We start from the raw sequence: 53,025 nt of genomic DNA, 5'->3' as shown, positions 1-53,025 counted from the left end.
CACCTTCATAACACCATTTGGGCGGTACCGCTACAACCGTCTCTGTTTTGGAATTTCGTCCGCTCCAGAGCACTTCCAAAAACGCATGTCTCGTATCCTGGAGGGCCTAGAAGGTGTTGTATGTCAGATGGACGATGTGCTCATATGGGGTGCCACGCAGAGTGAGCATGATGAGAGGCTAAGGAAGACATTGACACGTCTGCAGGAGGCAGGGGTGACACTCAATGACAAATGTGACTTCTCAAAGAGCAGGATAAAGTTCCTGGGACAACTTATCGACGCCACTGGAGTCAGTGCAGACCCTGACAAGGTGGGCGCTGTGAAAGCCATGGCAGAGCCCAGTAACGTCAGTGAGGTGAGGCGCTTCTTGGGAATGACCAATCATCTGGGAAAATTCCTGCCTCACCTGGCGGAGAAAACGCGCCCTCTCAGAGATCTATTGAGGAAATCAAACATGTGGGCCTGGGGTCCACAACAGCAGCAAGCCTTTGAACAGATTAAGGCTGAGCTTACAACACCGCCAGGTCTTGCCTTGTATGACCCAAATGCAGACACACTTGTCTCAGCAGATTCATCTTCATACGGCATGGGTGCTGTTCTCCTCCAGCGACGAAATGGAAAAGACTGGAAGCCGGTGGCATATGCTTCGAGAGCCCTGAGCAACACGGAACAGCGGTATGCTCAAATCGAAAAAGAAGCTTTAGCCACAACATGGGCCTGTGAGAGATTTGCAGAGTTCCTTATAGGAAAGGACTTCCACGTAGAGACAGATCACAAGCCTTTGGTTCCCCTGCTAGGCTCAAAGAGTCTGGATGAACTGCCACCTCGCATACAGCGTCTACGTATGCGGCTGATGAGGTTCTCTTACACCATCTCACCTGTGCCAGGCAAGGACATCGCCACCGCTGACGTGCTCTCCAGAGCGCCAATCGAGAACACAGCGGAGGGCTTACAGGAAGAAGAGGTGAGCCTGTACGTGGACACTGTGATGGCAAACCTGCCAGCTACAGACAAAAGACTTAAAGAAATAGAAACACATCAGGACAAAGACATTGTATCCCACACACTGAAGAGATACTGCAAGGAGGGCTGGCCTGATAAATTCTCCATACAAACAGCATTCCGTCCCTACCTGCCGTTCTCAGGTGAGCTAACAGTTAATGAGGGTTTGCTACTTTACGGCTGTAGAATAGTAATTCCAGTGTCACTTAGAGCAGAGATGCTGAACAAACTGCATGAGGGCCACCTGGGACTCACTAAATGCAGAGAGAGGGCCAAGCAATCTGTGTGGTGGCCAGGCCTTAGCAAAGACCTGACACAACTGATAGAGAACTGTGATGTATGCAGTCGGGAGAGAACCAACTTTAGAGAAACACTGCAACCCACTGAGTTCCCAGCAAGACCATGGTCCACTGTGGGGGCAGATCTATTTCAGACAGAAAATAATAAGCACTATCTGGTCATTGTAGACTATTTTTCCAGATTCTTTGAAGTAGTCAAACTCACTTATACAACATCTGAGGCGGTGGTGGAGCACTTCAAATCCATATTTGCACGTCATGGCATACCAGATGTGGTGCGCTCAGACAATGGGCCACAATTTGCATCCGAGTACTTCAGGAAGTTTGCACGAGAGTGGGGTTTCAGTCATGTCACATCCAGCCCCCACTTCCCACAAAGCAACGGTGAGGCCGAGCGGGCCGTTAGGACAATCAAGGGTATCCTGAAGAAATCCAGTGACCCTTACCTTGGCCTCATGGCCTACCGGGCCGCTCCTCTGGCGAACGGACACAGTCCAGCAGAGCTCCTCATGGGCAGAAACATTAGAACACCTGTCCCTGTCATCCCATCTCAGCTTAACCCGGGCTGGACAGACATGAACAGTCTAAAAATAATTGAACAAGCATACAGACAGAAGCAGAAACTGAACTACGACCGTCGTCACAGAGCTCGAAACCTGCCACTCCTCCGACAAGGTGACCATGTGTGGGTCAAAGACATCCTTGAGAGAGGCACAGTGGTGTCAAATGCAGGCACTCCAAGATCCTACAATGTGGAGACACCTAGGGGCACGTTGCGAAGAAACAGGTACCATCTCTCGCCCACCCCTATTGCACCAGCAACACGCACCGACTTACCTGAGGATGGTGCATCCACTGCGGTGAACACACCTGTCACACCTGCAAATCCTTGTGACTCGGGGCAGCAGACACCAGTAAACGAAGGACCTGTCCCTTCCAGAGTGAGAGTACCACCAGTGTACCTAAAAGACTATGACTGTACCTAAAAGACTAAGTCCATGACTGAAGAGAAAAGAGAAAGTGATGTGCAAATGTTGTAAATGTTGTTGATGCTTGTTAGAGTATCTATTTGTTGAAATTGAAAATGCAACTGTTTACATTTGACATGATTTCATAGTTCCAGTAAGACTGACATAAAGGTTAAAAGTTTGAGATTAACATAAAACAGTCTTAGTTTAAAAACCTGTTTGCTTGAAAAGATGCAAGTGTTTAGTTTAACTCTCAAGAGGAGTGAAAGAAATAATTAATGTTTTATGAACAGGAGTTTTATTGTTTTGTTATGCATTTTCTAAGACAGCATCCTTAAGTCAGAAAGGGGGATGTAGTATTAGAGGTAATACGTTGGAACGTTCGGTATACATGTAACCTAGGCAACGGGTGGCGGGAGGCCATTAAAGGAACGGAGTTCATACCATGCAGTCACGTCTCCACGAGTCTCCTTGATATCTTAATATGTGTTGCAAGGCCAACTGAACAATTCCTACTACTGATAGGAAACTTGACACATTATCGATTATCTATTGTAGCGGCTAAGCCCTGTTGGAAGCCACTAGTTGGTTGTTAATGTGGATTGTTTAGTCGTACGCTCAGTAACAAACGGGAGTTAAGTTTGACAACAATACGGCAGATTTATTTTCCTTCATAAATCCAATCACCGGCAATAAAGTTAACTCATAATACACTTAACACAAATAACAAAACGAATTGCGGATCGCTATCACACAAAGGGCACAGTCAAAGAACTGTTCGCTTCCCAATCAACAACACCTGTTTCTCCGTTTCCTCGGGTTAAATGACCCCACGTAACCTCTGCCACACACGATACAATACAGCCCCCTAGCGGTATGGAGCACAACACATGAACATAGCTGAATAAATGAATATGGCTCCTACAGTCAATTGATGAGTTACTTTGCAAGCATAGTGATTGATTTTAATGAGGTAGCAGTAAGCATCACATGCTAGGCCTATCTCATCAGTAGATCATTGACAATGGGTCATGTCTCACGGCGAAACCCGACACTGTTAACACTACAACACTACGTTTTATCGCGTTGATTTTTTACCGTGTTATCTCTAGATTTCCCTCGCTTTATACTTTCGGCTCACCATACTAGTGGACACCATACAACATACAGTGGCATATGACGTAATTTTTGCAGCAGCAGGGCCCACAACTTAATTCACAAATATATTATCTTCTTATGTTTGGTTCCAAGTGCCTCAAAATCATTTTGTGTGTGTTATATGATGACAGAATTATAAAATATCAACAAAGTGTAGGAGATAAAGGAAGGAGGGGGTGGGGGGCAGGAGGCCATAGTCTTCATCTTCCTGGAAGTTGACGTGCTGGCTTAGTCCTGCCTTAGACCTACAGGGGCGGGGGGGGGGGGAGATAGAGACACACACACACACACACACACACACACCTCAGGTTAATAAAGCTGAAGTAGCAGTGAGATCTATTGCCATGTGTTAATAATGGAGAGCAGAGGGAACATTTGAGAAAGTGAATGAATTGGCGCACAATGACAGAAATAACTGCACAAAAAACACGGAACAACAACAAGCCAGAATATCAATATTTAAAAGTTCCTCATTGCACCTTTAAATAGTAAAATCCTGAGTGCCGGTTCTGAAGAGAGGACGACGGGTGGGAGAAAACCGGACTGCAGGCTGCAAGGAAGGAAATCAAAGGACACCTTATTTAACAGTCACTCAATTCAAATCGTAACATTCATAAATGACACTTACACGACAGTTGCACTGTGGGGGATTCACACTGGTGCTTTTAGTACGAGTAGGACGTTAGTAGGCCGCTTCGAACACAGCCACACAATCACGCCCTCAATCTGCAGGAACACCTGAGAAAAGACAGTAAAACATCTGCTCATTCATGTGTCAATCAATGCTGAGCTTGAGCAACAGGAGAAATGAACAGCTAGTGATTGTACTCATTCAGTTAGTTCAATGAATGATTACTTTAGCACCGTCTACTGCACAGAAACATCTTGCTTTTTTTAGTACTACCAAGTAGATCTCAGTTGTCTCCTCACCTGAAATCAAGTCCACGGCATGTTCGAGTCCAGCTGGCCCAATGTCCTTTGAAAACCTTTTTAAAGCTGGGGCACAATATTCTGTCAAGAGGGAAGGGGGGAAAGAAGAAAAAAATAGAAAAAGTTGTGGGAAAATTGAGTGAGTTATTATCTAATAAAGAGACTTGGGAATAAAACGAATAAGTAAAATTAATTAATAAAAATAAACAATGCAACCCTTGCCTCTTAATTTCAGTGATTCAACACACCTGTTACTTCCCCCTTGGTGGTTGTTAAGTTATCCGGGTTATGTTTTATGATTTGTGCCTTAACTTGAAAACGGCATGGCTGAGACAGGACGCATAGACGGCTCAAATCCTTTCTTGCTTTGTATTTATTCAACATGGTGAATGATGGAGCATTGGGATTAGGTTGATAACCCTAGTAGAAACACAAGATAAAAAGAAATCCAGTTAGTTCATCAATCATTCTTTAAATAAATAATTCTCTAAATAAATTCAAATGCATAATCAAACATCAATTGATGGGTGACCCCTTATTTGCAATGTCGAGTCACACAAATGCAAAGCAAAAAACAATACATACACAATGCAAATACATCACAATAAACTGATAAATAATTTTTAAAACATTTAGACAGTGATGTAGAATGGCTGCAATTAAAAGGAATTGAGTTAAAGTACAATATAGCATAATAAAAACAGTTACAGGTAGAATTTGGCAGATTAAAGATAATATGTCTGAATTGGTTAAAGGATATGAAGGTATTCCTTTGTTGCTGTAAGTTGTTCCAGGAGTCAGGGGCACTGAAGCTAAAAGCAGAAAGAGACACAATTATATTAAAAATATACATTATAAAATATACATTATGAACGATAATATAACCTCGTTTACCATATATTTAATACGCTGATCTATTCATTTAAACCACTAAGTGAGTTATCGTTTAATCAATGGCGCTACTGGTGAACAAACATTTCCACCACGTGCGCTTCCACCACATGTGCGCAAGACGTCAGTATCGTCCACGCCATCACATAAGACAAACTTACCTGACATTACCATGTGGGAAAGAAGAGTAGGAAATGGTTAAATTCAAACATATTTAAATAAAAATTGATGCTGGTGGTAGTAATACAGGCTCTTTAGACTGGTATGTAAACAAAGGGGGCCCTGTGTATTAACACTGGACGATGAGTAGATATCATGAAAGACATGGCATGAACGAAACCAAAAGTGCCAGAAAAACTGCGCATTGTGCAAATTACATTTCGAACGGTGTAGAAAAACAAAAAAAGCAATGAAATACCAATAAGTACTGGGCCGTTCTCCCGTTTGCACAAACCCTTTCAAGGCAACTGGAAACCCCGGATATTTATCAACTAACCTCACGTGCTCATTCACCTCACGTGACGCAATCAGGTAAACGCTGCCAGGTGTGATCATAAATTAAATCCTGCGTCATTCCTAGGAAAACCCCACCACTAAACAACGACCCCAAGTGTTATTAAAATAAATACATACACAGTAAAAAGTGCTAGGTTATTTTTGTAAAAACACTACTGGGTTGTTTATGATGGGTAAATGGTATAGAGGCTTTTACCCAAAATGTAATAACTCCTGGTCGATTATGTAACAAAATGCTGCGCCCAACAACTTATCACATTTTGGGTCAGTTATTAATTATGGAGCGAGCAAAATATGTTTTGTAGTGTGGCACCAAAGTTTGTGTATTCCACTTTGAGCCTAGAATTACATTAGAACTATTGACAGAATGCTTTCATGTAATACAATTACTAAACTAGTAGGAGAAGAATATTTTGCTTGCTCCATAATGTATAGCCTAATGAGTAATTGTTACATTTTGGGAAAAAAGTTACAACCAAGTGTTAGAAACAACTCACTCAAACATACTGCACATACATCAAATTCTTACACATAAATGCACCAGGAATAATAATCTAATAATTATTATGTATACCATTTATAATGGTTTATTGTCATAAGCAAAATAATTACAGCAGCAGTCATTGGCAATGAAATTATTAAGTACCAGGCTCCTCTCAACAATCCAATATAGAAGAAGAAAATACTTTTGATAATGTATACACATGTTTAAAAGGCTTTTCTTTCCTTTATAGATACTATGTCACATGAGTACATTTGTTTAAGGCTTTCTACAAAATCTTAGGCTTCTTTGTTGATTGTTCTTTAATGAAATATCACATTGAAATCCAGAAAATGAGACATCCTCAAACACAAGGTTTTCAGTTAGCATTAGATCTTTATTTCTCATGTCACTTTGAAAGCTTACAAGGAGCTTACATTTAACTTGGGATTTCTCAAATGACACAAGCAAAGATTATATACAGTACTATAAACTGTCAGCTATAGAGGAGACCAAATGTACACATGTTGTAGTTATTTCCGTAGCATATGTTTTCCTGTAAGGTATAGATTTTTTTTTGTGTGCCAGAGCAGGCGCCCATATCCATATAGCATTCCATACTTAACTCTGCAGTTATAAAAATATCAGATATTTCTTAATTTCTTTCTATCCCTGTGTTGACAAGTGCATCTTGATGCAACTCCTCAACATTATTGCTGCATTAGCACAGTAGTAAATTCTGGAACTCTTAAGTAAACATATATAGTAAAACATGGCTATTAGCAACTTTTTTCATTTTTTCCCCCTCTTACAGGTTTCTTTAAATACTCGACACTCTTTCAAAGTGCAAAAACTGATCCGAAACTTAAAAACAACAAACAATGTGCAAATCATAGGCTACTACAAATGTCTGGTGAAAGCGTAAAAAGGACATGGCACTGCTAGCGTGGTGTTGAAGTGAGAACAGAAATATCCAGAGCGAAGTTGACATAAGGATGGCATTGATTTTCTGTAGCTTGGCTGGTCCTGTTGTACGCTTTAGTTTGGCTGCGGGCTAACGTCATGATGCGATACCCTGCGATGGTTCTCTACGGTTACTCCTCCACTTAAGCTTTAAAGTAATTAATGTTAAGGATAAATCACAAGCCAATGAAACAAATAATACTTCACGTGATATCAGCATCCAGCGACAAACACTGGTTCCCCCTTTGTAATTGTCCTTGGCTCCACTCAATATCGTTATTCTTACTTTAAGAGCCATATCTACCTTCATTTTTGTCCTACACCATTTCAAAACTGAATTAAATTCTCTAAACATAAGCAAAAAGGTAGGAGCTTTCCCCTCCCTCCCTGATAAGGAAAAACAAAAGGAAAAGCTTCTGCCTCAAACAAAGTAAGCTTAGTATCATAGTTAGTCCGATGATGATTGAAATGGAAGATTGGAACTCTAGTCACTTAGAAAAGAAAACACTGATACTGAATTTGACTCACGGCGAGCAAAAGAAAACAAACTAGAACATGTGATGAAATGCCAGAACATAGATGTGTGGATCTGAAAAAAGGCAAGGCATTTTCTGTTCCGTCTCTCGGAGTAACCTTTGAAATCTTTAAATATCTACTTTTTTTTTTAAACATCATCGATATCTACAAAATGCGCATGACCATCTTGTACACAGTGATTCATTTACCGCAATGACAACTCATAATCATGTACAGCATGGCGACCCCCTCACCCCACATCCCCTCCTGCTGCTGCCTCCAAGTCCACTTAAAGCACTTTACCTGAGGTTTCATTAAGAATGCTGCAATTTGCCTTAACAGGGAGTCTTACATACGCCAGAGCACACACACACAAACCCGCTCACAGACACACACAAAGACACAGACAAAGACACACACACCCACAGCTTGCACACTTAGATAATATCCCTGCAGGTTCATCAAGCATGCTTTTTCAGAGGTTCTGGGGATATCACGCCTGCATTAAGAGGGGGATTAAAGTCTTGTCTCGGATTCGGGGAAAAGATTTTCGGCTCCTCGTCAAGCAAAAAAAAATTCCGCCGGTGTGAGAGGCTAGAGCATTGTCACGAACACGAATCCCCCCCCAGAGTCTGACTTGGCTGTTGCTGTATTTTTATGTGGGTCGCTCCCACTTTAAGTCCTGTGACATCACAGCCGATTTCAAGGGATTTGGCTGCCCCTCCACACACCCCCAAACATCTCCTCAAATAAGTGGCTGAAGGAAGCTCTCCAGATTGTCTATGTTCAGTCATTTTTTTTTAACTTCAGCCCCCCCCCCCCCCACACACACACACACCAGAGGTCCACCATGGTCAGCTGGTATTGAATGACTCTGGCTTTTACCCCTCTGACCAGGCTGTAGTATTAGGGGTGGTGGCGAGGGGCCTGGGAGAACTGGGCTGGGGCAGAGAGGGCACATCACTATGGGGAGGAGGAGGAGGACGTCCTGCTTGTGGAGAAACTGCAAAGAAAGGAAAACAAAGATGAAGGATTACTGTCACATGTTGTATATCTATCTATCTATCTATCTATCTATCTATCTATCTATCTATCTATCAAAAAATAGATACCGTGATTGCATACAAATGAGTGTCAGATGTTACCTCTGGAGCCTGTGGACCATGTGAGCCACCAGGGAGTCGGAGATGCCGGGGAAGGCCTCCTCAGCCAGCAGGATGGCCTCCCTCAGCTCATCTAGGACCATGGGGTTCCCATTCACCTGCTCCTGTCTGGCCTTCAGCTGGGGAGATAAGACAAGAACCCGACAGATAAGAAAGTGACAGGTCAGATGTTAGGCCTAGTCATAGCTATGTGAGATCTGTGGCCAGCCTCTAATGTTGGTTATCCAGATGGAGCTTCTTACCTCAGCTAATGCAGGAGAGATGACTGTGGTCAGGCTCTGTGAATAAGGCCTCTTTGGAATGTCTTTTGTCTGTGGAAGAATAGAAGAGAGATATGTGAGATGTGTGGGAGGAAATTAAAGAAGTGCATCTTCACCTTAAGGGGGGGATCTTAGTAAATCAGCTCTGCATGAATATCTCCCAAAAAAAACATCAACCCATAATTACCATGCACGTTGTTGCAAATTTGTTCTCTCAAAAATGGAAACAAAGATGGCTTTGGGCGACTGTTAATGTTAGATTTGGGAGAGGAAATGAGAGCCTAAATAAGACTCTAGGCGGAGATGTCTGACCTGGTCTGTTCCCGACTGTCCCTCCCCGTTCTGCAGCTTCTTGGGGTCTTTCTCTCGGATGGTAAAGATCCAGTCGTCACTGCCGAAGTCATTCCCGCCCGACGCCTGGCCATCCGCCTCTCTGATTGCACGCATACAACAACGGTATTTGAACATTTAGCGGGGGGAAGGGTAATAAAGTCATGCATGTTAAAGGGCTTTAAGGCTCATAAACAATGTGGGAGGAAAGCAGCAAAGAGGATGTGTATCTCCCCCCCCCCCCCCGGCAGAACGTGTTTGTATCGAATTGACTTTAGTACTTTTGGGGCATAATAGCATGCAGTAAATCTAAAAGCAAACATCAATAAATGAAGGGAGACTTATCAGACTTACGAGTCCTCCTCATCGGAACTGGACTCTGTTGTGGTTCTGGACTGCTCTGCCTTCCACCTCTTGTACTTGTCCACCAGCTCCGTCAGGTAGGAGGTCTTTTTGGCGTGGCGAACGATCAGCTTGTGCTTCAGCAGCTCTTTGGCGGTCGGCCTCTGTGGGAAATCAAGACGAAGTAGTGAGCAGGTGGAAGTGTGGAGTCCGAGTTGTCTGTATGGATAAAAACATGGTCTTTCATACGTATAAAAAACGACTTACAAAACTTGGTTCTTTGTTGAGACAGGCCTCGATAAACTCCTTGAGCGGTTTGCTGTAGTTGCCCTCCAGCGTGGGCGGGTTGTTCTTTGGGATGAGGAATAACACCTTCATGGGATGGAGCTCCGAGTGGGGCGGCTCCCCTTTGGCCAGCTCGATGGCTGTGATGCCCAGAGACCAGATATCAGCCTGGAAGGAGCACAGAGACACGCTGACAACTTAAAGCAAACCAACCAACAGAGCTAGTTGTCTTCATTTGCACACTTTTATCATGTTGTGGCTCCATTCCTCTTGTTACTTCATGACCTCCCTTAGCTTTGTGGAACTTCATCTAAATGTATCCTTTTAGTGCTCTAAATTGTAATTCTTAGTGCAAAGTGCAGCGTAATGAATCTCAGCACAACCCCTTTGTAGAAATCCTTGACCTTCCACCAGAAGTGGGTACAGTAGCCAAAAAGGTGTGCTCAAAGTAACTGCGTAAGTGAAGGAACGCAGCCAAAAACTAGAGGAGAAAAAAACCAAGCATTCTACTGCTTCTCTGCCCTTGCTGGTGTATTGCCATGTTTCTTGGCGCAGTAGCACCACCTGTAGATGAGTGGCACAGTACTAAGCCATTAGTAGGAATGTGTATCATGCCACTAGAGGTCTAAATCTCTACAGGGAACCTTCACAGATGAGCCAATTTTCACTCTTAATATAGCTGTACATGTTTGACAACGTTTCTGCACATTAAACAACTTTTCACACATTTCACATTAACATTTCTTTATTACAGGTTTTAAACAAAAAAAACAATTGGTGGACAGCTCAGTTTCCAGTTTCAGAGAGAGTGACTGTCAGAGCAGTGATAGAAAGATGCGCCTGTGTATTGAGAGCTCAAAGAAAGTGCTGAGGCATCTCAGCCTTCTACACTCCCTTCCAGTTGGCCAAAGCACTGGAATGTGTCTTTAAAAAGGTGAAAGCTACTTGGCTTGGAACTGCTGTGGGAGTTGGCTATGGCACGCACAGCTCAATACCTCATCTGCAGGGTAAAATGATGCCAAGTGCATTCAAGGCACATCTGGAGACTAAACAGCCCCTCATTAGCTGGATGAATACTAGCAAAATATAGAATACAAGAAAGGTAATGGGTATCACTATTAGGGAGACTCTCAAGGGGACCATTACCACTTGCAGGGCCAGCCTATCTATGAACACTGAACAGTATTCTTCCCTGCAATTTAGTATGACAGAAAAAGATATAGGATGTCCCAATCTATTTGGTCAAAGGCAGTATGCAGAGAAACACTACAGTGCCACCAAAACATTCTAGTGGGGCACAAACTTACTGTTTTAAAGTGCTGTTCTTAAAGAGATTTACTGTAAATAGACCAGAGAGTGTACAGAAGAATAAATGCGACACTTGGCCCTACCTTGGAGTCATAGGCCGACTGTTTGATGACCTCGGGGGCCATCCAGAAGGGCGTGCCCACAAAGGTGTTGCGCTTGATCTGCGTGTCGGTGAGCTGCCCCGCCACGCCAAAATCAGCCAGCTTCACCTCTCCTTGTTCGGACAGCAGCACGTTGGCAGCTGTGGAGGAGAGGGGTGGGCAGACAGGAAAGGGGGAATTGAGAAGAAAAACCTTTTAGCTGAACCACCACAGTCGTTTGTCTTAACTCCCACATGAAACACTTACCTATATAATGAACGGAGCCGTAAGCGGACGTCAATACCATTAACGGGCTATGTGATACTTGCGTGCGCTTGCTGATGCCATTAAGTCAGATGAGCAGCATTCTTACCTTTGATGTCCCGGTGGATCTTCTTCTCAGAGTGCAGGTACTCCAGACCCTTGAGGATCTCTCTCAGGATGGTGGCGATCTGGGTCTCGTCCAGCGATCCGGGCTCCATCTTTACAAAGGAAAAACAAGACAAATACAGTGAGCCGCAGAAGAAAATAGTCCCTAGAAATGTACTGTGTTTTCAAGGGGTGAGAATTGTCGAGCCCAATTTGACTGCGAATCTCACAGGTGAGGAGTCACAAAATGTGGTTATGAAATTAAGGTAATTCTACTCTGTTTATATGGAGGTACTGAATGTTTGATTTTACGCAGAACTGTTTGGTTTTTCCCCAATATATGGTTTCCCAGCCGTAACATGATAGAACTGTTGCAACACAACATAGTGCTGTCGCTAATGTAAAAGTAAAAAAATTCAGTTTTATGAAATGTTGTTGTCAGGGACAATGAGCAGATGTGCTACATCAACAGCAAAGCCCAATAAATGTTTGCGGAATTTATTATTTCAGTCAACAATGAATATCACAAAATCTAAAGATCTAAAAATCCTTATTCTAGCTAAAACAAATAATACTGAATAACTGTGTATTGTATTAAAACAGATTTCTCTGCATCCCTCTATTAGATTTCTATGGCTGGATTTATTTTCATTGTATTGTGGAATTAGTAGAAAGTCCTTACACATATTACGATATTTCATCGTCTTTTTGGGGGATCAGGAAGATAGCTCGGAGCTCAGAGCAACAAAAGAAGATGAAGCAGGAGTCACTCACCAAATCTAATGCCGAGCCACCACCTAAATACTCCATAATGATCCATAACTTTGTGTCCTGTGAACAGAGGAGAAAGTCAAAGAGAAGGTAGTCAGTTTCCAGTGATGTGCTGAAGGGGGCCATGAAGTACAGTGATGCATTTGTGGACAAACATCCACAGCTGGTTAATGAAGGTTGTTACTGGCTTATTGCTAGGTGGCAAGAGTAAAAGGTGGGGTCAGCGTTTCTCAAGAATGTTTGTTCTCAAAATCATATTTAATCAAAATAAGGGAATATTTCTTCACAATTTGCTACCTGTCCGTATGATGAAAAATAATTCAGTGTTAATACACAGCATAGGCACAATAAATTGGTATGTAAACAAAGGGGGTCCACAGTAGCTAGCAACATGCCTGTAGTGTTTACAGAGCCTAGGCTTCGTATTGACATCAGATTTCTTTTCAGGGCACAAACAGTATAAACAGATAGCGGTAACTTGAGGAGATATTAACCGATTTTGACAAAAAGGGATTTTGACAACAAGCATTCTCCAGAATCGCTGACTCCCACCTTTAAGTTTGTTCCTAAAAAAAATGTCACAATGACACCTAAGGGGCTTTGTGGGTTTCAGAAGTCGCCTGAGGATAATCCCTTTTTAATTTGGGATTATTCAGGGGAAAAACAGTGGGTAGATGGAGAGAAGTTTTTTTTCGGTCTCATCCTATCTTTGCTCACTTATGTGGAAATCAGATGCAAAAATACTGAACTACTAAATGAAATTCTATTGCCTATAATAAATTGGACCTGTGTTAGTATATCAGTGTGTGTGTGTGTGTGTGTGTGTGTGTGTGTGTGTGTGTGTGTGTGTGTGTGTGCGTGCGTGCGTGCGTGCGTGCGTGCGTGCGTGCGTGCGTGCGTGCGTGCGTGCGTGCGTGCGTGCGTGCGTGCGTGCGTGCGTGTGTGTGCGTGTGTGACAAAGCGCACCTTGAGGTATGAGCCGTAGTACTTGGTGACAAAGGGGCTGTCACACTGGCTGAGCACGGTGATCTCCTGCTGGATGTCCTCGATCTCGTCCTCCGCCTCCTCCAGGTCTATGGTCTTGATGGCCACCACTTTCTGCGTGCGGTTGTCGATGCCTTTGAACACCTCGCCAAACGAGCCCTTGCCGATGCGCTCCAGCTTGGTGAAGAGCTCCTCCGGGTCCGCTTTGGTATTCTGGGGGGGGGGGGGAGTAAATAGACCAACACCAGCAGGGTGTCATTCTTACAGGATACATTGATTCACTCACTGCAACGCGCCTTGTGTTGAAAGACACAGGGGAGAATGAAAGGGAGAACAGTGCAACAATTGGAAAACATGTGGGCCACACAATGAATTTAAATTTGAGTCCTTTCAATACCCTTTTTTATGTTTTATGTTTGATTGTTATTCCTTCCAATAATCAATTAGACAATGAAATGTTTGAAAACTGTGTCTCAGACCAACAATCCAAAACCCCCAATATATTTAATAAGCATTACTAGGACGGGATAGAAGCAGGGAATCTTCCAAGCGGAGAAAATGAAAAAGAATATTTTTGAAAATTCTGGTTGAATTTGGATCAATCACTAGTTGTATCTGTGAAGTGTTTATTGAAGAAAGCTGAAAATATGTCCAGTGGATTCTATGACGAGATGTATTTCCAATTAATCTGGGGTGGCAAACTGTAGAATGTGTATCGGAGCAGTGACTGAAAAAAAAAAAAAAAAAAACTATTTGAATGCCACAGTAAATGAATTAGAGCGACTTCACTCTTTAGACGCTGCTGTGAGGGAAACACAAGAGCAGGCGCTGACCAAAACAACTTTCTTCTACGACCTGGAGAGGTCAACATGCCCAATTCAAGAAGGCTACCCAAATCAATACATGAAAGGGCGGCCCCATGCAGGAAAGGGGAATGATCCCTTCTCTCTGTGTGCCATGAGAAGAGATTTATTGAACAAAGTAAACTAGCCATTCCCTAACCCTAATGGAAAGCATGGTGCCAAGTAGATGAAAACACGATTAAAGTGATGAGTAGCATTTCATTAACAACAAGGCACTCTTTGCAGTAGTAAGGGTTCAAACGAGAACTGGGGACTGGAGGTCAAATGCTGACTTTTTTCAGTCATATTTACAACTTATTTTAGTAGATTCAGTCAGTCTTAAAGATGGTAGATCAGCAATTATAGAACATGCCAGCTGTCAAAAACACTGCCTTTTAGTCAAAATCTGGGAAAATCTGCCCACAATAAGATACCTGTATGTATGTACTGTGTGTGTGCAATGAAAAAAAATCCAGTCCTAATACACAGCCTAGGCTCTATAAATGGGCACGTTGCTAGCTATGGTGGGCCCCCTTTGTTTACATACCAATTTACAGAGCATAGGCTGTATGTTAACACAAGATTTTTTTCAGCAAACACACAGTAAGGACAAGTAGCAGATATTCACTGATTTTATTAAAAAGGGATTTGGCAAAAAGGATTCTCCAGAATCACTGACCCCACCTTTTAAAATCAGATTAAATATTTTGAGAGAATTCAACAGATAAGGTTAAAACTTTAAATGCACTCGCTCTCCGTCTCCTGCAGCAGTTTAATCAGAGACCCATCGTTACAGGGAACAATCTGACTCTTCACTCGCCTTTCTTCACTACTTAAAATGAGTTATTATGTTTTAAATGGACTAGAGCACTTGGTGCCAGACACCCAAGTGTCAGCCTCTGGTGCATCCTCCCTGCAGGATACTGTAACTGCATGAATTTACTTGAACACCTGAGGAAACTGCTAACAAGCCTGCAGAGGAGGGACACAAACTGGCAGCAAGGAAGGCAGTTTACATTAGCAGCAGTTATCTCCCCAACACAATTATCCCCCATGGGCGAAAAATCCTAAAGATAGCAGCAGAGGCAAGAACAAGGCTCATTTGTGCATAATAGTTGCTTTGTGCGCAGGGGGGATTGCTTTCAAGTCAGGTCTTAAATAATCTGATTTTTTTTTTTTAAAACACAATGTGTTTCTTTTGCAACCACGGAAAGATGTAAATGAACTTTCTGATTTTGTTGTCTGGAGTCTTTCGATGACATTAGCTACACGTCTGTCTGACATCATTTATTTTGACCCGTTCAGGATCCAATTATGATACACACAAAAAGTAATATAAATGGTGGATTTCTACCCTTACAGCACTAACGCATTACAAAAATACAGATACAATACTTTAATATAGCCTGTGTATTTTTTACATCAACTGGAATTGAGGAAGAGCTTAACTGGAGAGACCACCAAATAGTCCAAAAATCAAGTTTCTTGAGAGAAAAAAAAAAAGTTAAATTAATAAAGAGTTCAATATCAATAAATAAAGTGTCTTTTCTTTACAACACAGCAGTGAAACTTGTTTATGGTCCACACAATGTCACTTTTGGGGGTACTGGTAGAATATTATTGCAACCTCTCAAATTATCTGCTTCTCCAAGCATCCTGGTAAAGTTATGTACAACTCTCCATTGGAATGGACGGGAGATCTGAACGGGTTAATTCATTCTGCAGCATTAATGTGCAACACTTGGTTGCGTCACGGTCTATTATAAAATTATCATATTTTACAGTGATTTTAAAATGACCCGAATCACTGTTGGGTGGGTGTGTGAGTGCGCGGTGCACAAACCAACAGCAGAGAGTGAAAGAGTGTACATTTTGTTCCAGCACCGACCTCAGCTTCTAATTCAAAAGACATCGTTCTTACCTGCATGCCCGGCAGGTGACCCTGAATGGGAGAGTGAGCCATGGTGATGGGGAGCGGGTCTGCGCTTCTCCTCCTCGGCTTGACTTATGTTCCAGTCCCGTTAATGTTAGCTAACCTCCAGGACGCCCGGTCACATAGGGCCCGACGAAAACCGCCTTTTGGGTACTTTTACAAAGAGAAAAAAATGTCCTTCCACAGACAAAAAAGAAGCCTTCCACAGAAGCTATTCCCGTGTCGGAACAAGAACCCAAGTCACCCAAAACAGCTGAGCAAGCTAACAGGGGTGTGCTAATGCTATTGCTGCACACACAAGAACACCGCAATGTTACTTTGCTATCCAGCTGGCTAACAAGTAGCAGGTTAAATTCGGGATTCCCCACTCAGGGAAGGGGAGTTAGACTGCTGCGACTAATTTTCACTCAAAGCAGCAGCAACTATTTATTCTGAAAAAAGAAAATGTACCCGGCTGTCACTTGGTGTTGTCAGTTAGCTAGCATGGTTAGCTCGCGAGCATAGCAAGCCGACCTGACAAACGCTGTGTCCGCCGCTTGCTGGCCCGGTGCACGGTGGTGTGTCTGCATGCCCGAAAATGTCACCGCGTCTCCAACAAACCCACAATGGAGCGTCTTTTTCTTTCTTTCTTGTATTCCTTTGCACCAGCTCGTCTCAGGCAGCGCTGCAGGTTTTTCCGCTGCAGGCGGAGGGTCGCTCAGCCAGTTGTTTTTGTTTCCTCCCTCACTTTCGTCCCGTTCCCCCGGCCATCTTGTCGGTGCCGTGACGCCTGACGCACGCTTGGGCGGATCCGGATCGACAAATGACATCCTGGGCTGGCTCCTTCGTGGGTCAGGTGTTGGTGCCAGGTGGATGGCGAATGGACCGGAGGAGGTTGCACCAGTGAAATTCCCTTTTAAACCGTGTTGTTTTGGGCTGTGCACAACAATCCCACATTAGGAATTTCAACTAGATGTGTGCTAGTCACAAAACTGTGATTGGCTATTTAATAGGACTATTTTATATGGGGTGTATAACTGCTTCAATCCTGGTTTTATTCCAGAGATTATACATTTATCTTATTAATTACGAGTGATTATTATTTTCCTAATTATTGTCTTATACTTGATTTCTCTCTGTCTCTCTCTGTCTCTCTCTCTCTAGCTCTCTCTCTATCTCTCTCTCTATCTCTCTCTCTCTCTCTCTCACACACACACACACACACACACACACACACACACACTGAGTAGGATACCTTTTTTTAATCATGTTTGAGCATGTTTTAATTTGTGCTGTTTATGGTACAGTTGTTTTGTAAATTGGTGATGAATAACGGATCTACCAACGGGTGTGAATAAAAAAGTAACCTTAAACTTAAAGTGCTTATAATGCGCACGTTATCCTTGATTGATTGATTTTATTTGATATAAAATATGAACAGCACTGTGTCATACATTAAAATACATAAATAGCCAGGGATAACACAAAAAAGCCCGAAGACTTATTTCCATTGTGAAGGCTTATTTCCATTCCTTCGCAGATCCATGAACAAAAGACTAGGCTACTACTGACCAAATCACTGAAATTGTCTTTGCCTGTCTTGACTCACCAATAATGACATTTCATTATCAAACACATTCAACTAGTAACTTTAAAAAAATAAAATGGCAGCAACTTGTTTTGTTGTTGTAGGCCTACTGTTTTTCATGTAGGCTAGTAGGCTATTAGCCTACAACAGTGAATTGAGATGACACAAATTCCACTGTGAGTGAATCAATTTGTAATGATTTTCCATCCAATGCTACAGTCTAATCGACGCTTCGTACGTTTCACCAGAAGGGCGCGCCAGTGTTTAGACAAAGAAAATAAACCTAGCAGCATCCTTGTGTAATGTGGGATGCTGATGCCGGTGCACCATCGAGTGCTGCAGCCATAACACACCGATGGTATGGCCGGTGTTAATACTACAGGTATAGCCTAGTCGCCATGCACATTTGATACAACATGCAGGACCATGCAATCTATTTTTATAATAGGGCCTACAGATGTCTAGTAGGCTAGCCCAGGCTACAGACCGTGATCATAATGATGCTGTGTTTCCAACATGCGTTGCTACAAGTCACGCTGCATACATTTAAACAGGTATTGCAGCACCAACGTGTTGTTGCTGCTGCCATTAAACTGGATTTCCCTGTCAAGAGGTATCTGACCGAAATAATGTAAAATAGGAGATTCTATAGCCTATGAGTGGTGTTTAAATTGATGGATCAGTTGCCAAGTCGCTGTAAATTCACAGACGAGTAATAGCCTATTGCCTAAATAATTAGCATTCATTTGCATATGAGCCACACTCATTCGACTATATAGGCTTTATTCATATGTATGTGTGGCTGTAGATGTAGCCTATGCTTATGGAGGATTAGCCCACACAAATTAAATTAAAACGTGTGCGTCTCCGTGTCTCCCTTGTGTCCTCATCACCGTCGCCGCGTTCAAAGCAGCCGAACGCGTGTGTAACTAGAAGCGCTACCTCCCTCCTCCATGCGTAAATTATGTAGGGCAGGACGGGAATACTGTGTCTGTGCCACCTCCATTCGAGAGAGAAAACCCCAGCCAGCCGGTATAACAAGGGGGAGAAAAAGTGAGGCAAACAAATAGGGTAGAAACGGAGTCACCCAAATCCATAAGCTCGTCTTCAAAACCAGCGTTTGACAGAAGCGGAGAGGCGCATCACAACTTGCCTATTGTGAAGCCCAAGCAGAAGAAAAGATGGACATCACGGATCAAGGAGCTCAAATGGAGCCGCTCTTACCGACGGTAAAACCCAAATACACACGCTAGTGTTGTCTTTATGTTGATGTTTTTCATACTGTATAGCTGGATCTTAGACAAAGCTGAATGGACTGCCGCCTACAGAATGCAATTTCTCTTTAGAATGAGGCAGGCACAATTGTTGGGATGAAAGTAGTCTCATCAGTGGATGATTCATATTCAAAGCCTGAGTAATTGTTTAGAAAATGAACAATATTTTGACTACTGTTCTGGTTGTGTTTGGCCTGGATAGCGTGACAAAAAAAAAATTGGCTGCTGCGCACCATCAATTGGCGTTTCATAGTTGAGGACATTTTTATAGAAGGCGTTTGTGATGCACTGTACAATATCACACAGCAACCACAGATATTCATTAAGCTTACCACACTGCTTCCATGGGAAGGCTCCTTAATATGTCAGCCAAAAACATCGAAACAGGTTGTTTTGTATATAGGCTTCTTCTCTATATGACACCTGCTTTTCAGCTGTTGCTTTAGGTGTACATTAGGGCTACTGCATACAGACATAGGGGCACAGGGAAAACTCTGTGTCTTTCCATCTTTGTTTTGAGAGTCTTCACTGGATTCTAATTCATAACCCATTTGACCTATTTGTATTTGGTATTATCCTATTTGTCCGCTATATGGAACACCCATCCAACAACCACTTGAGAGAAGCAATAATAAGTGTGGGATCACGTTGTTGGTGGAGCCCAAACAAGTCAAAATATACCTGCCCCATCCAGGACAGTACAGAAGCCCTTTGAACCTATAATGTCAGGATTTTAAAGAAGCATGTCTCACAAATTCAGACACCTGAAAGGCAGAGCTCCTTACTCCTGCGGTGGACCTCATTAGCATTCAGGTGAGACTGTGTGTGCCGAGGAGGAAAGGGGAAAGAAGAAGAAGAAAGAAAAAAAATGTCAGCTGCCTTGTTAATGCCAGAGGAGAGAGATGATGTACATCGCTTTTGTAAGCTCATAGTTTCAAATTCAACGATTTCATCCGGAGGCAAATCAATACCTTCCTGTTTGTGTTGTTCTCTATTTGGGGACGTGATGTACACCAGGAATGAGTCTTTCCTGAGTTCACAGTGATGGGGGCTGATGTGGATGTTGGATGGCTGTTGCCCCCCCCCCCCCCCCCTGCAGTATCAATGCAGTGTGGAAGCTTTTTTGCGGTTGTTGTAAGTCAACGCAGCTTCCCTTGTCCCTTCTCCACCTACACAGCAAACAAGTGCGTTGTCATGGTTGCACTGGGATGTGTATATGGGTATGTGAGGTGTTGGTGTGGTGAAAATCTCGGGGTACCCTTCACATATGTGACAACAGGACCAGAAAAAAACTGTCCTATATTGTACCCCCTTTTTACCATGTTACCAGGTTCCCAAGGTCAAACATGAGGGTAGGAGGATTTGATTTACAGCAGGAAGCAGTTTACATGAAGGCATCATTGATAAAGCCATAGCTCCCATGTTGAGTTTACTACCTGTGAAGGAATGTCCCTAACAGTGCATCTGGAGTGTTACAGTAATGTCCACATGTCTCACTGTTGTCCTTTTGACTTGCAGGAACAGAGCTCCCAAGAGAGTAAAGATGTGGTGAGTACATACTACATTACATTCCTCTTTCTCTTTATCTGGCCTGCTAACAAAAAAAAAGAAAATAAAAAGGCCATATTGATTTGCTTGGAAGCAACAACATCAATTCAATTTAGTGCACTTGTTAAAGGCACTTTCAAAACACAGGGATACAGTCTGAAAATCAATAGGAAAAGCAATAAAAAAAAGTTGCATAAAAGGGCAAGGGGAGAATGATAAAAGGTAGGTCAAAAGAAATGACTGAGTGTGATTGCATTAAAGCAGTCTGTAAAGAGTTCTTACAAGTGCTAGAACAAGTATTGTACCTAAGCATAATTTGGAAATACTTGTGTCCACTTTAGTACTTTATTCACTCCACTGCACAGTATGAATTCGATTAGCCTAAAGATTAGGCGGAGTTCAGGTGGCTGTACTATTTTCCCGATGGCAAAAGTGGGATCCCATTTAGCTGTTAATCCTTGTTTTTCTGTCATCTATAATCTACAGTAATATCGCACATCTGTAGTCTGCTTAGATCTTCAATTAGCCAGCTTGTTTAGCAGATGTCCTGTGTGTTTAGATCACAATTGTCACACGCGTCACTGGCAGCCCCCGCCTTCTGAGGACACGCTGGGTAAACAAATAATCATAGATGATAATGGGAATGAAGTGAAAGACCTCACAGGATATGAGAATAAGCGAGCCAAGGAGAGAGAGGGGTTTTGACGCATGCATTTCAGTTGTCAGGACAAAATATTGCTTATGCAACTGGGGGCTGTGAGCCAGACTGAGGCCAAGGCTGGGCACAAATTGTGTGCCAGTGGCCAAATGTTGTTGACTTTTACATTCGTTCATATTGTGAGGACGAAGGGATATTAGCCATCCTTATTGCTTTAGTTGAAGATAAATCAAATTTATGATATGTGCTCAAAGATACATAAAAAGGTATTGCAGTAGTTATTTGAAGACATTATTTTAAAAACAAACCGTTTTCAATTATCTTAAAGGAACAGTTCACTTTTTTGGGGACAATTCACTTCCTTGCTTGAGTTAGTTGATCAGATCAATACCACTCTCATGTCTGTGCACCAAATGTAAGCTTTTTAATACTACATCTTGCTGTTTATGCAACTTGGATTTTTATTACCTTTGGATAAAGCTTGACTAGCTGTTCGCTCCTGTTTCCAGTCTATGCTCAAAGCTTTAACAACAATAAAGAGCCGCTTACTCCGGCTTAAGACATTATCAACCTTTTCATTTAACTCTCAACTACTTGAAAAATACATTCCCCAACCGTTTGAACTTCTCCTTTAATCTTGCAACCTGAGATCTCTGTTTTGTCAGAGTGGCCTTCACCGCCAGTTTTGACTGTTTTTGATTGAAGTCAAGTCAACTTTTATTTATATAGCCCAATTTAACCCCAAAAACTAATTGTTCACCTCTTGTCCCTGGTTTCACTTGGACTTGTTTGAGTTGGCACCATGCATATTTGGATTCGTCCAAACATTTCTGCCGCTCCAATACTTTGAGCGCTGAAGCCTTATGATTTAACAGTTGACTGAAACCTTGATTGCACCTGTGCATGATTACAATGAACTCCTGGCTGTGTATTTCCATTGCTGGTATAGGATTTGTTGTATAGTGAAATAGTGAAATGTTACAGGGATCAACCTTCTCTTTGCTGGTCTTGAACCCCGGTGTCAACTACTTCTTGATCTGACCTTGACCTCACTTTGGCTTTGACTGGCATGGTCCTAATTAGCAGCCCTGACATAACAGCAGGCGGTGTGCCAGGGCCGACCAGTTAGGAGGGCTGTGTGTGATTGGCCTAGCTGGAGGAGGAGAGATCAACCAGAACAGACGGAGGAAGTCTGCTGGAGTGGCCTTGTGGCTTGTTCTTTTGAGCGTGCTGTTCCTGGATCAGCGCGAAATCTCTGTTTGATTTGGTGATCCAACTGTGCAAAACTGGCAAGGGGGCAGGCAGGAAGCTTCCCCCTACCACCCACCCACCTGCAGCCAGGAGCTTGGACCGGCTGTGTTCCCTTTTCCATGGTTAATTATAGCGCTGTCATGGAGAAAGGTAGAGGGAGATGGAGATGGAGGATGTGAGAGACAGATGGTAAGATGAGGAGAGAGGCATATAGAATATGACTTGGCTGTCTCGCCTTACCTGTGAATATTACAAGTGACTTTAAAGCGATAGTGCGTAACTTATTTTCCCATGAGGTAAGCCTGCGGTGATCGAGTATGGATTGTTCACCTTCTGCTGTATGTCCAGGTTCTTTCTCAGCAGTAGAATCAACAACTGAAACATTTCTTGGGCACGTCACACACACACACACACACACACACACACACACACACACACACACACACACACACACACACACACACACACACACACACACACACACACACACACACACACACACACACATGCACACACACACACACACACACACACACACACACACACACACACATGCACCCAAAGATGCCGTATACAGTAGGACTGCAATGCCAACCCTGCTCACTTCTTCTTCTTCTTCCTGAGGCGTGTAGTGCAGAGTGCATGTGAAGCAGTAAGGTGCGCGGGGCTCCGTGTGAAGCCCCTCATTAAAGGATGGTGTTGTTGTTTGACACCCCGCGACCTAAGGCTCCTCTTAGGTAACAGAGTCACAGCAGGGCTCGGTCAGAGGCTCAGCAAAGCAGAACTGTGCAACAAACGGCACAGCCCCGCTGATGTCAGAGCGCTAATCTCTCCGGGGGGATTGGTGGATGGACGCTTGTCAGAAAACATTGAAGCTACCCCTGGATGAAAGCCTTTGGAGGGCAGAGGGAGAGGCAGAGTCGGAGCTGTGCTGAGCTGAGTTCCCCCCTGCTCTTGTGTTTACGTTTTGTTCGTGGGGGCTTTTCAGAGGGAGCTTGCTGCCGTATTCCAGCATGGGAAGAGCGACCTAGGAGAGGAGAGGGTTCTACTGACCCTACAAAAGGAGCCTACTGTATCTTTGTATTCTTCTGTTGACTCCCACACACAGTGACCGACACTCACGCTGAGTCCAGAGTGGGGCTCAGGGCCCTGAGCCTTATAGCCTCTCATCTTACCATTGCCGTAAGCACAAGGGGAGTTAGCAGGCACCATGCTCTCAGTGGACTACAGTAAAGGATTTAATTATCAGGTAGGTTACTCTGATCTTGCACTTAAAAAGTATTCAAGCTGTAAGAGGGTGAGCACTTCTTTGACTTTGAACATAGTTAGCCACCACTAAGTTGTTTTAATTTTTAGGAAGGTGTATTTATGTACATTTGGTAAGCACTCAAGTTTTAGACTCATTTGGATGCCACAGTGTGACATTGTGGTTTAACAGTATAGTTTCAGGTATATGAGCATTCGTTGCTTGCAAAAAAAGCTTTCACATGATTTTACTGTTTTACTTACTGCGTAATTTGAATGCGTACGTATATATTGGTGTCCCTCCTGCGCTGCAGAGAGTGCCAGTTGTATGTGCATGTGAAAGTCCCGGGGAGGTTGGCCGACAGATGGGATCGTCCTTCTGGGGCGAGAGAGGCAGCTTATACCTGCTGTCCTGATCTCCTCCGCCGAAGAAAACATGCAAACAAAAGCCAGGAACATTGGTTTTGTTTGTATTTTGTGCACATTCCTGTGTATATAGATTTTTCTTGTCTTTTTGTGCTTATTGGACCTTAAAAAAAATCACAACCACCCTTGCTTTATTTCTCTGAGGGCAGCATTCACACTCCATACATCCCCGTGTCTGACCAGGTTATAGAGGAGTGACGATGTAGCGATGCTCCCGGTACTGTTAGCATATTCCCCACTGTGATGCTGAGCCCGCTGCCATTGCTACGGTAACCATGGCCATCTGCAGGGATGAGAGCCATGACAACAGAAGCTGTCAGCCAATCCTGGGGCTTGTACAGCTGCTGATAATCCTTACCCTCCCTCTTAGCAATAGCTACAAGCTATGGAATCACTCTGGCTCTTAGCACATATACACAAAGTCTACTAACGCAGATTGAAAGTAAATAGACGGTTTGACATTAAAACCCAGTCTGAGGGGATTTTGCATGAAGCGCCACCTGCTTGGCTATTTCTCTGTGCTCACTGTGGGAGATTTACTAGATATTAATATGATTCTTTTGAGAGCACACCTCCTGGCCTAGATCTCAAGGTATGGCGATGTAAACATTGGTCATCCCTGCTGTCGGGAGAGATCCCTGAGCAACATAGAATTCAGGTCACATAACAGCGGCGCGTTATAATGTACACAGATTCCTGGAAGGGAAAACGGGTGAGAATGAGTAGGAGTGTGATGTATACTGGCAGAGAATATGCAATATGAGCCCCCCTGACACATCTAGGGTCGACACCTCTGTTGTTTTATTACTAGTTACGCAGGAAGGATAACATTAGTGGATAGTTAATATGCCCAGCTGGCAGTTGGATTCACTGACCTTATTTATTTTTTATTCCATTACGTCTTATGTTTACATTCCCATGCGCTGGTAGAAATCAATTCTGTATGAAAATAAAAAGATGTGACGTGTAAAGTTATACTTTAGTTTTTTTGTTTGGCAGACTTGTCTTTAATTCCAAATCCAACGACTGCTGTGTTTCCAACACTGAGAGTCAAAGCATCAAAATCAGTTTTCTTGCTGACGTCAATTGGCTCTAGTAAAATAAAATGGAGGAGTGACCTGAACTGCAAGTGTTTTTGCTCCTTATGACTGGCACAACTATTGCTGATGGTCGTCCAAAGCTCCCTGCATACAACATTAGTCAACACAGATACTGCACAGTCATTGCAGTATCTCCAGGCTAGTTGACAAGTTGAATTAGTCTTACATTCCAAATCTGTGCGTGCCTAGATGTGAACAGAAGATGACACTGTCGCTTTGGGAGAGTTTCATTTGAGCGGCACTCACCTTTTTACCAGCAAAAGGAGGAAACTGGGGCACATTGTTGAGGACATTTAGGGACGCAACTATGATCATTTTAAGATTACTTTAATTGAAGGCTGGGTTTATTTCTGGCCTGTAACCGTTGAAAATGCATCCTTAAGATGATGTGTTCTTTGTCCATGCAGGTCAGGTTCAAAGACAACACAATGAATGTTAAGTCGCTCTTACTGCAGTTGTAAGGATTATCATTGAGTAAGTGTATGTGCAGGTAAAAGGAGGGATTTTTCTGATGGGATTTCTTTTTGCTTTCCTTCGATTTTCTTACCAGCCATTGGTCACCAGATGTGTATTTACAAAAGCAACGGGGCAGTGGCAGCCTGATGGTCCCTTTTCGGTTCAATATCTGGATCCCCTTGCAGGCACAGTTTAATAATGTCCCAACATGAAACTCATTAGGAAGAGTGGTGTGGACAGGGAGGGCACATGGAGCCGCTGCAGGTGTGTGGAGTCGGGTGTTGAGAGGCGGAGGATGAATTGGGTTTTAGGAGAGCCCTCCAGTGTTTCTCACATTCATCTGTGTGAAAAACAAATTTCAAAGGGCTGATTGATTAAAACGTCTGCCCGAATGGTGCTTTTAAGTGCCATTGGTAGTTAGTGAGTGAATACAGTGCTTTTTGCAGCTTTGTTTTTGGGCAGTTGTAGACATGTTTTTTTGGCTGGTTATTCATGTTTTAAAGCCACCTCTGTTGCCGCAAATGGGAGTGCTTTATAAGCAATCTCATGTTTACCCGTGACATTGTAAAATGTAGTGTAATAGGAGCAAGTAAAATAATAATAATATAGTAACTATGTTTACCCATTATTTCAGTAACATAGCATCAGTTTGAAGTTGCTAACATTAGCTTACATTAATAGCCACCATAAGCTACAGTGTTCATAGTCAGGCTGTAGGAACTAAACCCTTGAGTGTAATGGCTTGAGCAAGGGTGTCCTTTATTGTTTATGAAAATTGCATTTTTCATTTATAAGAAAAGTATTGTGTTCTGTCAGAAGTTTTTGCTTTAATATGTGTTTTCATAATACAAAACCCACAAATGAGTTTGTCCCCTGTGTCTCTTACTAAGGAGTGTATGAATACAAATAAAATCAAAAACGAATTACCCACAGTAAGTTTTTCTGCAAGAGTGAACAGCAGAATATGCTAGAGCTAGAGCAGAATGCTAGAGCAGAATATTGACTCTGAAACTCTGCTGCGTACATACACAATTGAATTCTATTCAGACCATGTTCAATGTCAAGCTTTCCACATGAAGGTTATCATGATGCTCTATTTACCAATTGCTGCACACACATACACACACACACACACACACACACACGCACGCACGCGCACACACACACACACACACACACACACACACACACACACACACACACACACCGTACACACACACGCACACACACACACACACACACTGCCAACACTGTGTGACATATACAGCATCCTCTGGTCCTCGGTTTGTGTCCGGGCCTGCAGCCTTTTGGCTCCTGTCCACCCTGATGCTCATTCATCCACACAGACTGCTCCTCCCCATCACACCATTGCTGCCTGCACAGGACAGAAAGTGTGTGTGCATTAGTGGGACCATGGATGCACAATATGTATCGCTGCGTTTTTAGCACAGCTTTGTACACGCTCATAACTTGTAACATGAAAGAGGCTTATGATAAAAAAATAAATAAAAAAAGCTTAACAACTGTATGCGTTTGCCGTCATGTTAGCGCATGCCTCTTTATCATGGCTGGTCTGGTCACATGTCCTACCCCTCCCCCTACCTCAACCCACTGGGGTCTTGCTCACGTGGTTCTCCTCGCCATCACAACGCAGGCAGGGCCCTCCATGGCTCATCCCGTGGTTAGAGAGAGAGAGACACGGTTTTTATCCATGCCGTAAAGTGAAGGCTGGCAGATTAATCTCAAGCCAGATTGGTGAGCTGGCAGGGCAGGGTTGGGGTTGGGTAGGGGAAAATGCGACGGCTCTCTGGGCTGATCTGAGGTCAGCATTATGGAGGTAGAGAAACCCAGCGTCTATAAATAGAAAGCTAGAGACCTGGAGGTGGGAGATTCTGGCTAGAGAGGGGGTAACTGCATCGTGCTAATACTATATATAAAAATCAGATCACTTCAGATAAACTAGTTTAAACTACAGAGAGACGAAAAGATACAGAATAAATCCTTTAAGAAAAGATAGGGTCTTCTTTTCTATTAAATCACTGTATTATATTGCTGTAGTTAACCACAACTTTACGTTTTTCACATTGTAGTATGTCTGTCCTGTTTATTTTGCCTAGAAGCTCTGATGCATGTGTTTCAGTCTACCTCTCATACACGGTGGTGCAATGATCACTGCAGTGCTAATGCAGGGGAGATATTGGAGACTTTAATTATCACAGTTATTTGTGAGAAAAAGAGGTTATACATGGTTTTAGTCTGATTCAATATAATAATGCAACAATGGTTTTTAAAACTAAAATGTTATCTTTTTGCCATCAGGTTGTATACTAAATGCCGGCTAGGGGCTTTGAACATCAAACCAGCTGTATTTAGATGCGTGTTGTTGTTCTCATGGGTCGACATAGAGTTTCCCCAGGGACAACAGGCAGTACCAACCCGCTGCTTCAGTCCCAGGCTGGTCACAAACACTCACTTGCTTGCTGCCGTAAATACAAATAAAAAGGGGAAAATGTATTGGTCTATATTTGGTTATTTTATTGGCTTTGAGATATCATCACTTGTGTGCTCAATATATCTAAGACACCTCTCCAAGTGGACAGTGTGCTGTCTTACTGGAAGTCCGTGGAGGTTATGGTTTTAGGAGAACTAGCTGGACTGCAGAGGCACAGTTGGACAATGACAGAAAAGTTAACACATGAATAAAAAAGTCTAACCACCAGACTTAACCATCTGCCAGAGGGGACTCAAGGGAAGTCGGACAGCTCGGGACTTCATAATGAATCCTCCTCTGGGTGTGTGTGTGTGTGTGTGTGTGTGTGTGTGTGTGTGTGTGTGTGTGTGTGTGTGTGTGTGTGTGTGTGTGTGTGTGTGTGTGTGTGTGTGTGTGTGTGTGAATTACATGTCCACGACAGAGAGCCCGATCTGTTAATGTCCCCCCTATACAGTAATACAGTAATACAGTAAGCCCACCATGTCAGCTCCCAGCATCTGTCATCCACATACTCCTCCGCTGCTGTTCTGGCTGGTTTCCTCACATGGTTGTCCATGTGTGTGGGTGTATGTGTGTGTGTGTGTGTGCAAGAGAAAGAGAGAGTGTCGTACCAGCAGCGCTCTTGCTTAATCTATTTGGATCACAGATTGATGGCCAGGATCAGCCACCTTTAGCTTGTCACAATGCAGCGTACCACAAGCCTTTTTTCACTATAGTCTTGCTTACTCTGTTTTTGAGGAGCAGGGTCTTGATATTTCAGATAAGTATTTTTTTAAGAGGTGTTTGTTGTTGAAAAGAGGGCAAAGAGAGACTGCTGAAAGAACCCCAGTCAAGGCAGACATCCCTCCAACTTCTACGCCTATATTGCACATGTTACATTAAGGCCCATTACAGATGCAGTCAGGGCAACTAATTCGTCATTCAAAACATTCCCATACTGGTCGAATTTATTCCTATTAAGGGTGTTAGCCTTTGGAAAGAAAAGCAGCAATCAATCTTCTTATGTCTAAGCACGGTGTTATTCAATTGTTCAACTTGGGGCTTTAGTGATAAAATGAATAGATGGTTGATTTTCTTTATAGCACTAACTTTTAGATTGCTTTCTTTAAATTAGATTTTTAAGCCATTTGAATCATTTTTGATTTTTTTTAGGAGGTAACGTTTTCATGTTATGTTTCTTGACGACAGAATAGATGTCTGGATTCAGCCCTTTTTCTATAGCACTCAACAATTATTTTTGATGGGCTCAGGTGACATTGTTCTTAACAATGTACAATAACTTGAGCTTAGCGTGCAGTCATCATCAAAGTAAGTCACTGCTGCGTAGTTTTTGGTTTTTCAATCACTTGAAGTGCATCCTATTCAGATTATACGGGAACAACGGCACGCAATATGGAAACAATGTGCTCCTCTAACTCGAATGTATGTGACATGGTCATTAGAGGTAAAGGATGTGGTGCCCACTGCCATTTCTCACCAGTGTTATATACTGCAGCTTGGGTAGGATAGAATGGTCTCTTATAAGCTTGTGTGGGGAACATGCATTGGAAGAAAGACAAATCTAGAAAGATTTTTATCTCTATATAATTTACCTCTATTCAGCATTATTCTGTCCTGATAACACAAATTGATAGTGTTGTCGTTAACCACAGCTAATTGTAGTAAATTGGCCATGAGGGTTCCATTACAATTGTGTTTTATTAGTTATCTGAATCTGTAGCTGTTGAATAAGTGTAGTAGAGTAGAATTTTATACATAGTACCATTGAATGGAAACACTTGAAATTTGACTTTAGCACCATACTTAAGTACATCTACAGTTACGTTCCACCACTGCTAAATATAAGCAAGGTAACATCGAGATAAGTGTGATGAGACTTACTCAGACAATGTGACAACTTTTTGTCTTGGCGTTCGTGGCATGGCAGTTATTGGCCCACGTCTCTCGAGCAGCAAGGATTTGAATTTGATATAGCTCGAGGGCATCGATTAAAAGCACTGACATACAGTAAGTCAAACACTGGTGATTGTTATACAATATCAGAGCTGACCACTTTACTGCGTAGCGGCAGTATTTCTGTGTGAGCATTTTCAATTTTTTCCAAGGTCAGTCCCCAGGATCGGATGATGTGTCAGTTTCCAGGAAAGCACCTCAAATAGCAAGGCAGTGTTTTCATTAAATGTTGAGTAAAAGCAGAGTGTATATGCATTGAAGGACCAGACCACCTCTTTCATTTTGTCAAGGTCAGAGCTATTTATAGCGAGGGAGTTATCAGAAAAAAGCACCACGTCGCATCCATTAGCACCAGTCCTCTCTCGTTCTTTCTCTCTCTCCACTCCACTACTGTATATGTCTGCAGTTGCTCCACTTAAAGAGAAACGGGTCTTGCCGGGGATGTGGGTGGGTGACGGAGCGTTTGACGTGATTTATGGCTCACGCACAATGATGCATTATTGTATAAAAAAAATAAAAATTAAATCATGACTCAGAAAGCAGCGTAATCTGGCACTCAGCCGATGAGTGCTGCTTCTTTTCAAAATATTTGTGATTGGCTGCCTTTTGTTGCCATGGTGACAGTCATTGGAAGATAGCCTCATAGAGCTGAGTTACCGTGTGTTTGTGTGTGTGTGTGTGTGTGTGTTCTCAGTGCCCTCTTATGTAACAACCTGTAGCATTAAGATTGGAATAAGGAGCTTATATGAAATATTACCACTGATTAAAGGGACAGTGTGTAGTAGAGTTTAGACTTAATAGAAATGGAATACAGTACTTTCTATAGCCTACTCACTTTTGTCTGCTTCATGTATGTGTGTAAGTGTGTTAATCTTCATGACAACAATATTAAAATCATTAGTGTTACATGAAAAAAGTTCACACCTTCTTGTCTGTGTGTCTCCTCCAGAGAACTGATGAGGAGGCGGTGTTGGATCGTGGGGGCACGCGCTCCATGCTCAACACCAACTTTGAGAAGGAAGAGCTAGAAGGTAACACCCATAACGGATGATTGACATTTACAAGACAACATAATAAGAATGACATTTCATCATTTTAGTAGAGGGGATTTAAGGAAACTGTTTTAGTGTGGCACTTCCATAATGTCAAAAAGAAATATGAAGTAACCCTGATGTTAAGTCCCTAAATGGCATTCAAAAACACTGGATCCTACATTTCACATAATGCAGTCACCATGTTTTTCACCCTAGCTTGACTGATGGGATGTCACAATATATTTCTAGTCAAGCAATAGCAGAGCTTGATAGCAGAACACCTGTCTAACATTGCAAAAAACTGACAGCAGAGCTCACTGATAGCAGAAAAAACTTTGTTTGTCCTGGGGCATGGAAGAGCAAGGGCTTTAGCCTCAGCACATATGTTTGTGTCAGCGATGCATCTGTCATAAAAGAGATAGGGATGCTCATTTCTGCACCAACAGCGTTCTGAACTGACGCAGAGCCTGATTACACAACAAGGTTCACTGAGTAAAACGAGCACATGAACAGATTCAGGGTGTCAGAGTCAGGGTGTTCTTGAGAGGTACTAAGGGAAACTGGCAGAGGCAACATTTTTAGATTAACCGTAGAACTCCGGCCCATTGAATACTCAAATGATTTAAAAATTTGTCATGGAAAATGTGAATAATAACCGAAGCAGGATTGGTTCCTACGTCAGCATCTGGTGTATTTTCGTTGCTGGGCAACGCTCAGCCGGCAAAGATGTCATTCTTTGATTCTGACACTCCTGCCGGTGAGTCGATGCTTTCATCTCAAGGACACCTCACCTTCGCAATAACTAGCTCTTTAATGGTGCCGTGGTGACGCTGACACTACGTCAACACTACAGCATGACATGATCTGTCTGTTGAACAATAACTATCAAAACACATCTATGAGCCCCATTGTTGCACTACATGACATGTTTATTAATTATTAAAATATGATAATCATGGATACACACTGTATTTTTTTTACTCAATCCCACAAACAGCATCCTGCTGCCTTACATACTCCGCTGAAAATAGTCCCCAACCGATCAATCAATTCCTCATGTTTAAGTCATGTTTGCTAGAACAAACATTGAACAGCTGTTTTAAATATATAACTGAGCCATATTTAAAAAATAAGCTTCATATTTGCAGGTTGTTTTTAAAGATGTACGTCTTCAGTGGGAATCAATGGGCTTTTGGCTGAGTGCCACGGACATAGTAAAAGAAGAGAGAGATGGACCAACACATTGTTGGTTGTTGTCTCTGTGGGCTTTTTTTAAATTGTTAAACATATTAAATTCAGCCTTTAAAAAAGACAATGTGGAGCTCTTTTTGAATCCACTGATACTTTCTATGTATTGTATTCAAAATAAAAATGTTGTATGCTATTCAAGGAAACATTTTCTTTGGGCACCATGGTAATAAATGTAACTATCCCAAATGTGGTATAAGTCATAGCCCAGTTTCTGCAGCGATAAGATATAATTTAGAAGAGTGAAAGTGATGCTACGTCAGAGCTTCATATCCAAAGACATTCTGTGACGTCAGCAGTGGTTCAGGCCTGCGGGGAGGCGAGCTATTTTGGTTTGGTCCTCCACTCACAAATCTTTACTCGTGATCTTCAAAGCTCTAGTGCTCCATTTTGCTTCAGCTAGCTTATTGTTACTGTCCGCTGGAATGTGCGTTTCACAGTGAAATCGGCCCTCATGTGCAATGTCAGTATCTCTCCTTCTGACATGCATAATTAAAAAGATGTAACAGCAATTTGCTCTGGACGAATGCATCCGCAGCGGTGCACACTCTGACAGACTCAAATACACTCCCTGTCTGGCTGCAAATACATTTTGACACACGGTTCGTTGTCCTGTTACTTTCCCTGAGACCTCACTTAACCTCTACCCTTGATCCTTATTCGTGGAAGGTTTTATTGTGAGTGAGTGGCTCTTGTCAAACACTGTGATGTCAGCGCACCCTTAGGTGGTTCATGTTATGGCTGTGCTTTGCTTAAATCTGATTAGCGCCTCATGATGTGATTATGTCATGTCTCCAAGCAAGTGAAAATAATTGAAGGGATTCACGTGGGATATTGTCTCCCCTTAGACTACAATGTAGAGGTCGCATTATATTTTAATGAAGTCACTAAAATATAATGAGGTCTCTCACTATAACTCTGACAAACAAACCTCAATATATCCAATTGATATAATGTAACTTTCTGTGTTTGAATAAAATGTATCTTGATACAAAGAGTCTGTCTTTCACTACATTAACTTTGAGCTATGATCAGTTGTGGCATCTTTTTAGGTGAATTATCTTAGGTGAACAGCTTTTGCCCCCAAAATTACAGAAGCTCGATGGATTTTTTCTCAGCCTTGAGTAGTGTCGGCAGTCTTCCTAATGAGAATCAATTAATCAAACCGTAACTGCAACGTGATAGGGACAGAAATAGGGGTTTGAAATGGGAGGGGGGGGGGGGGTGAAGATGAAATAGGTAACCAATTCATTATCCTCTGATGGACCCTGCTATATCTCCAAGGCATCAAGTTTCCCTCTGTGTCAAATTATGCCTGGAAATTTTGCACCTCATATGGTCAAGAATAAGAGAAGAGGGTGTCATTGAGTCAAGGGCCGGCAGGAAGGAAGTGGCGGCCAGGTAGCTCTTCCCAATCATAAAAGTCAAGACTTCATTTCTCCAAGAAGAAGTTTTGGATCCCCAGTGCAGGGTTAATGGAGTAACAAGCATCTTCAATCAGTTCTAAAAACAGGTCAAGGATTACATGAGTTCGATGAGATTGTACAAAAGTGATAAAGATGGAATCTTTTTACTCCAGGTCACCGCACTCTCTACATCGGGGTTCACGTTCCCCTGGGCAGGAGGTCGCACAGACGTCACCGTCACCACGGACACAGACACAGGAAGAGGTCCAAGGAGAGGGACTCCTCAGCAGATGATGGAAGAGAATCCCCGTCACACAGTAGGTTTTTAAAATGGAGAGTTCAAGTGACACCAAAGCGCATCATGTTCTACTTCTTCCGTTTCAAATGCATTTTCTGTTGCTTTGTTCCATGCTTCCTCCTCCCTCCTTGTCTTTCCACTCATCCGATGTGCGTCTAATTCACTGCAGCGGATACCCCGGCTCAGAGGGTCCAGTTCCTATTGGGGACAGAAGATGGCGACGAGGAGCACATGCCCCACGCCCTGTTCACAGAACTGGATGAAATCTGCGTCAGGGAGGGCGAGGACGCCGAATGGAAAGAGACAGCCAGGTACACGGCTACGGTTGGCCGTATGGGTTAGGGCCTGAAAGCTTTTATCACATGGCAGCTATTATGGACACATACCTCTCAGGAGGTCCACACTTTAAACTCCATAATAACTTACAACACGTAAGAAAAAATATTTTCTGGCCTTATTGAGCAGAAGGTCAAAAGTAGTGACAGTTAAACACCCAACACTATGCTTTGTTTGGATGGAAAAAATGTCTGTCAAATCCAAACATAGCTTTTATATATCATTTAGTAGACAATTTGATCCCATGCGACTTACAACTGGAGGTAGGCTGTTAGCATTAAGGGTCTTGCCTAAGGACCCTCACTGGACTTGCCCCTTCCCTGACCTGGTATCGAACCCTGGTTTCCCATACCAGAGCCAGTGGTGTCACCTACTGAGCTACGCAGCTGTCTTGTCTTTGTGTTTAAGCGTGTTGTGTTTTCAATGTGTGCAGGTGGCTTAAGTTCGAGGAGGATGTCGAGGATGGCGGCGAGCGGTGGAGTAAACCCTACGTGGCCACACTGTCTCTACACAGTCTTTTCGAGCTTCGCAGCTGCATCATGAACGGCACCGTGATGCTGGACATGAGGGCAAACTCGCTGGAGGAGATTGCAGGTGAATGTTTTGGGGGCTGAAAAAGTGTCCCGTGGTCTGGTATAGCACATCTAAGCGAACAAAAAAAGCGGAGTTCCCCAAAGCTCCGTTATTGGACCTCTTATCTTTACCATCTGCAAACTCAGATAAGAGAAAATAACAAGCGGTTGAGGTTGAGATGCGGATCACAATACATGGGTCTGGTTGTGCCTCCATCTGGAGCTACAAAAGACTTAATAGGACGTTTTCCACATACGCAGGAGGACAGCCTATCAGGACTAGCCCTGGTGAATTTTCAAATTAACTGTTCAAAGTGTAACGTGTAAGCATACGTTTCTGTGTGTGTTTTTACTTCTCAGACATGGTTCTGGATCAGCACGAGGGGTCCGGCCCTCTAGGTCAGGACGCCAGGAAGAGGATCCGCGAGGCCCTGCTCAAACAGCACCACCACCAAAACCACAAGAAACTGGCCAACCGCATACCCATTGTGCGCTCATTCGCTGATATTGGCAAGAAGCAGTCGGAACCTCATTCCATGGACAAGAATGGTGAGGAAATGGTCTGAACAACTACCCACTCACGCATACATATAAACAGTATGTTTTTCTGTATACTCTTGTAATCCTTTGCATGTGTTTTCCAAAGTGTGTCCATCTCTGTGACTTGCTGTTTTACCGATGTTTGATATCTCATTCTCTCCTCTTGTTTGTGTCTCTCCGTCCTTGTGTCTGTGTTTGTTCTTGTCTCGCATGTGCGTGTGTGTGCATGTGTGTCATGTGTCACTTAACCAGTAAATGGCCTCCATTATCAAACCACAAAATCTCGTGAGCCTGAAAACGAACTCCCCGAGAGTGCTTCGCCCACAAAGGCCTTTTCTTGTGTGGCATGGTCGCGGTGTGTACGTTCATGTCTGTCCGCCCCTTCATCACCTCTGAGCTCCTCCAGGAGCTGTGACCACATGACCACAGACACACCATTTGGCATAACCAAGACCAATCGCCTTAGTTTCCTGCAGGCAGTTGCACAAGGCTACTGTCCCATGGCACAGGAAGAGCAGGAAATATGCAAAGGCAACCACAGCGCATAAGTTGATACTAAACAATAAAAGACTAGAGATAGTGGTAGTAATAGTATAGAAAGGAAGACATTAAAGGAGAGAGTATTATCATGAGGTTTGAAATAGGTTATTAGCTCATGCATATTTTTCTTTAGGCAAAGCTCACAGTTGTGATATTCCTGTAGCTGTTCTATTCTTGAGGCATAAAAGTGAGACAATAAAAGGAAAGGATGGTTTTAAGTATTCAGAAGTGTTCTTGCACTTTCAAAATCATTCTTCAGAATTATTTATGTATGTGGCCAAACGGCACGGCATTTGCAGCATTCATCATGAACATGCTCTCTCCTTGTCATAGTCATATTTTGATGACTTAGAAAACAATTGAAGATTTTTTCTGTTGATGTTCTACACTCACTACAGTCACTAATGACTAGTAATGGTAGCTCTTCGCTTTAAATTCATAGTGTAACTTAATAACATGCAATATACTCTTCATTTTGTTGGCTTTCGGATTTTAAATTTGTTTGAATGATTTTACATTTTGGGGAATACCTGTATTCACTTTTTGCAGAGAGAATTAGTTATACCACACCCATGTACTAGAAGTACAGGTATACCTGTACTTCTACAGAAAATATGAAGCCAATTAGCTTAGCTTAGCATAAAGACTGGAATCAGGTGAAAGCAGCAAGCCTAGTTTTTCTTATCTGCAACACTAAAGGTAAGTAAGTGTAAAAAGGACTATGCTTGCGACTATGCATATATGCTAAGCTAAGCAAAATGTCTACTTGATCCAGCATAATTTTGAATGGACGAGACGAGAGTGGTATCGATTTCTCGTCCAACACTTGGCAAGGGAATATATGTATTTCCCAAATATTGTTTTAAAGGAATGGTTTGACATGTTGTGTTGGATGAGAAGATTGATATTGGCCAGAAGTGGGTTAGCTTGGCTTAACACAAAGACTAGAAACAGCTATGTGGCTCTGTTCAATGATGAACTTTAGACCTTGTTATCAGTGGACACCAGGGTAGATCATTCAAGATAGCTCAGCTGAGCTAACTTTACGATAGCTTCATATTTGAAGTAGGCCTACAACTGTAAGAGTGGTATCAATCTTCTCATCCAAGTGGCAATGGCAATAAAGCATAAAGTTAAATATATTTAAGACTTTTTCCTGTTAGTTAAAAAATTCCTTTAATGGCAGACAGTAGCCTCACACCTTCACTGAAACAGGCGACATTTTGAGCAACTCAAGCCAAACAGTTTTAAAGCACTCCTTTAAAAGTGCTGTGATTTGCTCAAACAACTGCAAAACAAATGCTTTAATGTCACAAACATTTAAATTTAAAAGGAACAATCTTTGACTTTGTTTTAGCAAATCTAAAAACATTTTTTTTTCAAAAGCACCTTTTAGCTATACACTACTGTTAATGTGGAATGGAAGTTAAAGATTGTACCTCATTTAGTTGACTACACTTGATTAGAAACGATTAAGCTAAAATCCCCACCTCCACTGCACCACTGAGCATTCATCTGATTGATATTAATATTAAGCCAACTCACCAGGTACACTCTGAAAACATGGTACAATATAATATCTTTTGTCACTAGGGCTGAACCTTTTCGTCAGTAAATGTGCAGCACCTACAGCAAAATGGTCCGCTGTTGTATCGTATTTTTCAGAGAACGTAACTGTACCCTCTAATCGCTAGCTGGAGACCTTTGTCTTTGTGTGGGAAACATATCAGTTAAAATTTAGTTGGTGAAAACTCATATGTCGTTTTTTCCCCCAAATCTGACTCACAGGCCAAACGGTCTCGCCTCAGTCCCAGCCAGCCAACCACGAGGGCAAGCTGGACGTCAGCCGAGAAAACAGTGCAGTGGACTTCAGCAAGGTGAGCAACCCGACCCACCGCTGATCCTGCTGTTTAACTACGGACTCGATAGCTGCACACATAACTAGCGCTGTGTATTTAACCAAGATTGTGTTACGTGTGAAATGGTCACCATGGAGCCTCTTGCCCTGGGAAGCGAATAGGAGAAAAGCTTGTTTTCTTTTGCTGTGACCCAGCAATAAGAACCACATTTTATGCTCATCTTCAGGTTCAACATTGTAATTTGGGTTTCTAGACATTTTTATAATAGTGTAATGTCCAAAAACCCTTTATATTTCTCAAAGTGCCATTGTTGAATCTTCTCTTTTTAGCCTCACTCTGTTTTAGAGCCTGTCTCTTTAAGTCCGGCCTTCCAAAAAGCCCAGTCTGCTCTGATTTGCCCTGTGGCATCATAATGGGGGGAAAAAAACAGGGTGTTTGAACAAAGGTTTTCAGAAAGGTGTAGGTAGAGAAAAAGAGATAAGGTTGTTTTCTCTCACACGTTGGGAGTCGCTACACACACCTGGAACTGGAACCCATGTTATTGTTGAAAAACCATAGAAAAGGGCATTTTGAGTAATAGGTTAACTTTAATCCATCTACCTCGAAACACATCGAAATAATATGATCGAAATAAAAAGAACATTTATTCTAATCTTTCGTCCTAAAATGCAGTGCTGTTTTTGGCTTCGCCCCGTTTTACAGATTGACCTCCACTTCATGAAGAAGATCCCTCCCGGTGCCGAGGCCTCCAACGTCCTGGTAGGGGAGCTGGAATTCCTGGAGCGCCCTGTGGTGGCCTTCGTCCGCCTGTCTCCTGCTGTGCTGCTCAACGGCTTGGCTGAGGTTCCCATCACCACCAGGTTATATACAGTAGCTGCCTCCCGTCTCTTTTCTGTTTCTCAAGCATGAGAACATTTTTTCTTGCTTTAATTAGAAAAGGATTTGACTTTCACCACCAAACAAACCTGTTGTCCTTTGTGTTGCACAGGTTTCTTTTCATCCTGCTCGGCCCCCTGGGTAAAGGTCCACAGTATCATGAAATCGGCCGCTCTATTGCTACCCTGATGACTGATGAGGTGAGGTCCAAGTACAGCAAAGTTCTAACTAGCAATGATGCTACAAGGGGTGGATGAAGTATTTAGCTCTTTTGTTTAAGTAATAGCAGTCCTGCATTCAAAATATTGCACAATAGTATAGTGGATATATAATTACAATCCCTGGTGCATTAATGTGAGGGCAGTCGTAGACATGTGGCTTAATGAATCGACCTACTTGAAACTCCATGGCAAAAAGCCGAGGAGACGTTACTTGGTGACCCATAAATATTGAACAATGCTAGGCTGAGTGTAATCGCGCCTTTTGGGATCTCTGCCAAGCTGTCATGATGAATAATGAATAACATAAAGCAGGAATCACACACCTTAGGTTGCAGCTTGCACCATAATAAAATAAAGGAAACTCCTAAATCAGTTATGATAAATGAGCCTATATTCTTCCCTTCAGCTGTGAAAATATTTCACATACACAAACCACCCATTCATGGACTTCTTTATACCAACGGATTTTTATTTTCTTAGATTTAGAATCATGCATTTACTGTAAGAAGTGAGAAGTAGAGTTGTAGTTATATATAACATACAAGTAGCTTAGGGAGCAGACAAACAAGCATGTAAATCAAAAGTCCCCTACTGACTCTAAAGTTGCTGGATTTGACCTCTGACCCTCAGTAGATTAGCAGTATGACATCACAACCGTGAGAGGATTTCCCACGGTGCAGCTGTTACCGAACATCATCAGAGCCAGATGTTGTATTTTTTTTGCTTCTTCTTCTTTATTGGCAGCAGTCCCCCCCCGACCCCACCCCCCTGGGATGAATGAAAATAGATGCATTTGGTTGTCAACCTAGTTCCTCATACATATAGGAATGAGGCACAAATACACATTATTATTCTTAAGAATAACTTTGTGTGATTATGCTCTGAATCTTTCACCTAGTTTGTGGTGTTAATCTTTTGAATGGTGGCCCAACTTATCCGTTGCTTATACTTTAATACACCTTTTATTGCACCTGTGCATGTCTTTCGCTCTGAAATGCACCCGTACTAGAACAGAGCAGCCTATTTCACTCTTAAGGCCTTTGCACACCGGGCGCGACGCGAATAAACGCAACGTAAAAGCGAATGTTTTGAAATGTGAATTTTGTCGCGTCTCACTTTAGAAGCGACGTCCCAGAAAAATCGAACTCAGTTCGAAAAAATAAAAAACGCAAATTCGCGATGTGAAATGACGGCGCTGGTGTGGAAGCTTGTATTGACTCTGTATACGTTCGTTAATTAACGGATTAATCGCACGAATAAAATGTGCCCGGTGTGCAAAGGCCTTTATTCTGCTCCACAGATTTTCCACGATGTCGCTTACAAGGCCAAAGACAGGAACGACCTGGTGGCAGGAATCGACGAGTTTCTGGACCAGGTGACGGTGTTGCCCCCTGGAGAGTGGGACCCCTCCATCCGAATAGAGCCACCAAAAAACGTGCCCTCGCAGGTAAAAGAAGAAGTCATTTATTTTTGCAGAGAGAGTTTGTGAGTCTGTTTACATTACCGTTCTTTCGTATTGTGCCTGTGACTCCTCGAAGCCTTGTGATTTGCCTTCTGAGACATTTTTTAACATCCGCGTTCCCCCTTTAATCGCGATTGTGTCGGTCTCTGTGCTTTGATGCCACTCTCCGTGGTTCTGCTCTCCAATACTCTCCGAAACATGAATTATCTTCCATCCGTTAGTTATTTTGGTCCACTTTGAAAAGAGATCCTCTGGCTTTTTTAGGAGGAAAAACTTCAGTCATTAACATTAAGGTGCTCCAAACGAAAATGAATTGTCATTAGGCCCCTGTGGTAAATAAAGCACCTACCACTTTGCAATTAAATTGTTATGCAAATGAATTTACTGTATATACTGTATGTAGGAGTATGCTGGAGTCATGCTCAGAGAGACCAATCCTTTGGGATTTACTTTCTTGGTATAACTATCTGGTGCCTTCTCGCTGGTATATTTAAGCACACAACTGAAGTTTGTTATTGGTCTCAGAATAATGGCCAACTGACTGACAGTGATCTTGACCACGCAGGAAAAGCGGAAGATCCCCCCTCTCCCCAACGGAGTGACGGATCTCGGAGAGTCGGAGGAACCCGGCGGGCACGGTGGGCCCGAGCTCCAGCGCACTGGGAGGTAATTGTGTGAGGAAGGGAGATGCCCGTGTGATTGGTGATTCCTGTCTTTGCCCCCTCACCCCCTCCCTCCCCCCCCTGTCTTCCTGTCGCCCGCTAGCTGCCTTGCTGTCCCCTCTGTAAATTTAGCTCCCTCTCTCTCTCTCTCTCTCTCTCTCTCTGTCTCTCAAGAGGGCGGACTGCCCTCCTGGCCCATTATCATTCCTCACACTTAAGCTCTGCAAAGGACTTTTTGTTTGAGCTGGGATTTAATATGAGTTTTAAAGACATCCCAGCACCCTATCCCACACGTTAGGTCACACATTCTTCAATATTGCAACACTGTTGTATTATTTAGCTACTCTTAACTAAACTGGCTCACAAATAATGCAAACTACTCATTACACTACATTAACTCAGTGGTGGTAGTAGCTGAAGTACATTTACTTCGGTACAATTTTGACACTTATAGCCTACTTGAGTATTTCTATCGTATGCGTCTTTGTATTTATGCTTCATTGAATGTATCTACAATTTCACCAAATTCCTACAATAGATAAAGACTTCACATCGAAAAGCTCAGGACAAATGAAAAAAAAGAGTAAATAAAGATCCGTAGGGGCACGTTTCAACATTTGAAAAATAAAACCCAAATGCATCTGTAGTTATTCCAGCTCTTGACGAGACAGCCTTATTTCACTCGGCAGAAAGGATCAAAGACGATCATCACCTGGAAATTACCTAGAGACGACCAAGGGTAATCTCACAGCACATGTTGAAACAATGAAAAGAGTGCAGTGTGCAAGGGTGCTCGGTGGATGGTATATCTCTGTGGTTTTAATGGCATCCGAGCCGAGTGAGTGATGTGAGCTGCGGTATGCTGCGACTTATCCAAAGCTAAGACTGGCCGGATGCCCAGTCTCAGCTATCAACCCCCCCCCCCCACCCTCCCATTTCTCCACCACCATCACATGCGTAACGCTCAGACTGAAATAAGCATAATGTCCTGGCCCACTGTTGCCATAGTAACCACCTCCAGCTAGTTCACCGCGGTTCTTGCTTTGCTGCAGCAGGATGCGTGAGTCAACAATGGTTCTCGAATACACACACACACACACACACACACACACACACACACACACACACACACACACACACACACACACACACACACACACACACACACACACACACACACACTTTCATAGATATAAACATAAGGATTGCACAGAGGCGGTCTCCTCTCCTGTATAATACACTGATGATATAGTTCAGTTATCTTAACACCCACTAGTACGGAGATGTCCATGCAAAATGTCCCAGTTAAATATCTCTTTAAATTAACTGATGTTTAGCGTAAATCACAAAAAAGTCAAATCATCTCAGATTTATGTCTGAGGTTTGGGAGGTTCTCATCCCATATTGCCAATGATCAAACAATCCTGGTGAAAGCTTATAACCCCCTAGAAATAATCAAACAGCCTATGTCATCAACTGTCTTACAATATATGACTATATATGTTTATCTTTGAATTCCTCAATTTAAAACAATCCCCATTTCCGCCCACAGGTTATTTGGCGGCTTTTTGTTAGACATCAAGCGAAAGGCTCCCCACTACCTTTCCGACTACACAGATGCCATCAACTTGCAGTGTCTGGCCTCTTTCCTCTTCCTGTACTGCGCCTGCATGTCGCCCGTCATCACCTTCGGGGGACTCCTGGGCGAAGCCACGGAGGGACGCGTGGTATGAATCAAGCCACGTAACTCTACAATGGAAAGCGACATGCGTTTATGAGACCTTTTTGTGACAGTTTGATCCCTGTGTATTTTTTCCCCACAGAGTGCTATCGAGTCTCTGTTTGGGGCTTCCATGACTGGCATCGCCTACTCCCTCTTCGCGGGGCAGCCCCTCACCATCCTGGGCAGCACGGGGCCTGTTCTCGTCTTTGAGAAAATCCTCTTCAAGTTCTGCAAGTAGGTCACCTTCTGGTTCTCTTGTTCTGGGTTTGACTTTACGAGTACAAGTTGTGTTTTTGTCATGCCATGTTAAAAAATGAATGTGTTTTCTTTCTGCTCGAGTGGGGTATGCCATATCAAATTACTCATCTCTTTGCTCCTGTGTGTGTGTGTGTGTGTGTGTGTGTGTTCTGTCTCTCTCAGGGAGTATGGCCTGTCCTACCTCTCCCTGAGGGCCTGCATTGGCCTGTGGACGGCCTTCTTCTGTCTGCTGCTGGTGGCCACCGACGCCAGCTCCCTGGTCTGTTACATCACACGCTTCACAGAGGAAGCGTTCGCCGCGCTCATCTGCATCATCTTCATCTACGAGGCCCTGGAGAAGCTGCTCCACCTGGGCCACCACTACCCCATCAACAAACACAACGACCTCCAGAAGCTAACACAGTACTCGTGAGTAGCTTTTTAAAGGTGCACTATGCAGTTTCTTGGGAGGGGGATTTGTTCACATTTGTAGAGCCTGCAGTTAGTTTACAGATCATATTGAATCTACATGTAATTCTTAAGATTGAATAATTCTAGCATCATAATTAATTATTTTGAGGCACCTGGAACCAAGCGTAAGACTAGAATATGTTTGTACATAGTGCACCTTTAAGAAATTCTTTTTTCGCTTGATATCATTTTAGTTGTGTCAGTGTTGTTGCATGTAGGTGTATACATGTAGAAGCTGGGCACATGTTCACACACGTTTTTGTTTGTTTGTTGCTGAATCACCCAAACGACAGATGGTGCAGTGGTGTAGTAATAGACGCAATGTCCAGTTTTTCTCCTGTAATGGCTTTTGCTTTATGGTGCATAAGGTTAATAATCCCGTGTCGAGTGTGTGTCAGGAGCATGTTATCTCCACTACCATAAGTGATGATGGCTAGTGGCTCCCTCTGTGGTTTCTCTATTCTGCTGTGCTTTGACAGCAGGGGATGTTGACATTCACTGTACTTTTAAAAAATGCCAGAAGGATATCATAGCAAAGCGCTCATCATTTCAGTTGAGCACTTTAGAAGTGGTTTTGAAATGTAGAGTGGAACATCGCAAGGCTGCCACTAATGATTATTGTTATTATTGAATATCCTGTCCTTTAATATCAGGGAAACTGCCTAATACCTATTTCAAAAGCCAAGTGTAGTCCAAACTAGACATATTGAACCTGCTTTTGTCCTGGAACACTTATGTGATTAAGATGGTTTATGGAGATTTCATTTTGATTTGTGATCCTGAATAATTATTAACACTTCCAGGACACAATATACCCCTTTAAATGGCTGCTATTGAAATGGGAATGGTAAAGACAAATCTATCAAAAGGAACTGTTTGAACTGCTGAACGCAAACTTCCGTTAATCCCTTGGAGTGCAGGAAATAATCAGTTCTACTGTGGGTCTGTGGAGCGTGTGACTCGGAAGTGTTAGTTGTGATTGATGTTATTGACAATGAATGTGGGCCTGTTGCAGATCTATAATATGTGGACCACCGCAGGCGTAATTTCCATTGGGCTTGGGTACGGCATGTTCTCTTCACTTTTTAACAATCCTATTTTGACCCCTTTTAGTTTAGCCAATAGTTTCAGGTGGATTTTGAGCGGGATAGAGTGGCACATTGTGTATTTAAGCACCCGGGTTTTGTCTTGCAGGCTAGCCGACCCTGTTGGTGGAGGTTGTTAGGGTGTAAGCAATGTTCCTTCTCATTTTGTCATGGGACTAAAATCACACTGACATCAGATGACATGCTATGTTGAACTATGTCTGTGTCACTTGAGCTATTGTTGCCGTCTATAGGTTGTTTTGTGAGTGATACAGGAAAAAAATATAAATTTTTTTGATGATTAGTATAACCGCCTTGTTCTGTTAAAATAATTCTAGGAAATGAAATGAAAAATATCCTCCTCCATAGGTGTGCGTGTGTAGAGCCCAGGGACCCCAGCAATGAGACTCTGAAGGACTGGGACGAGAGGAACATCACAGCCTCTCAAGTCAACTGGACCATGCTGGAGGTCAAGGTAAGGAACCCTTGACGGCTGCACATGAGTCACATAGAAAGAAGGGTTATCTGTGGCCTACTTGGGTTCGTAGTAGACTAATGATGGATAGAGAACCCAAAGAAGATCTGGATGTGTAAGCTGTTAAGAAATAAGTCACAGTAGCTCCTTCAAAACACCCAAATAACAGTGAAAGTTGGGGTGTATTTCTGTCAGTGTCTGGCACCGCGTCGTGTCTCGCTATAAGCCAGCATTTACCCCCCTTCATCAAGAGGCATCATAAGTCTAGTCGGGGATTAAGAAGAATGTGTGGGGCATGATTTCACAGGATTTGGCCTAGATAATGAGTCACAGTGTGAAAAGTGGATCTGTCACTGCTACACGCGCGCTGAGTCACTCCTACACATGTTTTTCTAGACGTATAGTAGCTCAGGAGGAGGGGTGATGAATCCTGCACTATGTAGATATTTCAATCATAGATGTACTAAGGGACTCAATACTGAATGCACTAGGTTGTAACTGGTATTCAGATTTTTTCTAATTCACCACTGACATCCATGATGGCCATTATCTCGACCACCACTCTAATAACCATGGCTTCATTATCTCATCATCCCCATCACCATCACCACCGTGTCCTCTGGTGCCAGTAGGAGTGTGAGATGTTCCATGGGGAGTTTGAGGGCACAGCCTGCGGCCCCCACGGCCCCTATGTCCCAGACGTCCTCTTCTGGTGCGTGGTGCTCTTCTTCACCACCGTTTTCATGTCCGCCTTCCTCAAGGAGTTCAAGACCAGACGCTACTTCCCCACCAAGGTACGCCTCACACTAGATTGAATTCTTTGTATCAATTGTTTCCCTTTCAAAAACAACACACACTTTTTAGAATTAAAGGTCACCTATTATGCAATTTTATTTCAACATTGATATGGGTCCTAGGTTTGACTAGACGCTCTTAAAGTATGAGGGAAAAAAACTCTCTTTTTCTCCAACTCCACCTTTCTGACTACCTGTGTTTGAAAACTCCAGTCAGATTTAACAACCTAACTTAGCACTCTACCTCCACCTGTGTTAAGCACACCTTCAGATACTCCTCAATCAAACCAACCAGTTAGATTCAGGGCCAATCAGAGCAGACTGGGCTTTTTGGAAGATGGGGCTTAAAGAGACGGGCTCTAAAACAGATTGTTTAACACAGAGGCTGAAAAGAAGAGATTCAGCAATGGCACTGGGACACCATTAACACCTTTAAATATTCTCTTTCTTCGTCATTGTACAGTCCCCCTTTGACAGATCATTTCGCAATGGGACATGCCACAGCTCCGACTATGTCATTTTACAGTGTGCTGCCATCTGTTGGTTGTTTAAAGACACAGCAAAAATCCTGCGGTCTTTGTGGCCTTTCTATCTGTGCAATTTCTAGGATCTATCATTGAGATGACACTCATGTGCGTATCCTGTGGCGTGACTCTGACACATTTATGCATAGTAAACCAGCGCCACCTTGTGGTGATGAACACTGGGAGTTTGGTTTCTTTCACAGTTCCCATTTATTTTTATTTGAAAAGAGCAACATTTAGATCCAACATAGATTTTGGTCAGTTGTTAAGCAGTAGCCTATCTGTAGAAGTGGGCCTTTAAGTGGACTTTTTGTCTGAAGTGTGTGGCTCTGTGTTCCCTCTAGGTGCGCGCCATCATCAGTGACTTTGCAGTCTTCATCACCATCCTCACCATGGTCCTCATAGATTACGCCTTAGGGATCCCCTCACCCAAACTACAGGTCCCCGACAAGTTCAAAGTAAGTCCTCATGAAAGCCTTCCTCATGAAAAGCTTCTGTGTGCATCTGTGTACATATTGTGTGTATTGTATTGTGTGTGAGTGTGAGTAGAACACATGAATAGTTAATGGAAGGACTTACGTTTTTGACGGTGGTCTCATGGACCATAAACAGGCAAGATGGGAATTAGAATCCCCAAATATTTCACTTTAGACAGAAAAATGGCAAATTTGACCAATTAAAGGCCTACTTCACCGGTTTGAATATGAAGGTGTATTGAATTCTGAGATCCTATGTAGTATAAATGTGCAAAAAAAATTGAAATTGGTTCATCCTAGCCTGAGAAAAGGCAGAAAGAGTGTTTTTTTAACCCTATTTTAATCTTACTGTGACATCACAGTAAGATAAATATAGGGTTAAAAAAAAACCTTACTTTGTAAATATTACTGTGATTTCTCCTACTGTGACATCACAGTAATATTTACAAAGTAATTTTTTTTTTAACCCTATATTTATCTTACTGTGATGTCACAGTAAGATTAATATAGGGTTAAAAAAAACACTCTTTCTGCCTTTTCTCAGGCTAGGATGAACCGATTTCAATTTTTTTCGCACATTTATAGTACATAGGATCTCAGAATTCAATACACCTTCATATTCAAACCGGTGAAGTAGGCCTTTAACTGTCAAAGCCGAGATAATCCAAAGGAAATTTGAATTAGTTTTCTACTTTACATTTCTCTCTCCCCATCAGCCAACCAGGGACGACCGTGGCTGGATTATAAACCCTGTGGGGCCCAACCCTTGGTGGACCACTGTCATCACCTGCATCCCTGCTCTGCTCTGCACCATCCTCATCTTCATGGACCAGCAGATCACAGCCGTCATTATCAACAGGAAGGAGCACAAACTCAAGGTATCTCCCAAGACTCAGCTCCGATTTTCACAAGATTTTGGGTCAAGCAAAGTAGCAGGGAGAAGCTTGGGAGGCGCTTAGACTTGAGTCTCAACATACCAACAAATGCTACTATGTAAAATACAGCCAGAGAGAGGACTGTGCAGATGAACACACCACCACATAGTGGGGCAGAAGTGATCATTGAGAGGGATTATTTTTGTGTGACTGATTCAAATGTTGCATAAATTCAGTACTCAAGGTACGTTTATTTTGTTATTGTCCCACCATTGAGCAATAAGAAAGACCTTGCATTGACACATCTCTTAGTAAGCTACATTTTAAACACTGTCCCCCCCTCCCCTTGTAGAAAGGTGCTGGCTACCACCTGGACCTGTTTGTGGTGGGGGTGATGCTGGGCGTGTGCTCGGTGATGGGCCTGCCATGGTTTGTGGCGGCCACCGTGCTCTCCATCTCCCACGTCAACAGCCTGAAGCTGGAGTCAGAGTGCTCTGCGCCCGGGGAGCAGCCCAAGTTCCTGGGCATCAGAGAACAACGCTTCACAGGCCTCATGATCTTCATCCTGATGGGCTGCTCCGTCTTCATGACCTCTGTGTTAAAGGTCAGCCACACCAATGCCAAAATATACAGGAAATGTGTTAAAAAACACTGTATTTTGACATCACTGACCCCTGTTTATTTTTCTGTTTTTCCAGTTCATCCCCATGCCTGTGCTGTATGGAGTCTTTCTGTACATGGGGGCTTCCTCACTCAGAGGCATTCAGGTGAGCTCAGAAAACAAACCGCTTGCTTGTATTTGATTAGAAGGACTAATTGACGCAAAAGGCTAATTTAACACCTGGTTAAAATGTGCCAGATTTAAAAAAACAAACATTTAACAGTAGGTCTTATCGCTGTTACATTTACACTGCCTTGTCTTGATGCCCAATTGCACTGTGAAAATAATGGAGACAGAAATTATATTTCCAGCTATTGCTTTCAGAAATGTCTTTAGTGGTACGAATTCAATATTGTGACTGACGTCAAATGGCTAAGAAGACCATCCCATGTTCCATCCCAAGCATTAGATTCCATGTGCTTATTTAGTGCTTACACGTGCATAGTACAAATCCAATCTGTTCCACATGATGAGAGGAAAGAAATCGGAACCTGGCCACTTGAGCCATGTAGTTTTATACGGCCTAAGACGTGGGGATGAGTTGCCTCAATGTCTGTGTGTGTGTGTGTGTGTGTGTGTGTGTGTGTGTGCAGTTCTTCGACCGGCTGAAGCTCTTCTGCATGCCTCCCAAACATCAGCCCGACTTCATCTACCTTCGCTACGTCCCACTGAGGAAGGTGCACCTCTTCACCATTGTCCAGCTCAGCTGCTTGATCCTCCTCTGGCTCATCAAGACCTCCAACTACGCCATTGTCTTCCCCATGATGGTAGGGGAGGAGATTAGTGAATGCGTGTTCACCTACAGTTATTTGCTTAATGCACGTGTTTGGTTGATATCTGTCGTTTTTTTTTGTTTGTTGTCACATTAGGTCTTGGCTCTGGTGTTCATTCGTAAGCTGCTGGACTTTGCGTTCACCAAGAGGGAACTGAGCTGGCTGGATGACCTGATGCCAGAGTGGAAGAAGAAGAAACTGGAGGATGCGGAACAAGAGGTGTAGTATTAAAAGGCCAAAATGCCCACTGTGGACATTTAAAGCAGAGCGTTGCAGTGTTTTAGATCTACTTTTCTTTGGACTTTCTTCCAGGATGAGCACAGTATTATTGCAGAGGAAGAAGGCATCGTACAAGTGCAAATGGAAGATAACATGAAGTAAGTCATTTTGATCTTAAACTACACAAATGGTCGTTTTCAGATGTCTGTTTGTAATATAATGTGCTTTAAAGTTGTATTATTATTTCATTTTAGCAGAGGTTCGCTTGCTCTCTGTTATGCTGATCTAAATAGCCTCCTCCTTCAAGTGGAGAGAATATCAAAATAAATTCCTTGTGTGTGTTTGTGAAGGGGTGACCCAGCCACGGTGAACATCACAGATGAGATGTCCAAAGGCTCTTTCGGCTCTTTTGGGAACGTGTGGAAGAATGTAGACCCCGCCGAGAGCACAAAGAAGGAACCGAGCGCTAAGAGGTTAGCCTCCTTATGTACATTCATCTCACATATCAGTATCTCTAATACATAAGAGGCCTTTAATGAGGACCAAATGCTGCATAGACGTATTGATTTCAATCCTGTGTAGTTTTTTGCTAAACAGTTTCAAGGGGAAAATGGAGTTTTTGGGCATTAAAGCAAGCATTGGCAGGTGTTTTCTTGTTAATAAAGTTACAGAACATCTACCTTATATTTTTCCAGGAAACTGAGGAGCTAGTATGTTTTAGTTTGTACAAGAGCGGCCCTGCCCCTCTGACAGGTTTCCAACAGAGTAGACTAACATAGTGTCTCCTGCCTGCCTCTCTCATTCCACTCCAACCCCTCAGCTCCCCTTCCTAACCTCTCAGACGCTGATATCCCAAAGGTAAGTCGCTCCCAGTCCCCCTTGTCTGCATGGAGAGTCTCGTCGCGTGTTTACTTCTGGTGACTGTTGACTGTTGCATGATCAAAAAAATTGGTGTTGTTCTGCGCCGCAAGGTATGATTCTGTGATGGGAGTCAACCCAATAGGCATGGCATGTTGTAAAATGGTTTAATAAATGTCAAAATAAAGTCCTGTTTAAAGCTATAGTGCGTAACTTCTGTTGCTTCCCCATGAGGAACACTTTCAGCACTTTCAGCGCATCCACATGAAGTTAGCCTTTGGTGATAGCGCATGGATTTTATACCTCGTGCTGTACGTTAAGGTATTCTTAGCAGTAGAATCAACAACTGAAACATTTCTTTGCTTTTGAGGATTTTTCTGAGCTCCGGTGTCGGGGGGTGACACCAGTTTGTAAACGCTGCCATACTGTGAAATACAGAGAGAGTTTCATGGAGCTAATAGGCTTAATCAACTTTGTGTCAACTCTGGCAATGGCTTGAATGCAACCCACATCATTTAGATGAAAAAGTTACGCACTATACATTTAATTGTTGTGACATAATGCTATCAATCTTTGCAGTCTTGCATGCTGTGTAATCTAGTTTAATTGATTGACTCCGCCGTGTGTCCTTGTCATTGTACACAAATTGAACATGGATACATTAGTTTGTTTTCTTTTAACCTTTTTCGTTTTTTTGGTGCAGTTGTTCCAGTGGACACGAAAAGCGACACAAGCGCCGGAAGCATGACAAGAGCTTGGACCGGGAGACAAGTTTGTGATGACACGTTCTGGCGGCGCCACTGTGCTGTCAATCAGTAGATTCAATTTAAAAAAACACAAAAACAAAAACAAAACTTTACTGTGCCACACTCAACCACCTTCGTACTGTGCTACACTGTGTTTTTTGTCATGTAAGTCTGTGTGCAAGTTGTGTAAAAACAAAGAGAAATTTGTAAGAAACAGTATTAACAAAAGGAACACATTCGGATTGTTTTTCTATGTATATTAACGTTTGGTGATACCAGCAACAGAGGGAAGTCAGAATTATACAACACTTACACGACACAGTAACTTTTGTGTCAATGGGCCAATTAAGTAAACAATTTTCAACAATTTGTAAATGTACTTTATTTGTATTTTGTATGTTTTTTATATTTTTCCAACTGTTGTCCTTTAAAAAAAACTGCCGCAGCAAACCGCCAAATGTGTTTTGATTTTGTGTGCAGTATTTAATGCCACTTTTGATGCACCTCACAATAGGAAACCTAAAGAGTAGACATTTGCCAATACTAATCTATTTTGCTGGCATCTTAAGTTGGCTCTATAGCGAAATCTAGTAACTTTTTCAAAGTATTATATAAACATTTTATATATGTTTTCTGTGACAGTGACAGCTCATATCACTCTAGCATCGTCTCTCCATTACTATTTTCCCAATAAATTGGGAAGCGACATTTTCAAGTTAGCATGGCAGCATAGTTTCGGGGGAACTTTCCATGTCTGGTAGCTTATTTGGCATCGGCTTTTTGAATAACTCTGTACAGAAAGCTCTGTGTGTTGCACCTCCATACTCTTCGTCATCTTGTCAGTAAGTGTCATCCATGGACACACACGATCTCCTCTCCAAATGACCCTCAACTTGTTAGCATCTGAAGCTAATTGTTTTTCAAATCAAAAAAAATAATAAAGATAAAAAACCTGCATGATGGGAAGACAGACTTGACTGTCTCGCTTGCAGGACCATGCGCTTACTTCTAGAGATGCAATAATACCCTTTTTCTGGGAAGGGGCAACATGTAATAAATGGTAAAGAGTCTTAACGATGTATAATACATAGTATATTTTATTCATGTAAAACGTTACTAAAATATATTACTAACATGAAGTCAATGTTAAAGGCAGGTTTTATGTTTTGTTGTTGTAGATGTTTTTTTCCCCATTGTCTAATTGATGGTTCTTAGTTGATTAGATAAGCTAATAGTGGGTCAAAAATATATCAATATCAAACGTTTTGACCACTTCTGTGTGGAATTCTGCCTTACATTTGGTAGTCATAGCTGTATGCGTTCTGTTTTTAATCATTTAAGTCACCTGTATAGGAAACGACCAGTTCAGATCAGTTGTTATATTGTGATTTTTGTTTCATGAGGATGAGAGCGAGAGCGAGCATAAATAAAGATGTTAAACCAAATGTAAATGATGTGGTGCTTATTTATTTACTTCTACAGAAATGATCATATTAAAAAAATATTGTTTCTTTATACCTTATTCTGTTCTGTATAGATCAAATTTCTTAGACAGACCGATATGTATCTCTAATAAAAAGGTATAAAATGTATTTCAATAGTCGTTTACTGTCCAAAGATAATGCCACAAACACGTGATGATAAACTTTATTTTGCAGAGCGGATAATTAATAAGAATGCAATGAAAACCAACT

At 42.6% G+C, this 53,025-nt stretch overlaps 2 protein-coding genes and 1 long non-coding RNA gene across 4 annotated transcripts; 1 reads left to right on the top strand and 2 right to left on the bottom strand.

The window, feature by feature from the left end:
• Nucleotides 1–3,904: 3,904 nt before the first annotated feature.
• On the bottom strand, nt 3,905–4,437 carry LOC307269748. Its single transcript, XR_013845510.1, has 3 exons — nt 4,358–4,437; nt 4,056–4,165; nt 3,905–3,977 (listed from the first exon to the last, which is right to left on the bottom strand). It is a non-coding gene; the product is annotated as an uncharacterized lncRNA (long non-coding RNA).
• Nucleotides 4,438–6,633: 2,196 nt separating this feature from the next.
• On the bottom strand, nt 6,634–17,146 carry stk24b (serine/threonine kinase 24b). Its single transcript, XM_080053095.1, has 11 exons — nt 16,380–17,146; nt 13,599–13,829; nt 12,636–12,692; nt 11,866–11,974; nt 11,496–11,653; nt 10,087–10,272; nt 9,832–9,983; nt 9,460–9,580; nt 9,130–9,198; nt 8,870–9,006; nt 6,634–8,727 (listed from the first exon to the last, which is right to left on the bottom strand). The coding sequence occupies exons 1-11, from the start codon at nt 16,419–16,421 to the stop codon at nt 8,688–8,690; spliced, it is 1,302 nt and encodes a 433-aa protein (XP_079909221.1). The 5' UTR covers nt 16,422–17,146; the 3' UTR covers nt 6,634–8,687.
• A 1,993-nt stretch (nt 17,147–19,139) lies between these two features.
• On the top strand, nt 19,140–51,364 carry LOC307270058 (sodium-driven chloride bicarbonate exchanger-like; the record flags this gene model as incomplete). Of its 2 annotated transcripts, none has more annotated exons than XM_080053193.1 (26): nt 19,140–19,187; nt 20,751–20,780; nt 31,310–31,391; nt 34,222–34,365; nt 34,516–34,657; nt 35,116–35,276; nt 35,615–35,803; nt 38,123–38,211; nt 38,896–39,053; nt 39,182–39,269; nt 40,591–40,737; nt 41,318–41,418; nt 42,967–43,141; nt 43,238–43,371; nt 43,558–43,803; nt 45,300–45,405; nt 46,038–46,199; nt 47,068–47,181; nt 47,916–48,077; nt 48,427–48,678; nt 48,773–48,841; nt 49,329–49,502; nt 49,605–49,727; nt 49,821–49,885; nt 50,078–50,200; nt 51,298–51,364. In XM_080053193.1, the coding sequence occupies 26 exons, from the start codon at nt 19,140–19,142 to the stop codon at nt 51,362–51,364; spliced, it is 3,351 nt and encodes a 1,116-aa protein (XP_079909319.1). The 2 variants fall into 2 exon arrangements, with proteins under 2 accessions (XP_079909319.1, XP_079909318.1); XM_080053192.1 differs by having other exon boundaries at nt 51,289–51,364.
• Between the last annotated feature and the right edge of the window lie 1,661 nt (nt 51,365–53,025).

Source organism: Ammodytes marinus (assembly GCF_949987685.1).
Source record: "Ammodytes marinus genome assembly, chromosome: 24".
NCBI classification, from domain to species: Eukaryota; Metazoa; Chordata; class Actinopteri; order Uranoscopiformes; family Ammodytidae; genus Ammodytes; species Ammodytes marinus.
This window is presented reverse-complemented; position numbering and strand designations above follow the sequence as displayed.

Coding starts and splice junctions, on each gene's coding strand:
- stk24b (XM_080053095.1), bottom strand. CDS start 16,421: ATGGCTCACTCTCCCATTCAGGGTCACCTGCCGGGCATGCAG. Junction 9,581..9,831: donor AGTTCCGATGAGGAGGACTC/GTAAGTCTGATA, acceptor GCGTGCAATCAG/AGAGGCGGATGGCCAGGCGT. Junction 9,007..9,129: donor TCTCTCCTGCATTAGCTGAG/GTAAGAAGCTCC, acceptor TTATCTCCCCAG/CTGAAGGCCAGACAGGAGCA.